Here is a 71,874-nt window from a genome sequence, read left to right on the forward strand (position 1 = left end):
CCATTTATCACTGACGAAGAGCACTGGAACGAAGAGCTTCTGCTCCAGTTCTATGCCACTTTGCATATCAAAGGCTATAACAGAGATCCGAAGACATGGATCCTGGAGTGGATGACAGGCAATATCCATCATGAAGCCAATGCTTTCGACCTAATTGAGCTTACCGGCCTTCCCACTCCTGGCGAATTCTTTGAAGAAGGGTGCCAACTCCATGCTGAAGCCATTGAGAGCATATTTCAGCGTCCTGAGCCAGATATGAGTCAAATGCTCTCAATGATGAAGCCATTTCCTCCAAATGCACCCTATCCAACTAGGTTCTTCGTTGAAGACTTAGAGTACCTGCCCAGAACAATATATCACATCATAAGGCGGACTCTCTGGCCAGTCAAGGGACACTCTCGATATGCAACGATTGATGGTGCAATGAAGACTCTCATCTTCTGCATTCTTCATGGCAAATGCTTCAATGCATAGGATCTCTTCATCCGTCAATTTGCTGCGTCTGCTTCAGAACTGTTTGGCTTAAAACTTTATGCTCCTTGGGTTATGAGGCTAATCAAGCTTCACTCTGCAATCTCCTATCAACCCTCAGCTCGCAATCATAGGATATTTTTGCTCGATATGGACACATCTGCTGAAGCAATATATCCAGAGCCGGCCAAGCAACCACTAAGTCTTCAGAATGCAGAACACCAGAGCTTCACTCAAAATATTGAAGGTGTTGAAGCTCTCTCTCACGTGTATCCAATGGCTGGCACCACACGTGCCCCTGCCTCAACTGAAGCCACCAACTGCACAGCTGCAAAGAGACCCAAGAAGCGCACTCGTGCACTCAATGACAGAGAGCTTCTTGTGGCTCTTCACCAAAAGCAAGATAGGCATCACGACTGGCTCAAGAGGCAGATGAGAAGCATCATGCAAGACGTCAATCGCCTCAGAAATATGGCAACCAAGAATGCATTTGTCACACACGAGACCTGTCGCCGCACTTGGAAGGGCCTCACCATGATGTGCCCTGAAGCTGAACTACATGAGGATGGCTTCATAGAGCACTTCAAATTTGACTCCACGCCTCCAAGAAGAGCGGTGATGCGCAGCACACCATCACTTGAAGAGTCAGAGTTCTCTTCTTCTGCTGCCACCGTGTCTGCCCGTATTATTGAAGAAGAAGATGACGCGACATCATCTCCACCTGCTTCAACGCGCGTCGAATCTGCACCAAGCTCGTCTGCACCACCGCCAAACAACTCCACCGACCCTGCTGCGCCTGGGAACGCGTAGAAACCTCTATGTCTTCAAACCTTTTTGGTCATCACTGACAAAAGGGGGAGAAGCATATGATGGTTATAGTCTTCAAGCGGGTCACTTTGGGCGGGTGCCACTATATTTTGCTACAATTTTGCTTCGTGCTTACAACTCCCGTTCTTGCTACATTTGCTTCTTGAGTTGTAACACTTAGCCTTGATGGCCGTCTGCTACCTGCTTGTCACTCCATTATGCGAAGATAAATTCCGCATGTGCGATGATAAATTCCGCACTTATCTCTTACTGCAGACGTCCATTTTCCATTATGCATGACATTATCTTCATATACTTTCACATGCATAGTGGATTGTCATCATAAGTTAAAGTGGATCTCCACAAGTACAACCTGCCATGTGCATTTGCATTCAAAAGGCAAATTACTTATATGCACATCTTCAGGGGGAGCCCTTGCAGCTTATGAAGACAAATTCCTTTACTATTTCACAAATTATGTTCCCCGTTGAAAACTTCAACTAGTTTGTCATCAATCACCAAAAAGGGGGAGATTGTAAGTGCATCTAGTGCCACCCCTAGTTGGTTTTGGAGTATTGACGACAAACCTAGTTGAGGGACTAATGTGTTTGTGAGAATTGCAGGAAAACACAGGTAGAAGTCCCTCATTGATTCGGTTTTACTACCAGAGATGACCCCTAAAAATGTACGAAGACATTGAAGACAATGGTGGTTTATGAAGATATTCATATTGAAGACAATGACATGAGAAGACTCCCTATGAAGCTTTTGAAACTCGAAGACCTAGATCCTTCGTAGTTTTATTTCATTCATGTTGCGTCATAGGAACCACCATACTGTTAAGTGGGGTCAAAGAGAACCAGTCAGAATGACTGAAGTGATGCCTAATTCAAATCCTATGTCTTCGAGCGAAGCCTATGAGAGAAAATCTTGTCCAGAGTCAGACAAGTCAGCTTTACTTGTAGCCCAAGTAAAGTTGCCGTGTGAGTTCGAAATCCGACCGTTGGTACACGTGTCAATTCCTTAGTGACCCAGGGTCATTTCAGACAGATCAGGTCGGGTTGCCAAGTGGCTATAAATAGTCCACCCCCCCCCCACAACCTTAAAGGGTTGGCTGCTAAAATTTCAGTGCACGGCTTTTGTCGTTTGAGAGCAACCCACCTCGAAGCCTTTGAAAGAAAAATTCCCAGTGAGGAGAAAAGCCCTAACCACCCAGAGCCAGAGTAAATTGGGCATCACTTAAGTCTTCGTGTCTGTGTGATTTGAAGACTTATTACACTTGAGGACTGTGCATCCTCCAGACGGTTAGGCGTCGCGTTCTGAGCATCCAAGAGAAATTGTGGATTGCCAGTGAACGAAGTCTGTGAAGGTTTGGGAGTCTACCTTGAAGACTTACCAGAGTAATTGGGCGAGGTCTGTGTGACCTTAGCTCAAGGAGAAAACGGTGAGGACTGGGTGTCTTGGACTAAGTGTCCTTGACTGGGTTTCCGGGACTGTGTGTCCTTCGGTTTAAATACCTAGCCGCTCCAACCAGACGTACAGTTGTCACAGCAACTGGAACTGGTCCAACAAATCATTGTCTTCAACGTGTCACTGGTTTCATCTTCACTTCCCTTCATTTACAGTTAATCATTGTGAAGCCATTGCATGCTTGCTTTATCTTTTGTCTTCACAACATGAATGTATGATCTGTTCGGCTTCATAACTTCTTCCTACCTGATCCTTATTACACTGAAGCTGTTTGTCATTGCGGTTTCACTCTATTGAATACATGACCATGACTGCCCTAGTGTAATCTAACTTCCGCTGCATAGTAATAGGCATAATCTTCACTGTTTGTCTTCATAACTCTCACGTTTTGAAGACTTTCATAAAAATCGCCTATTCACCCCCCCTCTAGTCGATATAACGCACTTTCATCTGGTAATAAAACCGAATCAATGAGGGACTTCTACCTGTGTTTTCCTGCAATTCTCACAAACACGTTAGTCCCTCAACTAGGTTTGTCGTCAATACTCCAAAACCAACTAGGGGTGGCACTAGATGCACTTACATGGCCGTGTGCATGTCCCTCGAGCATGCAGCCAGCCGCAGGGCGCTCAACATATCCATACACGAACAACAGAGGTCGAGGATGTCACTGGGGAGATTGCTCCAATCCCGGCTCATATGGATGATGCACGGTTCGCGTTCGGCCATGGTGGAGTTTGGAAGGGGGCTTGATTTACGGGGGAGAAGGATGTCGGTGCTGGAGCGACTAGCGAGGGAATAGTGGTACTGGGGGAGGCGAGTGAGGCGACAATACACGGGGGCACAGTGAGATGGAGACGGAGAAGGAGATGGAGATGGAGTGGTGCTATGGGAGCGGAGAGGGAGGCGAGGCACCAATGTGCTGTACAGCAGCGGTGACAGACTGCACTGTGCACAGGGTGAGGCTGACTTTGGTAACCCGAACACGCCGCCTGGACTAGTGTCAGGCGCAGGGTGTTGTCACTTCACTGTGAGGACCAGATGAATAGTATTTTGACCATCAAGTGTACCACAGTTGTACTACTACTACCAGTAGGTACATGAGTACTCCAGTATTGTATAGCGTAAATAGGTCTCCCGTGCTAGCATGCCTATTCACTTCATCGTTCAGGTATCATCCATATTGCGAGCAGAACCAAATTCTCGTCCATGCCCAATCAACGCTCTGCCGCGATGCATGCAGTGGTCGTTCTGGTGCATCAAGGATGGCATGCAGATCATTCCACACTTGAGAAGAGGAAAATGGAAAGGTAGAACGCGGCAGCAGAGGAAGAGAACGCTCGCTAACGAGGCTGGGAGGGGATCAAGCAGGAAGTTAATGCTCCATGCCTAAAGGTTTTGGGAAAACCTGATTTTCATAAGGTGACTTATACTCACCTAAACGGAGGGAGTATTCCTTAACCAGAGAATGTTGTGTCTCCCACTCACGCGCTCAAAAAAAACTACGACACATTTTTTTATCTGTTTGCATAGGTCCCACCTATCAAGAAGGATGGGCACGTACACGAACAGGTACGACTCATCAGTCTACCCACATAGCCTTTTCGTTTAGTCTACCTAGCCGTCTAATCAACTGCCTGCATCCATTTACTTCTCCATCGGGAACCGATTCTCCTCGGCTTCTTCACCTCCCCTTTGTCTTCATTTGCATCCAAACCCCACTGCGTTCACATTGTTTTAACCTCTTTAAATAATCATCTACTACTTCAGTTAGACTAGCCATCTAATCCTAATTCTCCAAACCATAGCCCTCCGTTCCAACGGTTCCAAATGGCGATAGAGATCGAGATGCAGGTTTTTAGCGTCCAACATGTCCTCGTCGAAGGCTCGATGCGCATAGTTGCCACCGTCACCGTCCACCCAAGGGTTGTTCGGTAGTGGATCAACAATGTATCCAACTCTCTCGAAAAGGTAGAGACGAGGGTCATCGGTCTCGACGCAAAGTACACAGAGCATGGCCCTGGGAAGATCCAGCGTGCCGCCATCCTTCAGCTGTGCTTCGAAGATGATGTTTTGGTGTACCACATCATACACTCGCCCTCCATACCAGGTGAGCTTCACGATTTCTTGTCTCGAGAGGACGTATACTTCTGTGGGGCAGCCATCGAAAGGGACAAACAGAAGCTGGAGCCGTACAACCTTGATTTGAATAGCATCGCTGACCTACAAACCAGAATCAAAATTCCTGTAGAAGTTTGTGATAAACAGACACCATCCCTATTCGACGTAGCAAATTTTGTGCTCGGTACAAATCTTCAGAAGGGTGATGAGACGGTGGCATTAAGGTCGTCTGGATGGGAGAATTATCCCTTGATGTACGAGCGGATAAAATATGCTGCCCTCGATGCCCGTGTGAGTTTCGAGATAGCTGCAAGGTCCAAAGAGCTTGTTGCAAAGCCGTCTCCCATAGAGAATGAGAACAAGAAGAAGAAGAAGAAGAAGAACAAGAACAAGAAGAAGAAGAAGAAAAGGCTGCACCAGTAGGAGGGCATTATGGATGGATGAACTATTTCCTCTCTTGTAAAAATAATTATTCCCTCTCGGTGTATATTGATATAGATGGACTATTTCGATGGTGTGCATGTCTTTGGAACAGAGTAGTAGCGTGGGTCCGCTTGACTATAAGGAACTATTTATCCGCATATATAGCTTTCTCTGCTACTCCTTCCAGTGATCCGTATGCAGTGCATGTGTCCATAGACATGACAGCTTGTCCATGGAAGTTCAACTACGGCGACCATCACGTTTCATCTTGCGATTCCCACGACGCCTCTCCAACCCACGGCACTACGCCCCCCGACGTGCACCTCACCCCTCTTGGCCGCACCGCCCCTCTGCCTTTGTGTGCATGACATGTGGGCCACCTAAAATGCGACGAGCATCAAGTTTCTACCACAGCCACCCGCGATTCCCACGACGCCGCTCGAACCCATGAAACCACACTCATCTTACCTGCTCATCGGAGGAAATCCGAGTGCCCCTCAACGTCGGCATCTCAAGGGGCGTCAACTTGCAACTACGGCCACGCCGTGCTGGAGAGACCCCCAAGGAAACATCCTCGTGCGTTCCACGGAACATCAAGATGCATTTGTATGAGTAGTTTATCTTGTGAGAGAAAAGGATGAACGAGGGAAGGCCTCTAGAGATAGAGATGGACACTACTACTACCAATGTGCTGGCCCGTGTGTTGCAATGGATCCAAAGTACTAGAATAATACTTGTTCACGTGCTTGAAATATAAACACTCTAGTTTTGATATACATGTGTCAGCAGACATGACAGCTTGTCCATGGAAGTTGAACCACGGCGACCATCACGTTTCTTGTTTCTACCACTAAGCCACTGAAGTTCGGTCCCGTGGGCCCCGAGAGGGAAATGTAACTCCTGCGGCAGGCCTTGTGATGCTCCCACAGTACGAGCTCGTGCCAAAACCGGAATTTGTTTCTTACTACTACCAACTAGTACTAGTAAGGTACACGTGCATTCACGCATGAGATTCTGGTGGTTTGTGCATTATGCTTCTACATGTGGAGCTTTCTGGATTCTAACATGTGGAAAAATCTGGTGGAATGTAAGGTTAGGCAAGTTTGATTAACTTAGGCGAGTGTTTGATTCAAGCCACACCTTAGGCAAGCCACACCTTAGGCAAGCCACACTAAGGCCCCACATGACATACACACACAAAATGTGGCAAGATTCCCTTAGGCTTGCCAACTTGTTTCTCTCGTTTTGAAGAACTAATAACTTTGCCTAAGCTTAGTTGTGGCAAAGTTAGGGTCTGTTTGATTCAAAGGATTTTCATAGGATCTTTGAAGGATTAGAATCCTTAGGAATTTTTCCTACGTTGGTCATTTGATTCGTAGGATTGGATCATGTAGAATATTTTCCTAAGGATTCATTTATACTACGTTTCACAGGAATTCTAACATGCACTCCAACCTCTTGAAAGAAATCCTTTGTTTTTCATGTGACACAATCAAACAAACTCAAATCCTATAGGGATCCAATGAACATGCCATTCCAATCCTACTTTTTTCCTATTCCTGTGTTTCTGCAATCCTATGAATCAAAGAGGCCCTTAGTCATGAATTAAGTTCAACCATGGAGTCTTCTAGATTATACATGTGTCAGAATCTGGTGGATGATATCCAACGGCCAGTAGTGCTCGGATTTGCCATCTTTGTACCGTTGGATTGGCTTCATCCAACGACCAACTTTCAAAGTTTTTCACACACTATATAGGGGGTATAGATATAGATGTGCCGGTCCGTTGCAATGGATCCAAAGTATATATATCTATTTAGTGGAGTGCACTCTAAACACATTATTTATTTATTTTTCTCTAACCTTCTGTAGCCATGCAACCAAGCCACATAAGCTTCATGGGTGCCCCCCACATCATATTATTCATACTACGTTGATTGCAAAAAAAGATAAATCACCCAAAACAAGATCTTCCCTTTTTTGTTCCTACGATGTTGTGCCGTGCACGTACCTACTAGTTGTATAGTGGTAGTACTAGTAATATAGTATTAGGAGTACAAACTTGGTACTAGTAGGAGTAGTACTAGTATGGAATGCTCCTACTCTATCAACGAGCCCCGTCTGACACCAAATTTCTTGGCTTCCGTGCTACAGCTAGATCTTCCCCTCGTTTCTTTTTTCCAACCCGGCGGCGGGCGGGGTGTCGGTTTGCTCAATGGCGGTCCCACATGAAAGTGAAAATGCTAGGCAACACGCCATCCCTAAGCCATGTGTCATGCCGGATGGGCCGTGTTGTACTCCCGATTCCCGGGCGTGTGGGGGTGCGACGCGAATGCGGCAGGCCTTTTCCTTTTACCAACAATGTGCTCGTGCGTTGCGACGGATCCAAAGTAGTAGAATAGTAGTATTTTTTCACAAACTTGAAAGAAATCACTATTGTTTTGATATACTCCTAATATATTACTCCCTCCGTACCTACATATTGTCTTTTTGAGATTTCAAATGGACTATCACATACGGATTATATAGACATATTCTAGTGTTTCTAGCAAGATGCCCGCGTGTTGCATGAAGTTGATGGAAAAGGTAAGCACAACTTATAAATTGACGGATGGAGTACTAGTTACAGTGATGCATATAATTAAGCAAAGGGATCGCACATGTCGGTATTGACTGGAACGAGAATGCAACAGCACAATAAGAATTAAGGCCATGATGATGCGATCGCAGTGGTGGCTACAGAAGGCAAGAAGAAAGATGGATCCACGAACGTACGACCTCCTCCTCCTCAACTTAGGGCGCCGGGCCACCGATCGGTGGCTAAGGAGCGGCGGCTTTTGTGGCGAGGTCGAGGTGCTTCTCAGCAAAGGCATCCAAGGCTTCCAGCCGGTTGAGGAAGGCCAACGTCGTAGCATCCTTACTGGCCTTGTAGATACCTATGTACACGATTTCCTTGTACATGTGGATGTGTAGGTCGATGAATTCTTGCAGGGCGAGGCACCTCGCGGTGAGCGCGACCTCCAGGTGGACATTCTTCGTGGCGTCGGCGGGCAGACGCAGGGCCACCAGTGCTTGAAAGAGGTTCTGTCCATGGAGGCCGATTAGGGTGGCAGGCAATGAGGAGCCCGGGCGCGTGGGCTGGAGGAGTACGGCGATGTCGTCCGCGAGCTTCTTGAGGACGGTGAACTTGTTGCTGGTGGCAACGATCATCTGGTCCAACTGAGAGTCATAGTTGGCATCGAAGGCGGCCATCCACCAGCCGGTCTCCAACACCGTCAGGAGACGATCCTCGGCGCCATGCCACAGGCCGGCGCCGTGGACCATCTGGCGCAGCCGCTGGCCGCTCACGAGCATCGCCGCCATGGGTCTGGAGTGAGCTCTTTTGCGCTTAGTGTAGGTGCTTAGGCAAATGCTTAGGTGCTTAAGATGTGGTAGATGCATTGGAATGGAGGGGCGCCTTTATATGAGGGCAATGAGGGCAAACTGCGTTGCATTCACATCGTGCAGCCTCTTTTCCCGGACCTCCTCCCATTACTTCCCTCATGCATTAATTGAAGAAGGATGCATTGGCCGTTCAACATATCGGGAACCGCTACTCCCTCCCTCGTATGCATTAAAGCCGTATCGGGAACTGCGCCGTCCGTTGTCAAATCGAATACTCTCTCCGTCTAGGTGAGTATTAAGTCATCTTACGAAAACCAAATAGTAAACACATAGGCGTGGTGCATTAACTCTCACGTTGTTTCTTATTTTTTTTGACATAAATAGAGGAATCAACCAAGAAGAGATGTGGGGCTTGTATGCTTTTAGTGACTTGAGACTATCAAACATGACATGCAGTGGTCAGTTCGTTGCACAAGAACAAATACAACCCACGTCAGCACACGCGCATCTTACTCCCTCCTTTCCGGTTTATAGGGCTTATCTCAAAATTTTAGTTTTTCCATTTTATAAGGCTCAATTTGGTTGTTCCCCATCACATGTTCAGACTTCAAGGTGCATTAAATCATTGCATGAAAATACTAAGAGAAAATTGACCAATGCATGCACTTTATGCATGCATGCATTGCAATTAATGCATTCGTAAACATAATTTTTTGAGGAAAACAAGAGCATTAATTGGGTGCTTTTGCAAACTATAAAAATATCCCACCACTCATCATCTACCTTGGTTGGTGAGATTTTTGAATTGAGCCTTATAAACCAGAAAGGAGGGAGTATATAACATCACATCCAATGGCTATAAAAGATGAATGAGACCAAATTATATCTCATCTAGATGAGTTCTAGCAAAATTGTATTAATAATACTTAGTACTCCTGCGCCATATATCATATATTAGTATCATGTAGTACTTTATTTATTTATGAGGTATCCAGATGGCACTGCACCGCCAAGAAAAGAGGGTAACATCAAAATTATGGACTACTTTTTTGAGTATGTTGGTAAGGTCCGGTCATAGTCACTTGTTGAAATCTCTAAAAAGACAAATACTCCCTTCGTCCGGAAATACTTGTCATCAAAATGGATAAAAGGAAATGTATCTAGACGTATTTTAGTTTTAGATACATCTCTTTTTATCCATTTTGATGACAAGTATTTTCGGACGGAGGGAGTAGAAAACAGAGTTGGTGATGATTGTGTGCGTGCCATCCTGCAATATAGGCCGTCGGATTTATATCTAACGGATAGGAAAAAAACTATGGCAATTTTGCAAAAACATACCCACACGTCTCTCCATGTTCGCAAATAAGGCCTTCCCTCGTTCAACCTTTTCTCTCACAAGATAAACTACTCATACAAATGTATCTTGATGTTCCGTGCAACGCACGGGCAGCTAGCTTATTTCTTTTAAAATAGTTGCTGCGATAATTGGGTTGAAGTGATATATTTTATGTCTGCCCCGAATGATTTCAGATTCACTAGTAGTAACAAAGAAAAGGTTGCCTTGTTAATTAACAGAAAATAGGGTGAAAACTATCACATGAGGCTGGTAAAAACAAGGCACACTGGGTTCAGCATCATCGTCACTCCAGCTGTGCGTGCGCGAGAAGTCTACATATCGAGGGGGCTACCGAGCGAGGCACCGAGACACAATGTTTGAGAGAGAAACCAATTGACCGATTATGATCAGATCGAGTTGTCACCCTTCTGCTATCATTGTTGGGGGGAGGGAGAGAAAGACGTATCAAGAGTGTGCGCGGTAGGCACAGAGGCACAACTAGCGAGTGTGTGTGTGTGTTTGAAAGAGGAGTAGATAGATTATTATCAAGATCGATGTGCCACCCTACTAGCTCCTTTGGTGCCGGGTAGTGTGTGTGTGTGTGTATGTTTGAGAGAGAAGCCAGTCGATAGATTAGTATCAAGATCGAGGTGTCACCCTACTCCTTCGGTGTTGGGAAGTGTGGGTGTGTGGGGGGGGGCAGTGACACTCACATATCTCTACTCTTATAAAATACAGAGTTGGTGATGATGGTGTTCCTGCCATCCTGCAATATAGGCCATCCAATTTATATCCGACGGACAGGAAGGAAACTATGGCAATTTTGCAAAAAGATACCCACACCCCTCTCCGCATTTGCAAATAAGGCATTCCCTCGTTCATCCTTTTCTCCCACAAGATAAACTTCTCATACAAATGCATCTTGATGTTCCGTGCAACGCATGGGCATCTTGCTAGTAGGGAGAAGAAGTTTGTGTGACACATATCTAGCTATATTAAGGGATAGGTAGATAGCATATGTGTGAGAGACATTAGTGGCTGTGGGTGGGCGGAATTAAAGGGGTGGGCGTGTTAGACATAGAGAGTGTGTGTGTTTCTGTGTGAGAGACTTGTAGGACGGGGTAGAAAGACGAATTTAACCCTGACGGAGGGAGAGAAATACATGAAGTGCGCGTGTGTGATTCCGATGCCCACAGGGAAATGAGATATGTATGCGTGTGAGAGATATTGCACAATTCATTCACGTATCACTATCTAGCGATCGTGGACGTGCATCGCTTGAACATAAGTCAATATCTACTTCGTATCGTGGCCAAAGGTACAATATCGATTCAACGCTATAAAGATTGGACACTCACATATCACATTTTTTTCTATTTAAATAAGCCTTTTTAGTTGTGCATGCCAAAGTTACAGTGATGTTTCTTCAAACAACCAATGTAGCTATCATGAACATGCACCATTGTTACTCTTGCATTCAAATTCATTAGTCTTGGATGATTTAAGTTTCTATTTTGAAGTAATATATGTAATATTCATATATGAATTCAACGGGTACGCAATTTATGAAATGGAGGCTATGTAATCATATGAGGTAACACTTTTAAGTAGCTGACTACAATATCCATTTCTTTTTGTGCGCCTCTACACTAACACGTCAATGCATTATGTTTAAAGTAAATAACCAATGGCACTAAATTATCTATTTACACGAGAAATACATAGGCTGAGCGTTTGATCCCTTTTTTGTGAACGCGCCACTACACCCGTACGATTGGCCGTGCCCGTGTGAACGTCCAAGTTATCGGCGCACCATCCCGAGTTATTGTTTTTTTTCTGGGGTGGACTTCACACCAGTTATTAACTGCTGACGCGTGCCCCGTGTACATAGTCTAGCATGACCTTCCCGCTAGCACGGTCCAAAATTAGTTGAAACTGGATACGAATGATCCCGCGGGCGGCAAAATCTCCTGCCTCCTTCTAAAATTTCCGCCACCTTAGTCTTTAGCATGCGAAATCCCCCTTTTGTCCTTGGTGCACGGAGACCAACAGTTACAATACCGCCCTCATCTACATGATAGGTCGGGGCTGCTTTGGTAACTTCCGGTTCCCCCACTACACGACACCCCCATTTCCTCTCCCCCTCCCGCAAAAACGACTAACTCCACAGCACCAGAGCATCTTACATCACGCCGTCCGTACTTCATCGCCCTTTCTCCCCTCCCCTCTCGAAACCCTAGACTGCTCATCCACCGGCGTACCATAGCCCATTCACTGCCAGCGGCGTCCACCTTGCCGGATCTGCTTCTGCGGCCGCATCTACCCCTCCCACCTCCCCTAGAAACAAGTAGACTGCTCATCCACCATTGTACCACAGCCCATTCAGTGTCGGCCTTGTCCACGGCGCCGGATCTGCTTCGCCGGTACTCTCATCAACCGCCGCGCATCTGCAGCGGCTCATTCGTACTCCCCACGGGAGACACTTCGTCCACACCCCCCGGAGCCGCCCCACTGACGCCCCCGTCGACGGCCTCTGATCCTCTTCGCTGACACCTTCCTCAACCCTACCGGCGCCGCTTCGCCGACACCTTCCTCAACCCTACCGGAGTAGCTTCGCCTATATCATTCTCAACCCTACCAGGGCCGCTTTGCCAACTCACAAGTCCATGGCCTCAGATCCGCTTCCTCGCACCCTCATCCAACCTACCGGAGCAGCTTCTGACGCCCCATCCACGGCCGCAGATCCGCATCGTCGACACCACCCTTAACCCAACCACCGGAGCAGCTTCTGACGCCCCGTCCATGGCCGCAGATCCGCATCGTCGACACCATCCTTAACCCAACCACCGGAGCAGCTTCACCTATGCCCTCGTCCACGGCCATAGATCTGCTTCGCCCACACCGTAGTCCACCCTACCGGAGCCGCTCCACAAACACCCTACTCGGCGGTTCTAGATCTCCTTACCGGAGCCCGACAGCCAGCGCAGCGTCATCACCCTCAATGTTTCTAACCTGATTCCCACAGTCTGGAGAGATGCCAAGCACCCGCCACGGCCTAGGTACTTGTCACCTTTAAATCCGTCCAGCATCACCTGCCCGATGTACTTCAAATATACTAACCGGTCACTGTTACCTGTTATGCAGCTGGCAAAAACTACAAGGACGATGTTTCTTCTGGATCTAACAGCTTGGCCAACCAAGATCCTGGACTGAGGCATTGCTATGATCTTGTAAGCGCGTCTCTCTCTCTTGTATTGTTCTGTGCCTGCCAGCGTGCTTTGGTAGGATTTTCGACCAGTAATCCCTTTGTGCAGACAATGATTTCTACTACTGGCTGCTAAATTAGATATGTAGATGTCATACATGATACTACCTCGTACCTCCGTTCCTAAATATAAGTCTTTCTAAAGATTCCACTATAGGCTACATACGGAGCAAAATGAGTGAATCTACACTCGAAAATGCATCTATATACATTTGTATGTGGTCCATACTGGAATTTCTACAAAGACATATATTTAGGAACAGGGGCAGTATATTACACAAATCGTAGGTGGCATGTAGGAATTCCAGTGCACTACATTAGGCTCCCTTAGAGTGCCTGGTAGTCCAGCATACAGAGTCATGGCTAGTTTATGGTATGCACACAATCGTTAATTGGTGGTTTAAATATGCACAAGGGATATGCAATGTAGTATCATGTAGAGATGTCTGAAATTAGCCGTGTCAACTTGCAGATAGGGTTACACAATGAAAAAGTACAAGATGTATGTGGCAATTTCATGGAACATCGCAAAAAAAGGAGAGGCGGCGGTGAGCCTATACAGTGTGCCATGGTACATCACTCCTCCATTGCAATCATCGTGACATGTTATTTGTATGCCAGTTCTATTAGCCAAGTTTCTTAGGGACAGTTATTACGAGTTATCCTAAGAAAATAAGCACCTGTGAATATAAGCTCCATGTAATAAGCCAACCAGTTCTTTTCATTGCATTTTCAGCTTATCTTTGGTATGATCAGTGGAAACTCTAGATTGCATTATATTTTTTTCATTTTGCTGCCCATATGGAAATTAATTTGACTTGCAAACATCACAAATTGAACCCAGTGCAGTAATTAATATGATAGGAAAACAGACCATCACTATTTGCTCAAAATGCAAATACAAAGATACCATCTACTTGGCACAATCTACTTTGGTCAATGTTTTCCATAGAGATCCCATTGCCTAATTTAAACGAAGAACGCATGACCCACATTTAAATGAAGAACAATTATTTATTGAAATTCGATGGTCCAAGTGGCTGGTTATTATCGTATAGCAGCACCACCTGAAAGCCTCATATAGCAGCAACAGCAGCTCATAGCAACTCATCATACAGCAGCAGCAGTCTGCAATTCATCATATACCAGTAGCAGCTCATAGCAATTCATCATATAGCAGCAGCAGGAGCAGCTCATAGCAATTCATCATATAGCAGCAACAGGAGCAGCTCATAGCAATTCATCATATAGCAGCAGCAGGAGCAGCTTGTAGCAACTCATCATATAACAGCAGCAGGAGCAGCTTGTAGCAACTCATCATATAGCAGCAACAGTAGTTCATAGCAATTCATCATATAGCAGCAGCAGCTCATAGCAACTCATCATACAGCAGCAGCAGCTTAGCAATTCATCATATAGCAGCAGCAGGAGCAGCTCATAGCAATGCATCATATAGCAGCAGCAGAAGCAGCTCATAGCAATTCATCGTATAGTGGAAAGGGGTGAGGAGATGCAAGCGGGCAGGGCAATGAATGCTTGCATGTTTGTTTTTACTTGAGGGTCAAGTGTGACACGGGCGTCAGCAGTTGCATTTTGAGTGTAATATAGGCAGACAACAGAGTCATTTCACTATTCCCCTTCCCTTCAATTTTTAGTGAGGTTCTACCCGAAACACCCCCCTCCAAAGCAAAATTAGTTAAGCCCAAGCCCATAACTCAAAAATGACTTCTTTACATCTTTTATGGCTTATTTTGACAATATGCCCTAAAAAGGCGAAATCAAACTGGCCCTTAACCTGCAATTCAATTGTGCATGCAATGATGAATCACTCATGCCTGCTATCTGTACATTTAGGCATCATCGTACATGGCATAACCTAATACATGTGCATTCCATTGTAGAATCTGGAATATGCAATGTTTATGTTAGTTCATACGTTGCACATGATGTTTAAATGCCCCTTAAATCTGGTCAGTCAAGTGATGGTCTTTAAGCCTCCTTCTTTGCTTCTTTTCTTGATATGTAAGATTTTCTCACACATCTGTTCAATTGCTTGTTTGCATCAGCCAGCCATACTAGGACTGTTTGCTTTGATTACTTGATGTTCTTGACATAACACTCTAACAGAGCTTGTCAACGATTTAAACACTAAGGGCTACTGTAGTGGGGCCTTGTCTAACTCATAGGTGACATAAAGGTTTGGTTGTACACTACAGTAGGCTCTCCAAGAGTACCTGGAGATCCAGTTTGAAGGTATGCCTAGTTTTTACATAGTGCAGACATAGTAAATGCTCATTTCATTGTGTGCAAGTGCAAGAGATGCGGCATGTTTCATTATGTGGTGTTGTTTTGTTATAATCTCATTCTTTTGTGTTCACAGACTGGAAAGTATGCATATTTATCTTCAAAGGAGACGAGTAACTAGTTTGTGTCACCTTGCAGAGGGGGTGCAATGAAGATAAGATTGAGGATTTCCAAGTACAAGATGTTAGGAAGGAGCCTTGCAAGAGAAGTAGGAGCTGCGTTGAGCCTCTTCAACCTGCTAAGGTAAGTCACTGTATGCAACTCAACAGTTCAATTCCTTGTTTGTTTCAGACATAGTTAATTTTCTCTTTTCAATTGCTTTATTTGTCCTCAGTTAATGAGATGCCCAAATAATCATGCCTGATGTTCGGTACTTGTATCACTATTAGTTGACATAATTAAAGGCCTTACCATTTAATTGCTCTGCCGAAGTGTGCCTGAAGCTTTGAAGTCTATTAACCAACTATTATTGCATGAGGCTCACAATCTAGTTTATACTACACTAATGATTGCATAGTTTTGCCTGCTGTAGTATGTTTGTATGAAACCCTCTGCTGTTCATTATGCTCCCTAAGACTTTAATTGAGGCACAGAATGGCCAACTGCTTGCTTACTTATACGCAACATGCTGTCTAAATTTGTAACTTGTCTGTGTTTTCGATTGGGCCCCAACATCATGCTCCTCTGGTGAGCTAAGAGGGATTTCTGTATGCAGGCTGCACAGACTATCTTTTTATAATTTTTAAAATATCACCTGCTTATGCTTCATGACGTGTAACATTTTTTTGAAAGTGACGTGTAACATTATTGTTAGTCCTGTTTTGCCATGTAGTACAAAATAGTGTCTTGTTCGCTTCACTGGTGTAACTATATTTTTGCCCTAGTCATGTGTACTTACAGAAACATGAGGATGAAGTGACATCAACACAAAGATCTGCGAGCAGTGCGGCATGGCCGTTACCGAATGATTATGGATTGGAACTGGAATGTGCTGATGTTCTCGAGCATCAACTAGAGGTGGCAAGACAACGTGTACATGATTGCCAACGTATAATCAACAAGTTGAGACTGGACATGCAGGTATTAGATGCATGAGTCAAAAAAATGAAACAAGACACTGAGGTAACCATGAAGGAATTGGAGATTTTGCAGACTGAAATTTGTGCTATCTCAATCCGACCAATCCTATTTTCTGAAGAGATTATAGTTCAAATGGAGTTAAGTTGATGCGCGTCCATGATGTATGAGCTGTATTTGCCCAGTGTATGTAATTTGCTGTTTGTGTATGCTTTATTATCACCTGTGCCGAACCATAATGCCCAGTGGGTATAATCGGCTGTAATTTCTTTATTGTATAGTGTAGGATTATTCTACCTTTCTATGCCTTGATCTCTTTGTTGTAATAGTGTAGGCTTTTTAGAGGTGATAGTATTGAGTAGGATAATTCTTTGAATATGCCATATCGTTCAAACGGGGGCCAATTCGCCCGACCATGGCCCTTCACGGGCCGTCGGATCCATGGGCCTTCTACGCCTCGTAGGATCCATGGGCCTTCTACGTCTCGTAGGATCCATGGGCCTTGTACGTCTCGTAGGATCCATGGGCCGCCGGCTCATTTATGGGTCTTGTACGGGCCTTTAATGGGCCGTAGATGGGCCTTTAATGGAAATCGTACATTTTATGGGCTGACCATAACGGGCCGTTAATAGGTCATATTTGGTGATGCTATGAAAATGGCCCAATAGACTAACGGTCCGCAAACGGGCCGACTGTAACGACGGGCTGAATTTGGCCCACAAACAGAAAATGACAGTAACGGGTCGTAAGTAACCGAATGCTGCAAATGAGCCCAAGAATAAATGGGCCCTCAGAAGGCCGAAAGTTAACTTGGGCTGGAAACGGCCCAACAGAATAACGGGCCATTAATGGGTATAAAGTGATACACTGTTCATTACGGGCCAGTTTCACCATGGGTCGTTAATGGGTGTAAAGTAATACGCTGTTCATTACGGGCCAGTTTCAGCACGGCCGCTAATGGGCCAAGAGTTACAAAGGTTTTCATATGGGCCGAAAGACGTCATGGGCTATACATGGGCCAGAAGTGAAAATGGGCTGGAATCATATTGGACGGCCCAGATGACGCTACTGGGCCTAATTCGGATAGGGCGTAACGGGCCTTAGATTAGCGGGCTGTAAATGGGCTATATGCGAACAGGCCATTAACAGGCTTTCCATGGGCCGGCCCGCCAGCTTTTGACCAAGTCAAATGGGCCGGCCTTTTCACGGGAATGGGCCACGGTTGGGCCGTGTCATGTGTCGACGTATCATAGGCGCCTTCTGTCCAGTAAGTGGATGACATCTATCCCAACGATGAGCCGACACATGTTTCCTCTAGCCAATGATGATTTTACACGTGGAAAATCTCCATTGGTCGGGGCTGTTAACGGGTTATCGGATCCAAAACCCGACCTGATAGCTTAACGGCATTCCGTTATGGTGGATGCCACGTGTCGGTCACCCTTGACGAAAGCACTTCTGTGACGCGCGCTTTATTGTCATGGAAGTGGACACTTCCGTGATGATAATTTTGGTAATGTCATGGAACACTTCTACGACAGCACAGGTATGCCTATCTTGATTCTGTCATAAATTTGTCATGGATGTACATGCATGACAAAAAAAGCGACCTACTGTGACAAACACGTATCATCACGGAAGTGTATTTTTTTGTAGTGCTAGTGGCTGCAATAACCTATTTTTTAAAACTAGGCCACAATAACCATGGGCTACATATTTACTGTAGTGACACTGGGCCTTCTACAGGGCGTAGAAACAATGGGCCTTCTACGGGTCGTATCATCAATGGGCCTTCTACGGGCCGTATCATCAATGGGCCTTATATGGGTCGTATGATCGATTGCCCAAACATGGGCCAATAACATACCGCTTTATGGCTGTAAACGGGCTAGAGTTGGAATCGTCCGTTCATGGGCCGACCATAATGGGCCGTCGTTAATCGGTCGTATTTGATGACGCTATGAAAACGGCCCAACGTATTAACGGGCCACAAATGGGCCGACTGTAAGCACAAGCTGAATTTGGCCCACAAGCAGAAAATGACAGTAACGGGCTGTAAGTAACCGAATGCTGGAAATGAGCCCAAGAATAAATGGGCCCTAAGAAGGCCGAAAGATAACATGGGCTGGAAACGGCCCAACGGAATAATGGGCCGTTAATGGGTATAAAGTGATACAGTGTTCATTACGGGCCAGTTTTACCACGGGTCGTTAATGGTCCGAGGGTTACTAAGGGCCTCATATGGGCCAAAAGACGTCATGGGCCATACATGGGCCGGAAGTTAAAACGGGCTGGAATTATATTGGATGGCCCAGATAATGCTACTGGGCCTAATTCGGATAGGCCGTAAACGGGCCCTTGGTTAGCGGGCTGTAAATGGGCTATATGCAAACAGGCCGTTAACAGGCTTGCCGTGGGCCGGCCCGCCACCTTTTTACCAAGTCAAACGGGCCGGCCTTTTCACATGAATGGGCCTCTGTTGGGCCGTGCCACGTGTCGACGTATCATAGGCGCTTTGGGTCCAATGAGTGGATGACATCTGTCCCAACGGTGAGCCGACACGTGTTTCCTCCAGCCAATGATGATTTTACACGTGGAAAATCCCCATTGGTCGAGGCTGTTAACGGGTTATCGGATTCAAAACCGGACCCGATAGCTTAACGACGTTCCGTTACGGTGGATGCCATGTGTCAGTCACCCTTGACGAAAGCACTTCTGTGACGCGCGATTTATCATCATGGAAGTGGACACTTCCGTGATGATAATATTGGTAATGTCATGGAACACTTCTATGACAGCACAGGTATGACTATCTTGATTCTGTCATAAATTTGTCATGGATGTACATGCATGACAGAAAACGTGATCTACTGTGACAAACATGTATCATCACGGAAGTGTATTTTTTTGTAGTGCAACAGATCCAATATTTCCGGATGGAGGATACAAATCAGCCAAGTGAATAGCCTGGAAAACCCCTTTGTCGTGAATCTTGTAGCCACGGTCAACAGTAATGTCAGTATACTCATAGCCCAGAAGACCGACCAGCACTAAGAATGGAGCAGAGAACTTCTCATTACCACTCATCCAAGTAAGAATGCGCTGCATATCAGTCCCAAAATGCACAGTGGCATAGAATTGAGCTACAAGAGGCGGAGACACATCATGTTGAAAGTGCATGAGTGGAAGGAGGTTGAGCTTCACACACATGTTCTGGATCCCCTCAAAGTAAGCAGAATTTGTTGGAGTCTTGTCAAAGTGAACAATGTTGATACTCTTCTGAATGACACACTTGTTGACGAACTGAGAAAAAAAATCTCTTCATAGTTGCGTTGCTGGAAAAGTGTCCAAAACTTGGAATCAGCCACATGATCACGGTCTTGACGATAGGGATTGACACGGCGCAGAGCAACCCACTCTGGTGCGGGCATTTCCTTCATGGTGACTGGCTCAAGAGGAGGAGGTTGGACATTTGGTGCTTTGGCCTTCTTGGAAGTAGTCTTCCGCTTCTTAGAGTGGGCGGGAGCAGAAGGAGGAGATGCACTGTCTTCAGCCTGAGCATCTTCCTCGGGATGGCAGTCAAACATGTTCTCACGTCCCAAAACAACAGTCGTTCTCTTCTTGAGCCTAGCTTTGGATTTCCGTTCATACACCTTGGATGAGTGAGCACGCGAACCAGACCCTCCTACTGACAGAGAGAGAGAGAGTAGCATGGGGGCAGAATAAGTACACAAGCCTCAAAAAAAAGAAAACCAAAGAATCTCACTGGTCGAAAATTTGACAGAACTCTGCTTAGACCGGAAGTTCCGGGGGAGGGCGGAAGTTCCGGGGTGCCCGGAAGTTCTGGCCAACGGAAGTACCGGCCCAGACCGAACATGGAAACCCTAGCGAGGCCGGAAGGTCCGGCCTGCCTGGAGGTTCCGGGCACCAGAATGGTCGCAAGGCTCCTTCCGAATCTAAGCAGGGGAGAGACATGGATCGACCAATCGATAAATTAAAGTCATGGAGTACTGCAGATCTAAAGCGGATGCAGGACTCGAGATGTGAAGTTTGTGTTTATCCTAGAACCATAAGTGTAGCCTACAATCCCTAGGAATCTAGAGTGAGCAGAGAGAAGCTTAGGTTACCTTCCTCCATGGAGATGGTGGAGAGGACAGATCCCCTCCAAGCACGATGAAAAGGAAGAAGGGGCCGGAGGTTCCGGGGGCCGACAGCTCGCCCGGAAGTCGTCGATGGGTGAGGGGCGGCGCAGGGAGAGAGAGCAGTGGAACAGAGGAGAAAGGGAAAAGGACCCCTTTGTTATCCCATGCCCATAATATGTGCCCATTACCCGCGACGCCCGGAAGTTCCGGGCAATGCCGGAAGTTCCGGGCCCCTCCCCGGAAGTTCCGGGATATCCAGAGAGATTACAGTCTCTCTGAACTCCTGAGAACTAGAGGGAGGGGTCCGAAAGCTCCCAAGACCACCACACACCACATCAACATTTATGTGGTTATGATTTGAAGCTTGTGCACTAGACAAATATCAGATGGTTTCGAGATGAGAGAGGCTTGGGTAGAACCTGAGCTAGGGGCAAAACACAAGACAAAACATAAGAGCAACAACGAGAACACTCAAATAGAGAGAAAAACACCGGACAAACACACAGACAAAAAAGAAAAAAATGAAGAATAAGTCCAGCCTCTCTAAGAGAGGGCGGTGGACGAGTCCACCATGTTTGAGTATATGTGACTTGGTACTGCGAAGATTTTAACCTTGATCACAACATAAAAACTCCATCATTTAAAGTACTAAGTCACAAAGTGATAACATAGTAACTTTGAGAGTGTTTGGTTTATTTATGCATCATAGAGGGTGAGATAACTCATGAGTTGAATGTCTCCCCCTAAATACATGCCTACATCTAGACAAGACATGAAGTAAATGCATGTATGAGTACTAGATTTCACATAATGTTGTCAAGCTCCAAGATACCAAGTTCACGCCTAAGTTGACAAAACCTTGCTTCATCCAATGGCTTGGTGAAAATGTCTGCAAGTTGCATATCTGTACCAACATGAGCAATATTGATGTCACCCTTTTCCACATGATCCCTCAAGAAATGATACCTAATATCAATGTGCTTGGTGCGGGTATGATCTTTGGGATTCTCAGCAATATTGATGTCACTTTCGTTATCACATAGAAGAGGCACATGTCTATAGGTGATACCGTAATCCTTTAAAGTTTGCCTCATCCATAGTAATTGAGTTGCACAACTGGCGGATGCAATGTATTCTGCTTCGGCAGTGGAGAGGGCAATACAATTTTGTTTCTTCGAGGACCAACTTACCAAGGAGCGTCCAAGAAATTGACATGCACCGGAGGTGGACTTACGATCCACTTTGTCTCCAGCCCAATCTACATCCGTGTATCGAATGAGATCAAACTTAGCATCCTTGGGATACCATAGACCCAACTTTGGGGTGTGAACAAGGTATCTAAGAATATGCTTAACCACCTTATGATGACTTTCCCTAGGGGAAGCTTGAAATCTAGCACACATGCATACACTGAACATGATATCTGGTCTAGATGCACAAAGGTACAACAATGAACCAATCATAGAGCGGTAAATAGAAGGGTCGAAAGGGATACCGTTTGTGTCTTCAGTGAGTACAATTTTTGTAGGCATAGGTGTCTTACATGGACTCGCATCTGACATTCCAAACTTCCCTAGAATATCCTTGAGGTACTTTGCTTGAGACAAGAAAATTCCTTGTTGAAATTGTTGAATTTGGAAACCGAGAAAGAACTTTAAATCCGCATCGAGTGACATTTCAAAGTTCTTAGTCATGCAGGACGCAAACTTCTTGCACAAATGAATGTTAGGAGAACCAAAAATGATATCATATACATAGATTTGGCATAAGATCAAATCACCTTTGTCCCTCTTAGTAAAAAGAGTGGGATCGATCACCCCCCTCACAAAACCATCATCGAGTAAAAACTTCTTAAGATGATCATACCAAGCACGAGGTGCTTGTTTGAGGCCATACAAAGCCTTATGAAGTTTATACACATAGTCTTTGTGATCGGGATCAATGAACCCAAGTGGTTGTGATACATATACTTCTTCTTGTAGAGAGCCGTTAAGGAAAGAACTCTTCACATCCATTTGATGTAATGTAAAACCATTGAAAGCAGCATAAGCAAGTAAGATGTGAATAGATTCAAGACGGGCAACAGGGGCAAAGGTCTCACCAAAGTCCAAACCTTCAACTTGTGAGTACCCTTGTGCCACTAACCTTTCCTTGTTGCGGATGATAACACCATTCTCATCTTGCTTGTTCTTGAAAATCCATTTTGTTCCAATGACAATGTGTTCCGTGGTTGGCCTCTCGACTAACGACCACTTGGTTGCGTTCAAAACTGTTCAACTCTTCTTGCATAGCAACGAGCCAATCGTTGTCCATCAATGCATCTTGTACCTTGAGAGGCTCAACACTAGATACAAACAAGAAGTTAGCACAAAAGTTTGTCAAATGTTTACGAGTAACTCTACCTTCCGATATGCCGGTGAGAATTTTGTCAACATCAACTTGACCGGCCACTCGAGGCATGATGGAGGTTAGTGTTTCGCGAGTTTCAACTTCATGTCCATCATCCACGTCCTCAACATAAGGATCATTGATGTGTGGTGCAAGATCTTCTTCTTCATCTTACATTTGTTGAGGTTCATTGTCAATGATTGCACTTTCTTGTTCTTGTCCTTGGTGATGATCTTGTTCTTGATGATTATCATGAAGAGGAACTTGATCATCATCTTGTACTTGGTCTACGGGTATTGGTTGAGCAATAGGAGCTTGAGGTGGTATGGGTGTTGAAGTAGTTTGATGATGCATGAAGCTTCCATCTTCTTCTTCATCATCATCATGAGATTCTTGTTCCATTGGAAGAAGTGCACCAACACCCATAGTCAAGATATCTTGAGAAGAATCTTCTTCACCTACATCACTTACATCAACTTGCTCCCCATGGGAGCCATTAAATTCATCAAACACCATGTCACAAGTTTCTACAACACATCCATTGGATCTGTTGTAGACTCTATAGGCGTGAGAGTTTGATCCATAGACAACAAATATGCCCTCAAGGGTTTTGGATTGAAATTTTCCTAATTGTTCTCTTTTGTTGAGGATGAAACATTTGCACCCAAATACACGAAAGTACTTGAAATTTGGTCTTTTCCCAGATAGAAGCTCATATGGAGTCTTTTCCAATATAGTGCGGAGAAAGAGCCGGTTTGATGCATGGCATGCTGTGTTGACAGCCTCGGCGCAAAAACTATGTGGCGACTTGTATTCATCCAACATGGACCTTGCCATCTCCACAAGGGTGCGGTTCTTCCTCTCTGCTACACCGTTTTGTTGGGGAGTGTATGGAGCTGAATATTGATGCTCAATCCCTTCATCACTAAGAAATTCTTCCAAGGTGTAGTTCTTAAACTCGGAGCCATTATCACTTCTTATTGCCAAGATTTCTTTGTCAAACTTGCGTTGTGCTTGCTTGGAAAAATCAATAAAGGTGATCTTCCTCTCGTCCTTGGACTTGAGGAAGAAGACCCATGTATATCTTGAGTAATCATCAACAACAACAAGTCCATACTTTTTTCCCACCAAGACTATCCCATGAAGGAGGCCCAAAAATATCCACATGAAGGAGCTCCAAAGGCCTTGAAGTAGACACAATATTCTTGGGTGGGTGCTTTGATTGATGTTGCTTCCCGGCTATGCATGCACTACACACACGATCTTTCTCAAAAGAGACATTGGTTAGTCCAAGGATGTGATTACCCTTTAAGAGATCTTGAAGATTTCTCATGCTGACATGGGCTAGCCGGCGATGCCATAGCCACCCCTTGTCGGCCTTGGCCATTAGACAAGTTGCATGGAATGTGCTCTCTTTCGAGAAATCAACCGTGTAAAGGTTGCCATCCAACTCACCAACAAAGGCCACTTCGAGAGTATCTCTCTTAAAGACTTTCACATCCATTAGTCCAAAAAGTGTATCATAACCAACAGAAGCCAATTGGCGAACAGAAAGCAAATGATATTTAAGGGTTTGGACAAGCATGACATTTGCTAGAGACATGTCATTTGTGATAGCCACCTTGCCCAACCATAGTACCTGTCCTTTTGATCCTCCACCAAACATAATGCTCATAAATGGTTGAATAGCTTCCATGAAATCGTAGAGCAATTTGCTATCTCCGTTCATATGATTGGTACATCCACTGTCAATCACCCATTTTACTCCACCGGAGAAAGCAACCTACACACAATTATGACTTGGTTAGAGGCACCCATTTTGCAATGGGACCTCTCAGGTTAGTCAGAAGGGTCTTAGGGACCCAAATAGCATAAAAACGGAATGCATTTCGAGGACCAACAAATTCTGCATAAACCTCTCCATCCATAGTCTTACAAAGTACATAGGATTGAGGCATGAACTCTTTTGGCTTGTTGAGAGTGGGCATGCCCCTTGTGGCCTTCCCACTAACAACCTTACCTTTCTCCTTGTGCCCTTCTCTTACAAAAGTTTCTTTTAGAGGGGCGGTGCACTTTTGGGAGGACGTCTTCTTCTTGCTTGTGCTTGGGTCAAACCCGAGTCCCTCTTTGGCAAACACTTCATTGTGTTGGCTCAATACCTCATTAAGGTTCTTTTGTCCTTGAGCACATGTCATGAGCCCTTTCTCAATTTGAGCCTTGAGAAAGCGATTCTCCTCAAGAATAGATGCTAGATCACTACTAGAGTTAATAGTACAAGCATCAACATTTATAATAGGAGAAGAGTAAGCCTTGGCTAGAGTTTCAAGATAAGTAAGCTTGAGTGTCTCAAAACTCTTTGTAAGAAGGTTGAGCTCTTCTTCCTTAGTCTTGAGGGACACGGATAGGAGCTCACAGTCCTTAGATAGAGAAGCATTAGACTTCACAAGCTTACTTTTACCATTCATCAACTCTTCGCAAGAGTCAATAGCCTTTTTCAAGGAGGCAAGATATTTAGTATGAACATCAATGTTTGCACCAATTTTCAAGCATAGTTCATCATTTCGTGCTTCCTCATATTGGACTTTCCGCTCAAGGATTTCATATTTTTCCTTTTCCTCGGTGACGAGGGTTTCGAGTTCCTTAATGGTGATGGTGTGCTTACTCACCATCTCCATAAGCATACGAAACATAGTGAGCTTCTTTCCTTTAAGGGAGCACATGAACTTATTTAGTTTAACAAGCATAGGATCATCTATATCATCATCCTCATAACTATTCTCCACATCAAGATACTCACCACTAGGAGTAGGACGAGTGAAAAGAGGAGGGTTTGATCGTGCGGTTACCTTGACCTTGTCAGGTGAGCTTTGGTCCTCTTCATCTTCTATCACAGCCTTTGCCATTAGGCACTTGTGAGCGTTGCCCTTATAATCCTTCATGTAGTTGTAGGTGACAACATCACCACTCTTGTTGACTAGCCTCAACGTGTTTTGAGAATCTTGAGCAACTCCGGCAACACCACTAACATCCTCCGGATTAGATTCTTCTTGAGCAACCATTGCTTTCCCATCTCTCTTCTTGAGCTTGGAGTTCAAAGGATTTGGCAACTTCTTCTTGGGAAAGGTCTTGGGAAACCTTGGTTTATCTTCTCTCTTCTCATAAGGGCACTCATTGGAGAAGTGGTTGGTTTCTTCACAGTTGTAGCATTTTCTCACTTTCTTCTTCTGGAATCTTCCTTTGAATTTTCCTGCGCTAAACTTCTTGACAAAGAGAGCCATGTCTTCATATGAAGGGCCCTCATCGGATTCAACCACATCACCATCTTCATCATCATCTTCATCATCTTCTTCTTCTTCTTCTTCACTTTGCTCATCTTCACATACATGCTTGGCCTTCAATGCAAGATTGATCTTTGATGTTGGAGTACCATGCATGGCAAGATGTTTTGTAGCATTTGCCTTCGACTCTTCAAATAGTTGGAAGGTGGATATGATGTCATCTGTAGTCATTTCCTTGAAGGCATGGTGTTGTCTTATGTCCCACACCATTTGGTGGTGATATGGGGCAGGAGCATGAAGCAACTTGTCCACAAGAAATCGCTTAGTCATGTTGAATCCATCTTGTGTCTTGTCACACTCACACGACTCAATGTCAGTGGTGCGAGTCATGAGACGCTCAAGGAGTTGATTAGGAGTTTCACCTTTCTCCATACATTTTTTTTGCAATTGCCCCTTGGCAATTTCATATTGAGCACTCCGGAGGGTGGAGGTACCGGTCTTGGATCTTATAATACTTTCCCACAGTTCCTTGGCACTTGTGATGTGTATGAAAGGTCTCCTTTGCTTTTCAACCATACCTCTCCTTATACACATGGTTGCGGTGTCATTGAGATTCTTGTCATAAATTTCTCTTGGTGTAGGATTCTTTGGATCAACCACATGGTAACCATACTCCAAGATCTCCAGCACTCATCGTTTCCATATCGAAGATGATCCTGCATAACAACCCTCCACAAGGCAAAATCGGAAGTGGCATCAAGTAAAGGAGGTTTGCCTTGAGGGTTATATTTTGGTTTCTCAACTTGGGGTCTTGCATAAAGCCAAGGAACACTGGAGTGATCATTGTTAGGAGATTGTTGACCAAGTGACGGAGTAGGCACAGTTGGCCTCGAAGCCGCACCACCAGAAAGTGGTGCAAGCACCGTGGACAACATGGCTAGTCTCATTTGGACCAAGGCCTCAAGAGAAGCATCATGCTCCTCTTTTTGCTTAGCAAGGGCCCGTTCCAGATCCTCAAAAGTAAAGGACTTGACTTCTGAAGAAGCCTCGCCTTTATCCATCGGATCTGTAATAAGGGGAGTCCCATCGGGGTTCACCTCGCTCTAGGGCGGTTAAGCCACAAGAATAGAGCACGAGGCTCTGATACCAATTGAAATGATCGAGATGGACCTAGAGGGGGTGAATAGGTACAATTACAAATTTTAATTATTACTAAGCAATTTTAGGCAATAATGCGGAATATGAAAGTGAGCCTAACAATTGCAAGTATGATACTAATGAGCTAAGCAAGATAAACAAGTGACACAAATATGTGAGTAAGCAAGCACAATATGATATAAGTAAGTGCTAAGAGACAAGTAACCACAAGTAGAGAGTTAGGGTTAGGAATAACCGCAACTCCGAGAGACGAGGATATATGTTGATGTTCACTTCCTTGGAGGGAAGCTACGTCACCGTTCAGAGAGGTGGATGTTACCACGAAGGCACACCAACGCCACAAAGGCTCACCCTATTCTCTCTTTGAGACAACACCACGAAGGCGTTTCTCAACCACTAGTGGTAGACCTTGGGGTGGTCTCCAAACCCTCGCAAGCTTTCCGGGGGAAATCACAATGGTCGATTCCTTGCCGGAGCACTCCTACCGCCTAGGAGTCTCCAACCTCCAAGAGTAACAAGATGCACCACAAAAACAAAGGGGGGAATCAACTTTCGCTTTGGTGAATGTGTAGATCGAGCACTTCTCCTTCGCTTCTCAAAAGATCAAGAGTTTGGGTTGGCTAAGGAGGGAGATCTCCAAGAAATCGAGGTCCGAAAATGGAGGTGAGAGAAATGGAGTCGTCAAACCCTTCGTGAGGAAGAAGAAGACTATTTATAGGTCGGGAAGAAATCTGGCCGTTGGAGGCAGATTTCTGCGTAGCCCGGAAGTTCCGGACCCCCAAAGGTTCCGGCCAAGTTCTGGACAGGTTCCGGGCTACACAGAGAGTTTGCACCACTCAGTAGTACCCCGGAAGCTGCTGAAACAGGGGACAGAAATTCCGATGCCCGGAAGTTCCGGGGGACGGAAGTTCCGACCAGGGTCCGACGAGGTTCCGGGCTACACAGAGAGATTGCACGAAAAGTGCGGTTTCTCTGGGTGCCCCCCAAGCTTCCTGGACCCGTCCCGGACATTCCGGCCGTCCCGGAAGTTCCGGCCTAAACAGAAACTTGGTACTAAGATTTTCATATCAATGTGAGAAGGTAAGTTGATTCCCCGGATGTTTTTATAGTGCACCCCCTCTTAATAGTGTGGCTGCCCTAAGGACTCAAGAAATAAGAAAACTTTATGGTACTCTTCTTTTCTTGAGCACACCGCTTTTTCTTTTTCCAATATAAGAGGAAATAACCATCCATACTTCACTTTTAGCTTAATCAGGGCTGTTAACACTTAGAGCATGTGGTTAGAAACACAAATGAAGTTGTCATAGATGTCAAAAACACTTTAGTGCAATATTGCACTTTCAGTCATTGCCCTCGACGTGAATGTCTTCACGAACCACTATTGTCTTTAATGTCTTCATATATATTTAGGGGTCATCTCTGGTAAACAACTGAATCAATGAGGAACTTCTAGCTGTGTTATCCTGCAATTCTCACAAACACATTAGTCACTCAACCACGTTTATCGTCAATACTTCAAAACCAACTAGGGGTGACACTAGATGCACTTACAACAGTAACTTAGTTCTGTCAATCCATGTCAGGATTTGACAGGGAGGTTGTTAACCTCTAACCGGTTGTGGCACCAGGTCCAAATTGAAAAGGCTAGCTATCCATAGAAGATTTCTTTTATGAAGAGGTATTAATTTTAGTTATTTCATTAATCAACATATAATAAGGTCAGCTAACGGTCCACACATTTATATACTAAGCGTGTTTGCATTGAGTGACTAAAATTGTGTGCAAGGAGATCTCAGCCTAGCATGTGTCCCTCGCAAAAGGAAATCCATATAAAACAGTCGAATAACCGCTCCATTCGAACTCGACTATGTAAATTTCGAGGAAATAAATATAAATTTCATTTTTGTGCAAAGAAACAATTCTGCTCAACGACCACACAATTTTCCTTTCCTCGTCAACCTCACCAGTCACCACGGCAACGAGCCCGACCAGCCCTCCGCCCCCGCGACCGCGCCCCTCTCCAAGCGCTGCCGTGAGCCCGCCTTCGCAGTCACGGGGAACGCGACGAGCTCCCGCGGCGGCGGCGGCCTCCGCGAGAAGGCGAGGGCCGTCACCCGCCTCGCCGGATCCGGCTCCCGCCATACGCATGCCGATGCTCAGTACTCCGGGGGTCCGGTCCCCGGGGTCGCATTCGACCCCTTCGACATCGAGGCCGACCCTCCGCCGTTGGCGCTGACACACGAGCAGATCAAGCTATGCAAGGACGCGCTCGCGCATTTCGAGCGGAGGAGCAAGCAGCTGGATGCCTTGTCCGACGAGTTCCAACGGCTTCAGGTTTGATTGTGTTTTTTCCCCAGCTACCAATCCGGCTGCGTAATGATTCTGAAATGTCTGCCAAATATTGCGCGCTCTTGGTCGGTAAAATACGGCAATTTAGCATCTACAGCGTGTTGCCGTGGTTTACTGGCTGAGTTACTGCTTTGGCCTTTGGGTAGGTAGTGAGCGCCCTTGTTATGCCGGGATTTTGGTCTTTTTCATAAATTGACATGGCCTTTTCGTGCCAGTAAACGCAATCATGTAGTTAAATAACCCAAGAATTATTCCTTTTCCAGTAACAGAGGTATATGTCTTACGAAATTCTAGAATTGTAACCAAAGCAATGGATGCACAACTGAAAATATCTTGGGCCCTGGATGCGCCTTTCCTTACATGGTTTATGTATTAGTTTCCCTATGAAGTGCTGATCCCAGATTGCTTTTACGTGAACCATTGTGGATCTTATGCCATATATGTTGAAATGTAGTTTCCCACTTTGTGGCATTTGTGGCCATGCAAGAAAAATGTTTATGTTGATGCATCAGTACCAGTTGCTCCTGTCAGAATTTACTTAGTTAACACCACCGTGATACAAGATTTTGAGTGGGATAAGGATGGATTAACTTGAGAAGCTGTAGATCCTTACTCCCATCAGGATTGAGTTTGATTTGTAGAAGTTAAATTCCCTAGGGTTCTATTCCCATCTCTAAATTTTATACTTAATCTTACTCTCTTCATATCACTGGCTCACTACATGGAAGTAGATCTGTTTAGACAATTTTTATTATTCTACCAATGCCCTATTTCTCCAATATAGTTGTAGCATGTTACTTGGCTTTATATACACATTTTTCTTGCATGGCAGTTCATTTCTATCTAATTGATGTTTGGCTTGTTTTCAAGCAGATATTTAGTCAAATGTTTATATCTTGTATTCTTGCATTCATGGTTTGATTTTTTTTGCGGGCAGTACATGATATTAAATTACTGTAGCTACCATGAAAATTCATAGTATATATTTTTCATATCTGCTGGCGACGTTTCAGGGCATGAGAACAATGCATCCGGAGATGATGAAAATGTCCACTGTAGCTCGTGATGCTGCCAATAGGGAGAAGAACCGCTATATTGATGTCTTACCATGTGAGATTTTCCTCCTGTATTTGTACATGGATTTATGGTGATCATGGGTGCAAACCAAGTAAGACCTCCTAGTAGCATTATGGATTTGACAGCATTTGAGATTTGATTCCTTGTCTCTAGTTGATGATACCAGGGTACGGCTAAAATCATCAGCAACCAGTCAAATTTCAGGCAATGATTACATCAATGCAAGCTTTGTAAAGGTCAAGTTTGTATCGTATGCATGTTCCTTTTGGCTTTCTAATTGTTGTTTGAGATAATTGGTAGGAGCTTACGATGGGGTGTAAAACTTGCAGGCTACCGAGGACAACAGTGTTGCAAGATTTATTTCCACCCAAGGACCACTAGTAAGGACATTTGAGGATTTTTGGGAAATGGTTTGTGAAAATCAGTGTCCTGTGATTGTTATGCTCACACAGTTCGACAGTGTTAAGGTGATTGCTTACCTTAAACAATCTGTTTAACATCTTTGAATTGATCTGATGTGCAAATGAAACCCAGTCATGCTGGTATAATTGCATGTGCAATCTGGCTTACTTATATGACCCAGGGAGGCATGACAATATAATAAGTCAAACCGAAGCATTACAAGTAACAACATTACATCATTAGCAAACTATGCCATTGTGCCATATGAGAACTTAAGCATGAAGCATCCCCACAAGATGCGGAAGCTGGAAAATTATGTGATGAAACACATAATGCAAATTTACAGTTCTTACAGGAGAAACCAATAGATGCTATGCTAAAACACTATTTTTTTTAAGAATGTAGGGTTCAAATATGGGAGGATTCAAATATTCATGAATGCACTAAAAAATGTGAGCATAATGCTTGCAAGTTGCAACTAAAAATGGAAAACCAGTTGGCTTGTAAATAGCCAATAGACCCTTTTGACTGAAACATCTTTAGGGGATTTTTGAAGCTCCTGCAGTCCTCTTCATTTATATTTTTATTATGCCTGATGGATGCCATATTTTGCGGCATCGATCATAGTAGCTTTTGCTTAGTGACTGCATTGTGAAAACAGTAGGAGATGATGACGTTCTTCCAACTATATCAATTGGCTTTCTCTGTGCTATAGATTAACTTTGAAGCAGCAGTATTTCCTCTGAAATTATATTTGAAATAATTGCAGTGTGATGAGTATCTTCCATTGCAAAATGGTCAAGGGACGTATGGAAAGTATAATGTTAAGATTACGAAGGACACAAGAGATAAGCATCAATTATGTCTGCGTGCTGTGGAGGTGCAGTGCAATGAGGTAAAAATTTAAAACATTTAAGGGCATCCATGTATGCTTTGTTTCATTATTTCTCTGAAGGATTGTTTCTCTTTCGCATCGCAATAAAACTTAGATGATGTATAATTTTCTTATTCATAGGTTTCAGTTCCTCTTTTTAGGTTTCTCCTGTAGGTTTAGTTCTTATGACAGGGCACAAAATTTACTTAGAAACTTGATATGCCTTTTATTATTCTTTCAGACAATGATCACTTTATTGTGTTTTATCAGACATCATAGATGACATGTGCCATGATATCTTATTACTGATGAATTCGCCTTCCTGTTGTGCTGTGAGGATCTAAATGATTAAACTTAGCTGGTACTAGTATATATCTCTATCGATACAAACCTCAGTTAGGTCAGTTGTCACAAAAAGTAATGCTATCATCATGAGAATGAAACAAGGCAACCATTTAACGTTTATGTGTTATGATTTTTTATATAAACTTGTGATTGATTTCTTTTCACAATATTGCTTGTGTATTCCATATATACTACTGCCTTTCAATGTATACCAGACCATGGTAAATACAAGGCATATGATGTGGCAAAATTATATATATTTTATTGTAGGGAAGTGATGTACATATGTCTACAATGTGATGTACATCTTTAATGTCTCTGGTGGATATGTCTGTAAAAGTACTATATATACTAATATACTAAATGTTCCTAAGCAGCATCAGGTGTAAACCATGGTGTGGTAACTGTTACATCATCTATTTATCATCTATGACATATAGGTGTATGGATAATATATCCCCCCCCCCCCCCCCCCTTCCCCTGGGGGGCACTGCCTGTGGGCTATACCACCATCTCATCCACTGTCGGTTCAAACTTAGAGATTCACACATGCTGCATTCTTCCTCGTGGTCATAGTTTAATCAACCAGATGTTAAGGCATCATTTAGTGCCCAGTTGTCTCTGACATTAGTCATTAATGAAAACACTGTATATACTGTTGTCAGAATGGTTACACATTTTCAAACAGCAATATAAAAAAATCACCAGCACTTGACCAATAAAAATTATACAAGCAAAGCTGACACAAGGACATACCACTATACCAGCAACCCAGGAAGAACTGATAAAAGCATCACGAGCAAATCTGACACGAGGACGTACCAGCAATACAGGAAGAATTGATAAAAGCATCAACTCTATTATTTTTTATAAACCCAAGCCAAGCACTTATTTTCTCTAAAACTAACAGAACACCCATTCTGGGAAAGCTGCATGTTTACAGGTGATCAGTGATCAAGCGGCGTCATTAAACGCTTACCTGGCAGTATGGTGGCACAGCCGACGTTTCCTGCCTACTAACCAGCCACCAATAAACTAACCTGACCATTTGACTGTCTGTGTTCTGTGTTTTTGTGTTGATTAGCAACAATAATGGTAAGCACTTCCGAGTCTGACAACCTGATGTGGTCTGGTAGTATAGCTGTAGAACAGATCTCGAGGCAGAAATTGTATGGTTATCCATGGGGTGGTATAGGCAGCCACCAGGGGCAAATAATCCAGACTCATTTAGCATGTTTTGAAACTTTATCATTCCTCCATATGTTTGTTCTTATTGGGGTTTCTTACCCTTTAGGCCTTGTTTGGTTAATCCTCTCCCCAAGGCGATTGGAGGGGATTTTGTATTGTAGGGGATTTAATCCCCCTCAATCCCTGCCAACCCCCGCAAAATCCACCTCAACCGAACAAAGCCTTAAAGGCTTTGTTTGGTTACTAGGGATCTAATCCCCTAGTGGAATCATCACTTGTCACCCAATCCCCTCAATCCCTCTCTAACACAATCCCCATCCCTACTACCCCATTTGGTTGACCCAGATTCAATCCACTACAGACTACAAATTGTCCCTCCCAGTTTTTTTTGCGCCTCTGTGGATTCGTTTCACGAGGTGAACGCGATTCTTCTGGCCCTTGTGGAATTAACCAAACAATGTAAGTATAATCGCGTGTAACAGTTCCCCTCCAGGATGGCCCATGTGGATTAGTGTGATCGCTGGCATTCGACGTTGTTATGACCGTCATATTAGGGGCTTAGCCCAGTGGGTTGTGGCCCAAGTTATCTTATCGTTATTAGGGGCTTAGCCCAATTATCTTATCGTTTGCGTAGGAGTCAAGTAAACCTCTCTATATAAGGAGAGGAGATGTATCAATCTAATCAAGCAAGAAGCAATCATTATTTGTAGCTTGGGTCCTAACACCTTGGTATCAGGTAGCTTGGGTCCGATCATGTCTGCGCCACCACCCACCCCGCCGCTGCCCACCTTGCCGCTGTCCACCACCGCCGCCCTCTCCACCGCGCCGCTGGCGTTTCCCGCCGCCGCGGTCGACAACTCCACCGTGCCGCTGGCACTTCCCGCCACCGCGGTCAACAACTCCACCGCGTCGCTCGGCTCCTCCGCGGGGGCCTCCACCGGCCAGTCGCTGCCCGTCACCGCGCCACCTGCCGTCGTCTACTCCCCGGTAGAGATCACCGGGGTCCTTAATGACCTCGTCACCGCCGTCCAGGGCATCCGCCTCTACCTGGCTGGGCCTTACGGGCTGCCGCCGGCCGCCGCGACCGGGCCAGCCGCCCTGCCCTGGTACACGGCCACCACGGCGCTGATCGGGCCTCTACACCACCACTGGCCCGGTCAGCCGCCGCCCGCCGTCGCCCCCTACTGGCCGCAGTGGCCGGCCCCGGTGATCGCCGCGCCTTCGACGCCTCCCGGGTCCGGGCAGCCGCTGCCCCAGCTGCCGGCCCCACCGCCGCCCGCTGCCATGCCTCCATGGCCACAGTGGCCGGCCCCGACCCTCGCTGCGTCCCCCACGCCACCCGGGTCCGTGCGGCCGTAGCCGCAGCTGCCGGCCCCGCCACCGCCCAGCACGGGGCCCGGGCCACCCACGTAGGGAGGCGTACCGATCCAGCAAGTGCGCTTCCCGCCGTCGCCGTCCCTAATACCGGCCTGGCTGACCGGATCATCGCCGCCACCCGTCTACACGTCGGCTGGAGACCCGGCGGCACCCACTCTGCAGTTCGGTGATCCCTCCGGCTCGGCGGGGCACTCCATGGGCCGCGGCCATGCTGACCGGGCACCCCAATCCTCGCTGCTTCGCACCTCCGAGCCAGTCGGCCACGGCGCTCCGACTCAGACACCGCCGCAGTTTGCCAAACTGAACTTCGCCACTTATGACGGCACAGAGGACCCCCTCAACTGGCTCAACCAGTGCGAGCAGTTCTTTCGCGGGCAGCGCACCCTTGCCTCGGAGCGTACCTGGCTCGCCTCTTACCACCTCCATGGCGCGGCACAGACCTAGTACTACGCCCTCGAGCAGGACGAGGGCAGCATGCCCCCTTGGGAGCGCTTTCGCGAGCTCTGCCTTCTTCGTTTTGGGCCACCGATCCGCAGGAGTCGCCTGGCAGAGCTAGGCCGCCTTCCCTTCACCTCCACGGTTCAGGACTTTGCCGACCGTTTCTAGGCCCTGGCATGCCACGCGTCGGGTGTGACGGCGCAGCAGCGGGCCGACCTCTTCGTCGGTGGACTTCCGGATCACATCCGCGTGGATGTGGAGCTTCGGGGACCCCAGGATCTCCAAACGGCCATGTACTACGCCCGCGCGTTCGAGCGCCGCGCGGTGGCCATCCAGCAGGCATCACCGTCCCGGGCCGCTGGGCCGCTACCCGGGCCGGATGTTCCCGCGCAGGGTCGGCCTGCTCAGGCTTCTGCGGCACCCCTCGCCGCGACCGCGGCGCGCCCGTTCCGCCGGCTCACCTCAACCGAGCTACTCGAGCGTCGCCGCCAAGGGTTGTGCTTCAACTGCGACGAGCCCTACACGCCTGGCCACGTCTGCCCGTGACTCTTCTACCTGGAGGCTGCAGACTACATTGAGGAGGACGCCGTCACCGCCGACCTAACCGCCCCAGCTGTCGCGAAGGTGTTTGACGCTGGTTGATCACCTCGAGGAGTTCAGCAAGCGCTTCCCCACCTTACAGCTCGAGGACGAGCTGTTTGTGCAGGCGGAGAGAAGTGTTATGACCGTCATATTAGGGGCTTAGCCCAGTGGGTTGTGGCCCAAGTTATCTTATTGTTATTAGGGGCTTAGCCCAATTCTCTTATCGTTTGCTTAGGAGTCAAGTAAACCTCTCTATATAAGGAGAGGAGATGTATCAATCTAATCAAGCAAGAAGCAATCATTATTTGCTCGGCTTCCCTTAGGGAGCTGGGAGACCTAACCCTAGCCGCCTCTTGCGCCGCCGCCGCCTCTTCTCCACCACGCAAGGACGGCGCCCAGCCGCCGGCCGCCGCGCCCTCGTCCTCCTCCTCCTCCTCCATCGTTCCCCTACAATCTCCGTCCTAGAACCGGCAGAACCCTAGCTCCTAACAGACGTGGTTTAGACTGTAACCAAACAAGGCCTAAGGTTGTTTTGATGAGTTGTTCTTTAACAATATATAGCACATAAGCATGTTCTGTTCATATTTATTATTCTATTTTGGCATAGTGAATCAGTGATCATGTCATCATTACGTGCCACTTCATAATTTCCTGTATAGTCTGTACATCAACTTTTACTGTTTTTTTAACTTTGTTTTATTGTTTGAATGTAGTTATAGAAAAAGCATGTGGTGACATTCTAGATCATTATGCCATGCTGCACCCTTTAACTGATTTCGTTATTTGACTTGGAGATATACGCTCAAGCTTCTGTTAAGTTTTTTATAGGATGGCGCTGTAGTGGTCTTCATTTCTGCTGTGTTCAGATTTAAGATCTGAAAAGTTGCTTATTTGTTAGCACTTACCAGTATTTCTAGAAACATTTTATGGTTAAAGATCTTCTGATCGTTGTTTTTCATGATGTAGTCAGGCAAGGTTCATTCTGTACTCCATATAGAGTATCCTGATTGGCCCGACCATGGCGTACCAACAAGCACTGATGCTGTGCGACAAATTCAAAAACGGTTACATCACATTCCGAGAGAACATCCTATAGTTGCACATTGCAGGTTTGCTTCAGCTTAATGCTATGCTACCCTTTGCTCATTTTTTTATTCTCTTAACATTATTTTGGTCTCTTTCTTCAGTGCAGGAATTGGGAGAACTGGTGCTTACATCACCATCCATAGTTCAATTGAGGGAATTCTCCTTGGAGACACAAGCTCTTATGATCTTGTTGAAACTGTAAAAAAATTTAGGTCCCAGCGAACTGGAATGGTTCAAACTGAGGTGCATTCTGTTTCATTCTTACTCCTATCATCTTCATCTAAAAAAGAATATACCCCAGTGCCAGCATAATTTAAGCACATGAGACTTAGGCCTTGCTAACAGATGTTCTCTCATGTTACGAAATAGTTAATGAAATAGAAGAAATCTATTTCATTTGTTGCAATGCAAGTAATTATTACAATTTCAAGGCAAAACATTGCCTGCTGTGTAATCCTAACTTGCCTTCATCGGCATCTTGCGCATAGAGTTGTTAGGTTAAGGTACAGTACAGGGTAAATTAGTTTTTCTTTTGTCGTTCCCTCATCCTTGAATTTGATCATGCGACACCTGCCATAGCAGGGAGTTTAGTGTTAGTTTTGCGGAGCTTATTCAAACTGTACTTTCTTGGCGTAAGTCTTCAACTGAACGAAGCTGGTTTAGTATCTTATTACTGGTCATGCATACCCTGAACAGCCTGGTAACACATGTATAGAATAAGTTGTGGGTAGTAATTCCAATACACAGTTCCAGTCGACCATTGCATCTACTCCCTCCGTTCCAAATTACTCGTCGCAGAAATGGATGTATCTAGAACTAAAATACATCTAGATACATCCATACCTGCGACAAGTAATTCGGAACGGAGGGAGTAATACTGCTGAACGTGCTAATAGTATTTATTATGTTTATTGCATGAACAGTTTAGTGCTTTTTATGTGTATTTAGATGTTGTATTGGCATATATTTGCTTTTCAGCAACAATACATGTTCTGCTACCGTGCAATTGCGGATGAGCTGAAAGATCTGCTGAGGTCGTCAGGCCGTTGAGGTATTTCTAAGGTAGGCTGCAAGATGCGCATGCAGTGTTGCTGCAAATGGTCAACTGTAATTATTATTCTCACTGTATGCTGTTTTTTTTTGCGAAAGCACTGTATGCTGTTTGTATATGCTGTATAGCTAAACTGTAATTATTATTCTCACTGTATGCTGTTTCTTTGTAGGAAGAAGTGGACTGCTACTGTATTGTCGCCCTTCTATTTCCATCGTAAACCATAGCTTCTTGTTGCTTGTTGCGTTTGTTAGGGCAGTGCATTAAGATCACTTTGCCACCTCTATTTCGACCTGGTCTCCAATATTGTTAAGACAACTGCTTGTTGATTGTTTAAGAATCAGTAGAGTTTACAACATCTGGTGGACCCAAGCATGTAAACAGCCCTCCGGGAATCATTCCTCGACCAAACAGTAGCAGAATCATGGGTCCCTTTCCCTTGTGGATGATTTATATTGTTTCCCAAGACACCACGAAGATGAATGCCAGGTGTATATAGTTAGATGCGACCAATGCATCGTTGATTGTATCGAAATTGAAAACTGGGCATCTGGGACGATTATTTGATTATCTACTTAGTCCCTGTGGGAGCCTTTCTCAGAGTTGTTGAAAATGTATCCACTAGTGTTATCCAAGTCTTCTATCTATACTACTCCCTCTGTAAAGAAATATAAGAGTGTTTAGACCACTAAAGAGTGACTACTAGCAAACTCTCGTGCGGCAGCATGCTATGCATCTCAGGGAGCGTAACTGAACCGACCTTCCTAGTAAACGGCAGATGATAGGCCGCATACAATGCAATGTGCTTGTGAAAAGGAACCGGTCTTTTCTTAATCACCAATGCTTATTTGTAGTGAACATCAGATCTTAGGCATGTCACCATGCATGTCACATATATTGAAATTTAAATTTGAAATGTGTTACTCCTATTTGAAAACTTTACGTTTGCATTATACTCCCTCCGTTCTAAATTAGAAATGGATGTATCTAGAACTAAAATACATCTAGATATGTCCATACTTGCGACAAGTAATTAGGAATGGAGGGAGTAGTATCTATAAATATTTGAATTAGTGTTGCATTAATATTTAGCAACGCCACGCTCGAAACGAGTAGTACTACATCTTAGGCCCTGCTTGGAACGTCGTTTTTCAGCCCATTACACCTGTAAAACATCCCCTCCGTAAAAGAAAACAGCTGGGCTTCGACTAGGTGCTTGGAACGCCGTTTTCGGGCTGTAAAAAATACACCCGTTTTTGCTTTTACACCCGGAACAGGCCCGTAACCGATACAGATCTTTGGGCGTCGTATTTCCCCACCTCCTCGCTCGAGACTATATATTGAGCGTTGCGCCGCCGTAACGAGGGACGGGAGGCGTCGCCGGCGTCCACGACGCGGCAGGGGCGAGGCGCTGGCTATTTACAGGGATGAGAGATGCCGTCCGCTCCGAAGCCGGCGAGGTCCCCGGCGACCGTGATATGCGCGGGGTCTAAGGGCAGGCGGCCGTTTGAACGTGATGTTGATGGCGGCGAGCGGCGGCCGCTCGCTCCCTCCTCCTGCTCCAAGCGGCCAGATCCGCACCATGCTCGCGGTCACCTCTGCCCCCTCCCCATCCTTTGGATGTTTGTTGTATTTCTTCAATCATCGTTGGATGATACAGTGCTGAGACACATCGGGGCCGCTTGGGTGTTGCAATCTGACGGCGGATTACAGGCGGAAATGTATTCGGTTGTATTTTACTGGTGTACAGTAATATTCAGGTGTAATAATTTACAGTTGTAAAGTTTCACAGACATTCCAAGCGGGGCCTTACTGGTTTCGTAAATCTGCATTGCACTGTGCCGATAAGGCCCCCGTAACGTCTGCTCGGTGGCGTGTGGCAGCCTAGCCACCCACAAGGCACGCAGCATGTGGTTCTCGGAGCCGGTTCGCTGCGCATCAACCAATCACCGGCCGCCCCTTCACCACTTCCCGCAGGGACATATAACCCGCGCCTCATCTGCAAGCCTGTGGTGGACACAGGCAGTGCTAGCTCGCTCGATCGATCGTCCTCTCAACCACCATGGCCTCCACCGCGCTCTCCACCGCCTCCAACCCCACCCAGGTAACCACTCCTCCCTTCTTCCTGCCGCCGTCTGATCTCTTCATCTTCTCTTCTCGGTGGATTCCTGGTCTTTTCATTCTTCTTGCGTCCCATTTTGTGCTGTACTTTCGGTGCGCGAGAGAGCCAGGTTCGTTATGCTTGCTGAGAACATGTTGGTGCGCAGCTCTGCCGGACCCGCGCGAGCGCGCTGTGCAAGCCCGTCAAGGGCCTGGGCTTCGGCCGGGAGCGCGTCCCGAGGAACATCACCTGCATGGCCGGCAGCATCTCCGCGGACCGCGTGCCGGACATGAGCAAGAGGGAGCTGATGAACCTGCTCCTGCTGGGCGCCATCTCGCTCCCCACCTTCGGCATGCTCGTCCCCTACGGCTCCTTCCTCGTCCCGGCCGGCTCCGGGAGCAACGCCGGAGGCGTCGCCGCCAAGGACAAGCTCGGCAACGACATCCTCGTCGAGGACTGGCTCAAGACGCACGGCCCCAACGACCGCACGCTCGCCCAGGGGCTCAAGGTACGTATCTTCAGATTCACGCGGTCATTCTGAGGCGTTCACAAGCTATATGCAAGCAGAGATGAAGCTGATGGATCAGCCCAGGGCAAGATAAACTTGCTGAAATTGTTTGCATGTTGCAGGGTGATCCTACCTACCTTGTGGTGGAGTCCGACAAGACCCTCGCCACCTACGGGATCAACGCCGTGTGCACGCATCTTGGATGCGTCGTGCCGTGGAACGCCGCCGAGAACAAGTTCCTCTGCCCCTGCCATGGATCCCAGTACAACAACCAGGGCAAGGTCGTCCGTGGGCCTGCACCTCTGGTAAGATGCCCTCCTAGTCCTATCTCAAGTTCTCAACTGAACCTTTCTGAAGAATCCATTGTTTGCTTGCTCAACTGAACCGAACCAAGCTGACCTCATCTGCATTGCTCTTGTGAAACAGTCGCTGGCCCTGGTTCACGCGGACGTTGACGACGGCAAGGTCGTCTTCGTGCCGTGGGTGGAGACCGACTTCAGGACCGGCGACAACCCGTGGTGGAAATAAGCGACGCAAGCTCCGGCAGCAATGCTCACTTGTGTGATATGTTAAGCCTCCTGCCAGTCCTAAGAACGCTGCTATAAGACTACTCCTGCTATAAATGCACCTGTTTCTTGTATCCAGTTATATGTATACAGTCTATGGAAGGAGAAACCTTTTTCATTGCATATATAGTAGTATCACATTTTGAGGGCTCTGAATCTGGTAGTACCTACGATGTAGACGACTCTTTTTCTATAGCAGATCAAACCTGAACCTGAATCTACACCTAGATAGCAATCTGAATAGTTAAAGAGGTAGCATGGCATATCTGCAGCATTGTTCAAAAGGGCAATGCAGAGTCGATATGTTCTGGGAATGATACAAGCCACTGTCTCTAGAGGCTATTCTCTCAAGTATATTTGGCATAGCTTCTCTGTTCAGAAACGGCACTTTCCTCTTGAATCAAGTCAACAATGGAACTCTAATTATTTCTCCCTAGTTCTACTCGAAGATTCGAGCCATTCTAATAAGTAGAGAATCATCCGGATATGTTCAAATTAGTCCGAAAAAATCTGGGCATGTTAATGCCAGAAAAAGAGCGGGTCAGGATAAACAGCAAGTGTAAAAAATGAAGAAATGAAACAATGTGGGTTACCAAAAGCAAGCAATCAAAATTTCTGGCATACAAGAACAAAGCTAGAGCGAATTCAGTACATTAAGCTTTCACAAGAACAAATATGCAAACATTCGCATCAAAGCTAGAGTAGATATATAGGACATTCATGGGCCATGATACATCCAGCATCAAGCATATTATGAATACAAAATGCAGAAACATTCTGTTTCGCAGATAAAAAAAATCTTCTAGTAGAATATATATGAATCCAATCCCACATTACAGTAACCTGCTACTAGTACTAATCACACCAAATGTACTCACATAATAACAATTCAAGAATCTATTTCACTCGACGAAAATTGTGATATCCATGACCCATCCATCCTCCACCTCCCTCACCTATACAGCTACCAAGAGTAACCTCAGCAGAAACAGTGAACATTTACCACGGCAATGCAAAAATCTTAGCTCAGATATAAGCGATCATCAGAATGAACCAGCTGCAGGAACAGCCCATGCGGCCATGGCTCTTCCTCCCCTTGCGCCTACGGAGAGTGGGACTCACCTTCCGGCGGCTTCCCCTCCACCGAGTAGACTTCCGTGGCGGGTGGCGGCGCGTACATCACCTGACGGAATGGCAGCATGGAGCGCGGGACGCCGTAGACGCCACCGACGCCCCCAGACGAGTAGAGATCTCCCGGGGCTTCGTTTCTCCCCCCACCGACAATGTGGTAAACCGGCCCGGGCATGTAGCCGCCGTGCCCAGCCGCGTCGAGGTAGTGGACCGGGCGAACAGGCACGTAGTACACCGGCTGCCCCATGTACGGTGGCGGCGGGGCCGGCCACGGGGCGCTCTCCGGGACGTATGGCACCAGAGGAGCGCCCAGCACGGGAGCCGGCGCGTCGTCGTCGTCGTCGCCTTGCGCCACCTCCGCGTCAGACTTGGGCTGCGCGCCCGCGCCGGGGCTGGGCTCCTCGGAGGTCGTGTCGAAGCCGAAGAGGTAGTCCGGGACCTCCGAGACGATCGAGGAGGCCTCGGATCGGCCGCGCTCGATGGAACCGGGCGGCGGGGCATTGAGCTGGTCGACGAACCACTGGTCGGAGGAGGCGTCGCCGACGCCGGAGAGCACGGAGCCGAACGCGCCCGCAGGGGAGTGGTCCGGCGAGGCGGCGAAGAGGAAGAGGCGCAGGCGGGGCGGCTTGATGGCGGTGGCGGCGAGGCTGTGGACGCGGTCGAGCTCCTCCATGAGGTTGTCGACGTCGTCGTCGGAGGAGACGGAGATGAGCGCGTCGAGGTCGTCGTGCGGGAGCTGGTACCGGAGCGCCGGGGTGGGCTCGCCGGGGACGAAGAGCGCGGGGGCGAGCTTGGCGAGCGCGGCGAAGAGGACGGCGTGGGAGGTGGTGCGCGGGACGGAGACGATGCGGGTCTCGCCGCCGACGTAGCGGAGCTGGTGGTCGCCCGGGCGCGGCAGGATGCGGCCGCCGAAGCTGCACATGAGGCGCACGAACGCGGCCCCGTGCGGCTGCGCACGCGGAGGAGGCGGGTGGTGGTGGCCGCCGCCGCCGCCGTTGCCGTTGCTGCTGGTGGTGCTGCCGGCCCCGGCGCGGGGGGTGGAGGTGGCCGAGGAGGCGTCGTGGTGGTGCGACGACGATGACGTCATGGGCGCCGGCCGGGGGGCGATGGCAGGGCGGGGGTGGAGGCAGGCTGTGTGCCGCCGCAGGAGGTGTTAATTGCGAGGTGGCATTGGGATATGGGAATGGCAACTTGCGAGGAGAGAGAGAGAGAGAGAGAGAGAGGTGGGTGGGCGGAGAGGAGGGCGAGATTTTCTAGTCCTATATGGTTCGGGGGAAGCTGGGCCCGTTTGCTAGCTGTGATCCAAACCGGAGCAGTCATTCCTTTCCTGTCCTACTACTACAACTTTTGAAATTTTGAATTTTTAAGCTATGGTAAATGGTGATTCTCGTTGCCAGTGGGAAATCAGTACTTACAACTTTCCTACTGTGCTTCATTTTTTATTTTTTTAATCGTTTTCTAAAAATATATATTTTCCAGAGCGATTCCATAAGGCAGTGTGACACGAAGGAAAATCGTTTCGCCAATAGAAACGCACAAGACACGAGAATGTATCCTCGTTCACCTTTTCCATGGTTGCTTTTCTCCAACAAGAACATGTTTGGGTTCCGGATGATCCGAGAGTCCAGACCCAGACTCAGACCCAGACCCGGTAAGGGACAAAATTATTGATCCCAGAGACATTCCGTCACCTGATCTTGCACAGAGCCCTAGGGAAACGACATGTCTAGGACTCCTCCGTTGCTCTCTCCCCTCCCCTCCCCACGGATCTCGACATGGACGCCAATGCCGGCCGTAGTCCTCCCAGTCTTTTCTGCTGCTAAAATATTCCCGAATAAAGTCGGGATCCCGTCGTTCGACCAAACCTCGTAAACTAGACTGGGTCCGCGCCCTGGCGCGAGTGTACCGGTCCCAACATTTTCAAAACAAGTAATGCTAAGTCAGTATTAACCCAAATTGAAAGAAATGTTCTACATATATCAACAGATAGGGGAGTAACAAAATTTAATACTATCTGCAATCATAATAGATAACATGCAGTGAAGAATATGATAGAAGCGGGATATAGATGTACGGACACTTCTAAAAGTGAACGAACATTTTTGAAACATATGAACAAATTTCAAAATTATAGTAATATTTTAAAAATATGTTAACACTTGTTAAGTTACATAGAAAAAGCTATAATAGTCAACAATGCAAGTCTCTTCAAACAAGAAACCCAACCCGGCCGACACTTATCCATCACCACCAAGTGCTTTGTAGTAGAAATATCAGCCAAAATATGCAGTACTGATTATCTGAACTGGAGCATCGCATTTTGAAGAAGAAACAAGAATATATTTAATAGACAACGTACTGAACTTGGTTTACAGTACACGACATTCCTTACGATATGAGCCTTGTAAAAAGAAAAGATGTATTTACTATATCATCTATCATTCTAGCATAGCGAGTATAGCCTTAAGATAAAGAGACGATTCATAATGGAGTTGACAGATGCCATGAGGACGATCAAGAGTACATAATTAGTTGGGCTACAAAGCAGCAGAGCAAGTCTGTGAATAGATTGTACAAGCCGCTTTCACATTTACAAAGGGAAGAATCCTGGCACAAAGACTTTGTGATCCTGACTAAATGGAAATCCTAATCAGTATGTAAAAGCGGAGATAAAGCCATAACTAAATGGAAATCAAAAGCTACTACATCTACAAAAAGTACAGTCCTGTGCCATGGAGTTAATAACTACTTAATGTTGGATATAAACAGAAAATATAAAAAACTGCTACCTGTCCATCATTTCCACATTCTTACAACTGAGACATACTTTTAAAACCGCAAGCTCCTCAACTCACAACAGAAAATAAGCAATGTGACTCGATCGTCCATTTTCAGGGAAACAACATGACACACATAATTAAGGATCCATTCATGACGAAGAATCAAGTTTATAATGAATGGATGGCAAGAAATAAATGATCTCTAGCAAAGCAATCTTACATGGCTAATAGAGTGGAGGTTGAGAAACCTCACCGTCTGACATCAGCAGGAGGAGCTCAAGTGGGCCTTGGAATCACCCGTGCTGCCATGGAAGTTCTATGCACCGCGAACAGTCCCAACGGCGCTTTCACTTCATATGGTGTGATAACCTGAACTCTGTACATCAAGTAGTAATCTTATTGTTACCACTCTTTTCACCTTATTATATGCCTAATTATTTAACACTGACAGAGGTTTCCAAATTGGCGATTTTGTTTTGGCATATAAAGAAACTAAAGTTCATAATATATAAAAGCAAATTAATAGAAATTAAATATTGCAACCATGAATCCAATCCTCTAGTGATTACTCTCATTCTAAAGTTAAAACATACCATTATGTAGCTACTAAGTAATCAATTAGGTTAGCTTGCACGAACAAGGAGTTAACTGACAGGTATCCCTAATCACAATAGTTAGTTAGTAGTTTGCATGCTACTAACCTCACGCTTGACCAGCCTGCACTATATGGACTCCTTCAGGCTTCTGCATTCAATGGGTTCTCTCTCCGGCGCTCCTCTGTTGACTGTACAACAGGTAAGAAGTGCGGCTTGCCGCACCCCTGCGGGTGCGGTCATTCTCAACCCGGTAATAAAGCGATCAGAAAATAATGTAAGAACATCAGCAAGCAACAATGCAATGAACAAGAGAGCTAAAGGCAAATACATAAGAAACATAGATCAACTTCTTACATGGAACATAACATGAAAACCCATGCATTTATTAGTTTGGACCAGACCAGTTGCCCTACGAAACATCACAAAGTTCAAGGACACTGCAAATTTGCTATAGAGCAATCCCTGTCATTTCACTATTCAGCTGGCAATATTGGGATCACAAATTCAGTAAATTTAGTAACTGAATATATCACCACACTTTTCAGCATATAGTTTCCTGTTTATTTGTACTTGAGAGAGCTCTCGGGTATAGGTGTGAGACCAAGTTGTATTTAAGACCGCACATGGAAAAGTTGTGTATGGAAAGAACAACATGGACATGTGATAGGTTGTACACGTGTCCGAGGTTACATAAAGTACACATGAAGCGACTTTACATCACTGATATGTTAGCCAGTTTATCCTAACATAGACTAATGCAACCTGACCTTACATACCATACTGGCCAAAAGGGTGCAACAACCATCTTGGATATATAACTATAGACTACCTGTATATGATATGATTGGGGAAGAGCTAATACTAAGTACTACTCCCTCTGTTCCAAATTACTCGTCGCAGAAATGGATGTATTTAGAACTAAAATACATCTAGATACATCCATATCCGCGACAAGTAATTCGGAACGGAGGGAGTATTAGGTAACTACTTGGATAACCATCAAATCTTACCATCAGTCTTAGTCTATCCAGATTCCTGAAAGTAAATACCACGTAGCCATGTGAGTGGCTAGGAAGCATATTTTTAAGACATTACAGTTTAGCATCATTTACCGGAGCTAAATTACATAAATTTCTATAGCTCTTTATCCCTGTAGTTGAAAACTATGTGAAACAATACAAATAAGAGAAAAATGAGGTATCATTTGGAAACACAAACTTTGGGAGCCCTCAACTACACCGAATGGAAATACATGATGATGCTAAGCACCATAGCATGATAGGGAACATGGCTCTGGTGTCGATGCACATTGTAGCAGAAGTTTCCACTGCAGAGGTAGTACACATAAAACCATGGTGGCACAGGGAGTCTCTGGCAAGAAAACCACAAGATCCAGTCAAGCCCACTGCATGAAGTTGGAGACATGGCAGCAGGGGTTCGCACAATAAACTCCATTCAAATCCTTTAAAGCATCTAGTTGATGAAACAGATAGAGGAATGGTCAAATTAGCTCGCCTGCTCACCAAAAACAATAAATGAAGAAATAAAAACCAGCCTTGCATTATAGTATGGTGGAACCGGGCTTGCAATAAACTCCCGAGGGCCTGGTTTATGGAAAAGGATTAAAAGACACCAGGTTTAGATCATCAAGTGACATGAACGACAAGATGGGTACGGCGGCAAAACGGGCCAACCACCAACACGTCACCGCTGGATAGAGTTGCATAAGGAAGTGGTGAAGTGAATCGCAAACGAACTCTGAACATGCTTCTGTGATGAGCTGAGGCTTATGGGGAATCAGAAGAATACTTTTGATTGCAAAAACATAAATTTAGTATCTGGCAAACTGAATGATGGGATGTTACACAACCATTGTAGACTGACTTACTAATGTTTAATACAATACTTATTTTGCTATTTCTCACAATGTAAGATGTAGCAAAGTTCGGTGAGGTTAGGCCTGAATATCAGCAACAGAAAAAGCAAGCAAGAACAAATACGTCTTAGCTCGAGCTCAAGCTATCTAGGTAAGATAATAAGAACCAGTTCATCGACATATTTTGGATAGCTATAAAACACATTAAACTTCACATTAAGATTGTGAGATATACCTCAGTTGAGTAGATCCTCTGATCGGCCCCCTTGGAAAAATCACCAAACTTTTGCAGAAGAAGTGGAGGAGTTTAAGAATAATTGAATCTTCTGACCACCTCCTCCATTGATAAAAGAGAAGAAATTACATGGTAAAACTATACAGTCATCTGCCATAAAATGGAAAAATACAAACCATTAGCAAGTCTGGATTACACGATTGTGGAAATTCAACACATGACACCAGCAAGATAACTAATACAGGAAAGTTACAAATGAGACTGTAAAATACAAAGAATGTAGGATAACATACATTCTTTCTTCTTGCAAGAACCCTTCACTTTGGCAGCATGCTCTCCAACTGCCTTCTTCTCTTCTTTGGTTCCAAAAAGGTCAACATTGTTGTCATCGTCATTATCAGCGGCAGTAGCCTGCAAAATACATGATTCATGATGTTATACTTGTGATACTAAAATATTTAAATAAACCACACAAGTTCCCAATAACAACCAGGACATGAATCAGTTAAGCAGTTGACACACTTATGCAATAGAACACAAATGCCGTTTGATCCTGTGACAGATCCGAGCCGTCGGATCAAAAATGATTCATGCGCTTGTGAGAGGAAAAATTACTTCTTTCTAGGAAAAACTGTACTAAAAAATAGGAAAAATGTACAAAAATAAGTGAGAGCGTTGTGCTGTTTTTCTACTACCGAGGTAAAAGAAGTGATGCGCGTGAGAAATATTATATCTGAGTGGGGTTTACCTATATTGATTTTGTGTTTTTGCCTGCATATTTTAGATGGTATGCGCGGAAGAATTAATATAGTGTAAGCCTAAAGGCATGAGCAGGCTAGAAGAAATAATTGGAACCTAGATGATTAAAATGAGAAAGACAATGATTCATGTATACTTTTAAGTGGCCAAAAAATTGAATAGGCAGAAGCAGAAAGGGGTTATAATACCCTGATTCTCTATTTATTACATGAAAATTTATTAAAGCACTGCAGGTGAGAAAAAAACTTGATCAACATATGAGTTTGCTGCATATTAGTGAATGAAATACAACAAAGTATTTCTAAAAGGTTACCATTCTTTTCCCAGGGGTTGCAAAGGTCTCCGCCATGTGGAAGACATAATAATAGTTGGGTGTTTTCTTGTTTTTGATTATCTTCCGTAGGTTATGGGTATTGTGATTATATAACTTGACTTTATTCCACCACACACAATAGCCACTAAACTCATCGATGTAGCAGACACAAGGTTCGCCTCTGCCAATTTACATGAAAACATACCATTAGTATTTTTTCTAATATAGAACTTGAGGCAGAGGGTTACCATCAACATCGTTGCTGGCATCAACTTGAGTTATATAGTTAGCATCAACTTGAGTTATGTAGTTAACATTAACATCAACACCAGCATCTAATTCCTCTTGTTTAACTGCAAGTCTCTAAAAAAATAGTAGAAGCATCACACTGATTTAATTGTTGGTGGTTTTAGCTAGGAGGGCTAATTGAAAAATATGACTGTGTTCATTAATACAACTATCTAAAACTAATCACATAGATCTGTAATAGAACACAACTTCATAGTCTTTGTGGCTTCGTATAAAGTGGGTGTTCACATGGTCATTTTACAAAATGAGTAAAAATTGTAGGTTGGTATAATCATAACTTGTGACAATACTCACACAGTCACATGGTGATAACTCTAAATTCCACACATATAATTAGCATGCTGATAGTGTTATTATCATGTGAAAAAGATCATAAATTGACATATACATTTGCTGCTAGCCATGGCCTATCTACTTTTGTGTGAGTATTAATATATTCGAGTGTGGATTATCAGTAAGCAAGTTAAATACTTTCAGAGCATTAATCTGAAGCACATACTTACACATGGAGTGTGTAGGTTTCTTTCCTAACACTTAGAATGTTGACAATTTGCCCTTTTAAACTATAATAAAAACACAGAGAAGCAAGTTTCCTTCCCCTTCTATTTATTAATCCACATGCTGATATGCTTCATGACGAGCAGGCATTTGCCATCCCTCATATTCTTTCATGTTTGTGAGTACCTAAAAAATATGTGTATGTCCCTGTGTGTGTGCGTGTGTGTGCAGAACCGTATGTGCTCATGTGTGCCGCTCATCATGCTCATGTGTGCCGCTCATCAATTACTCCGCTATCTGAAACCTAACGCTAAATTGGATACCAAACAATGTAGAGAAATTGAGAGCAAGACCAGACTAAACTTCATCTGATCTCAATAAAAGGGATTATAAAACAGCTAGACTATCAACCTATGCCATCTTCTTTTTCACGCCTCGGATAGTATATCTTTAAATAGAACTGTTCGTGCCAACTTAATGTATTGCAGCAATTCAAAGACAAATCGGATTCAAGTTCAGTATGACAAAGAACACATCACCAAGTGAAATGTGATTAAGGTTCAGTGTGGCAAAGAACACGCCACCATGAGAAATGTGGTTTTTAGTGTCTAGTGAGCAAGTATGGTGTGTATTCATCTGTAACTTGATTACATGAATTCAGGTTCAGCATGTCAAGAAAGAGCAGTAGTGCAACGTATTAATGTGATTGGATGACCATGACCAGTATGTCAAAAGCTTCATCTTACCAGTACACTTCAGATAGTAGTATAAACACTGTCCTTGTAGGACAACAAAGCGAGGAAGCCAGTCATCGACATCGGCGTCGTCTATGATAGGTGGCTCCCCAGGAAGTTGAGTCCATCTTTGCAACGCACAAGAGATCATTTAGAGTCACCAGTCTGTTGAACAGCTGTCACACAAATGAAGCTGTTTTGGGGGCAACCAAACAAAAGTGCACTGGTTTCTTACGTACACTTCTAATATGGAGGTACCCGGAAAGGAGTGCATATCTCAAGGCTTCGTCAATATTTTCTAACCTGCAATGCTAAACTGTATGAATCACATCTGACGGAGAACAAAACACTGAATATAAATAGACACTTAGGTTCAGGTGAAAATCCACACAAACGTTGAGGCTGAATATTGAAGGGGTACTTCATCATACCGGGCTTTTAGCTGGGACACCCTTTCATCGGCATCGGCAATTTCGCTTCGTAATGATTCTACTTCAGCTCTTGTCAATTCGGTCTGATAACAGTGAAAACCGTCGGTGTACTTGTAAGACAGGATTCGTGATACATGACAGAAACAGAGGTTCGATATAGTTAGAAAACATTGTAACCTTGTCATCATCCTTGTTGCTGGAAGACCACCTAATGCAAGGAATAGACAACAGTTGCAGAAGCGATAAACTCCCTTGACTCGTTTCGGGGTCCAAGAACACCTACGTGGACTGTTTATTACAGGACAGGAACAGCAAGCTAAGCGTGTCAGTACACCCAGAATTAAAGGAAGAGGTTGAAAATTAAACAAGCCTTTGACAGCCATTGTTCGTTCTGCCATGAGTATCATCACCTTGGTGACGGATCCATGTTGCTCTTACTTGTGGACAGACCATCAGCACCGTCCATGGGCTCTTTCTCGGGCGTGAAGTGCTGCAGGAAGACCTCTATTCTTCTGTAAACACCATCCATCCAACGGCGCAGGTGCTAGAAGAAATTGCATAGTCTGTTTAACAATGATACAATGTAGCGTAGAATTAAGAAGTGTAAGACAATATCGATAGCGAAGTGGTACGCCACATATTAGACTATCCAGTGCAGGTATTATCTGTTGAATGCATAGTTTCAGCAAAGGTATTCTACGCAAATAGGAAGGCTCGTAATATGGTCCAAGCATCGGCTGAAAGCCTCAGATTGCTTCCACGAGCATGTTTGGGTGTTCTTACAATGCCGAAATTCTATTATTAAGACCAGTGCAATAAGCCATTAACCGACAGTTTTATTTATTATTCTATCATAATGGCTATACTATCCAAGAGCTATCACTCCCCCTAATTTTCTGTCTCGGAGAAGATGCACATTGGTCCATCAAAATAAAACACTAAAGCCTGGAGCACATTAGTTGGCAGTGATATATATAAATGTAGGTTTTTGGAACCTAGCTAAATCTGAGAATTGGCTAGATAAGATAGATGTGCAGGGGTAAGAAGAGGGGGTGGAGCTCACCAGGTTCAGGGGGGTAGGAGGAGGGAGGAGCCATGAGGGCTTGTGCCTCGTCCACCTGCATCAGTTGCTAAGAGGAGCAGGGACGCGTCCGTGCACCTGCGTGACCAAAAGCAGCAGCAACATGAGGGGAGGGGAGGGGATTAGGGTTGGAGCAGGGGGGAGGGTGGCATCCCGAGCAGGCCATTGCGTGGGTGCAGAGCAGGCAGAGCATAAGCACCCGGAGGCCAAGGTCGGACGACATCGCCGGCGAATCTGCGAGCACCTTGGCCGCCGCCTGACCTGCTCACTCTCCCTCTTCTATTCCCTTCCCTTCCCTTCTGATGACGAGAGGGCGAGGCTGCGGGCTGCTACGCCGCCTTGGCCTGCTACTGCTGCTCCCCGCCATCGCCGCCGTCATGCTCCTCGTCCTCCCTCCTCTGCTGCTCGTCGTCGTTGGGGGGGCGCTCTGCTGCGGCGGATCTGGCCGCCGACGGTGCCGTTCGAGGCGATGGGTGGCGGCGGCGATGTGGGTGGGAGGAAAGCAGGCGCGCGGGAGGGGAGGGGAGGGGAGAGGAGGCGCGCGGGAGGGGAGCGAAGGCGGCAGCGAGGCGGGAGGAGCTGGGCGCGGGGCGAAGGCGCGAGCGAGGGAGGAGGGAGGCGGCTGCAGGAGCGAGCGAGGGAGGAGCGGCTAGGTCTCCAGTGCCCCCTTTTATACCCCCACCATGTGAAATGACCGAAATGCCCTGGTGGGGGCATGGTATTTACATTTTGTTGCCATTACTATTCATTCCAGCAATGATTCTTCTGGATCCGACGGCCCAAATCCTCCCACCTCTCGATCCAACGGCCCAAAATCCATCAAGCATCGCGATCCGACGGCCCACGATCGCTGAACTCTGTGGAGCCTTGTAGGAACATCCTTCTCTTATCTCTTGATTCTGAACTGTGCCATGGCGAAAAAGCTGGACGAGCACGAGCACAGCCAGCACAGCAGACCCGTCGTCCAATAGCCGACCGGTACACCACCAAAGCCTCTGTTTATTTTGCGGTTTGCAATGTTTTTCTTTTTCTTCTTCTGCCTTCCGCGTTACGTTCGCTTTGCACACACGCACAAGAGGCGCCAACTGCTGTGCTCGTAGCGCGCTCTGGCGAATAGGCCGCGTGACGCATCGCGCATCCACGTCCGTCGCCGAGAGCACGCCGGTCCAATTCGCGTACGGCTTTGGTTCATTTTTCATGACCACTTCAACTCTCAGAGTCGCAGATCCATCGCAGCTACAAGAGCACACGCACAGACAACAAAAGGCGATCGGTTCATGGGGGGTTGTTGAAATAAATCCAATAAATCCAATAGTGCAACAATTCAAAAGGCGATCGGTTTATTTTGACTTGTCTGAATTATTGGATTTTGATTTTATTTTGCTTTGTTGCATTGTTAAATTGTTGACTATGATGAATTAGATCGATGTGATTGATGTGCATGGATTTGCATGAACTTGAGGGTTTAGATATAAGAAACGTGGTTGTCCGGCAGGACTTTTGTTGGGTCGTCCAACACTGTTCAGGGTCGCGCCCATAGACATTTAGAGGTCGGATTGGCAAGTCGGGTCTTAGATGCTCTAAGGCCAACTCCAAGGCACTCACCCAAACAAGCGCGAATTTGGTCCGCTTTTTATTCATTTGGGTTGGCTGGAGGCGCGTTGTCCGGCTGCGTTTGTGCAAATCTGTCCGGTGCGCCCAACCGGCCAACCCATTTGGTCCGCCGGCCGTTGGGCGGTCAAAGTTTTACAATTAGACATTTTATGCATATATCCAAATAAAAACATCACAACCAACTAAATTACATAGTTTTAACATCACAATAAAAGGCTTACAATCAAATAAAAATCCATAGTTTACAACCAAATGAAATTTGAATTGTCACAAATACATTGAAAGAAAAGAGCTGGTGAAAGTGCTAGTTATCGACTAGAGGAGGGGTGAATAGGCGATTTTTATGAAAGTTTTCAAAACACGAGGTCTTTGAAGACAAACTGTTGAAATGAACCTATATAATGTAATGAGCCATCTATCACATGGTAGTGAGTGGAAAAGTTTCAATCAGAAACATGAAAAGTTTGCTGCTGGCCCGAGAAACATTAGACTTGGCTTAGCTTCAGATGGATTTAACCCATTTGGCCACGAGAGTGCCACATATAGCATGTGGCCAATGCTTGTTATCCCTTACGACATGCCTCCAAATGTCTGCACCAAAGAATCAAACTACATAATGGTCTTGCTCATCCCAGGTCCAAAAAGTCATGGAAAGGATTTTAATTTGTTCATGGAGCCTCTCGTGGAGGAACTTCAACAACTATGGAGGGGTGTTCTCACTCGAGACCTATATAGCAGCCCACCAGCTGATTTCTTTCTGCGTGCTGTTATAATTTGGTGCATCCATGATTATCCGGCTTTGGGCACTATGTCAGGGCGAACGACACATGGTTACAATGCATGTGTTTGCCGTGACAGGAATTCGCTGTCATACGCAATACTTAGCAAGATCTGTTACATTGGACATCGTCGTTTCCTTGCCAAGGACAAGTTGCATCCTAGAAAATACCAAAGACATGTGTTCAATGCAAAGCATGAAAACCGTGATGCGCCAAAGAGCCTATAAAGCCCCAAGACCGGAGCTTCAGATACCTCCATGGGTTCCGAGTTTCGTTGGTGTTTTGTTTGGTTCGTTGCATTCATCATTGCTTCATGTGCATTGCATCATGTCATCATGCAACCCGTTCTAAAGCTCAACTAAATAAGTTGCATGGATCTTCGGTCCATTTAAACCGAGGGAATTCACGTGGTGATTCTCTTTACAACATATACCCCAATATTAGGGAGCTATAAAATTATATTCCAATAATTTGGAATCACCCATAAACACACTTGCAAATATTCCCCATGTATTTTCTACTTCAAGTTTGACTTCAAAACCTTGCCCACATCTCTCTTCCCTTTTGCTGAGGTTCCTCCAAAAAATTCAACATTTTTGGACACTTCAAAAACCAAGTCCCAGTTCAAACCCATTTGAATTAAATTCAAACGAGTTTGAATTTAAACTTTCGGTCATGCCCACTTCCATTTTTTCCTGGTTCAAGCTCATTTTTGAGAGCCCGGGAACACTATCCGCATGCCAAAGTCCCTTCTCTAACCTTTTTCCTTTCTTCCTTTTTTTACTGTTTGGGTAAATAAGAGAGAAGGAGAAGAGAGCCCAGCAGCCCAGCCAGGCCTCTGGACACTTCCTTCACTACCGGGCCGGCCTCTAAGGCCCAGCCACGCCCCGCTGTAAACCCAGCCGCCAACCACTAGTGTTGCAACCCTAGGCCGACCGAAACCATCTCCCTCTCGATCCCTCTCTCCCTCCTAGCGCCGTCACCAGGAGACCCACGCTCGACCCCCCTCCTCTCGCCGTGATCCTTTCTCCCTCTCTCGATCTCCCACGCCCGAACCTCCCATCTCCCTCTCGTGCCCTGTGATGCAACCCCGTCGTCGTGCACCACCTTTCGCACCTCCAGCCGCCTCCCACGGCGCCCTCACCCGCGCGCGAGACCTCCCCGTCGCCAGCACTGCTGCCTTGCCGCGCCTGAGTCCTCGTGCGCCTCCCTGCTTCGTCCGGCCGCAGCGCTGCCAAGCTCCTCCAACCGCCCCTGCTGGCGACCAGCAGGCCGCTGTCGTCCGTCTCCTCCACTTGGAGCATGCGCAGCCACGCGCCCAGAGGCCGCCGCCCACTCCTCCCTCAATCCCGCCGGATTCGAGCGCCGCGAAGCAGCTCCCTCTCCTGCGCGCCTCGCTGCCATCTCCCCTCATCGGACCTGGCCTCCACCACCTCGCCTTCATCTGCCTCCCCGCCAGGGTCCCTCGCAGTCTCCACCTCGTCGCCTTGCCTCATCGCTAGCCCTGCTCCACCTCGTCGCCTCGCATCCACAGAACCAGGCCACGGCCGCGCCATGGCCGCCTCCCTCCTTTGCACCCGGCCTCTACTGGAGTCGCCCCTGTCAGCAACCAACACGACCACGAGGCTGCCCTCTCCTTCCCCTGCACAGGAGCTCGCAGCTACCACCATCGCCTCCTTGTTGTTGGCATCCTGAGGCCCATTTGTTGTTTTGTGTTGGACGCGGCAAGATTGACTACAACGACGCCAAGTTCCACCACCGGCAAGACCCGGACACCGAATGCAAGTACAACTACAAACCCGAAGAACTCAGATGCATCAAGTCCCCGAGGAGACCCGTTTTTTCGTCAAGTTTGACTACATTGTGACGCGTCAAGTACCTATACCATGTCTCCGGAATCGCCAAGACCGTCCCGAATATTGCCAAGTACCACTTCGATTCTAGAACGCGACAAGTACCACGACGCCCGGAGTCCTCGGATCCGTCAAGTTCCATTATGAGATATACAACTACCGTCGACCTCGATGACCTCGGATTCACCAAGTTCTCACGACGACAAGTGTGACCCTTCGGATGCGCCAAGTTCGTCCACACAAAAACGCCAAGTACCACTCATGTCGGCAAGACCCGCAAGTCGGACCCCGAATGATCGACATCTCGTGGACCGTGTACAACTACCGCCGCCGTGATTTTCGACAAGACGTCGGGTGCCTCTATTTCTACTACTGTCCCGGTGATCACAGATGAACGATAGCACGACTACTTCCACTACGACATGAGTACAACTACTACCTCTACGAACGTGGCGAGACCGTCTACTTCCGCTAAGAACTTGATCCGTTCCGAAAAGTCTCACCTCGAAGGTATAACCCCGAGATGACGCCCGTGAACGAATGAATGCATGTTGGATGAGATGCACCCTTTGTCTGCACCGTGTCCGTATTGTCACTCGTTTTCCATGCCACTAACTCGTGGGACACCCGGAATCCGGGAGCGCCCCACCATCTTTTGCACACATCCGCACACTTCTCCTTTGCATCGGTATCCCAATCGAGTTACCGGAACCGGAACGCTGCCGTGGCACCGGTTTTCGTTATCGTTGCCGTGGCACCCCTTTTCCTTCCACCATGGTGACAAATGCCTTATAATGCTCTTGTCAACTTTTAATAAAAATTGCATAAACTTGTTCATGTCATCCGCATCATGATAACAACAATTAAAATGTTTAGATTGTTGTCGCACCAAATTACTAATGCATATGGGGATTTACCGGATTCGTTATTTGTTATGTCCGACCCCATTTAAATTGTTTAGATGGTGTAGTTTTGTTATGCTTCACCTCTTACCATGTTTAACAACATTTAATATTGTTGGGTACATAAACGAGATCGAACTAAATAATTGATGTGGTGTTCCGTCAATATGCAACTCGTTGCATATTGAGCTCCACTTAATTTGTAGGATTGTTTGTGCACTTTGCCATGCCATGCATATTTAAACCGGACATGCATCATACTTGATTGTGCATCATGACATGTTTATGTGATGGTTGTTTACTATGTTGTTTGCTTTCTTTCCGGTGTACTTCGTCTCGGTAATCCGGTAACGTCGTGTTGTGAGGATTCGTTCGACAACGTCCATTTGTCTTCTTCATGGACTCGTTCTTCTTCCTTGCGGGATTTCAGGCAAGATGACCATACTTCGAAATCACTTCTATCTTTGCTTGCTAGTTGCTTGCTCTTTTGCTATGCCTATGCTGCGATACCTACCACTTGCTTATCATGCCTCCCAAATTGCCATGTCAAACCTCTAACCCACCTGGTCCTAGCAAACCGTTGTTTGGCTATGTTACCGCTTTGCTCAGCCCCTCTTATAGCATTGTTAGTTGCAGGTGAAGATTGAAGTTTGTTCCTTGTTGGAACATGGAGATGTTGTTCCTTGTTGGAACATGTTTACTTGTTGGGATATCACAATATATCTTATTTAATTAATGCATCTATATACTTGGTAAAGGGTGGAAGGCTCGGCCTTATGCCTGGTGTTTTGTTCCACTCTTGCCGCCCTAGTTTCCGTCATATCGGTGTTATGTTCCCGGATTTTGCGTTCCTTACGCGGTTGGGTAATAATGTGAACCCTTGACAGTTCGCCTTGAATAAAACTCCTCCAGCAATGCCCAACCTTGGTTTTACCATTTGCCACCTAGCCTTTTCTTTCCCGTGGGTTCTGCAGACTCAAGGGTCATCATTATTTTAACCCCCCCGGGCCAGTGCTCCTCTGAGTGTTGGTCCAAACTGTCAGCCGCCGGTGGCCACCAGGGGCAACTCTGGGCTAGCCTACCGGAAGTTTGGACAATCTGAGTGTGCCCTGAGAAAGAGATATGTACAGCTCCTATCGGGATTTGTCGGCGCATTCGGGCGGTGTTGCTGGATCTGTTTTACCCTGTCGAAATGTCTTGTAACCGGGATTCCGAGTCTGATCGGGTCTTCCCGCTAGAAGGTATATCCTTCGTTGACCATGAGAGCTTGTCATGGGCTAAGTTGGGACTCCCCTGCAGGGATTTGAACTTTCAAAATCCGTGCCCGCGGTTATGGGCAGATGGGAATTTGTTAACATCCGGTTGTAGAAAACCTGAAGTTGATCTTAATTAAAATACATCAACCACGTGTGTAACCGTGATGGTCTCTTTCCGGTGGAGTTCGGGAAGTGAACACGGTTGTTGGAGTTATGCTTGACGTAGGTTGTTCTAGGATCACTTCTTGATCATAGTTGTTCGACCGTGCTTTTGCCTTCTCTTCTCGCTCTCATTTGCGTATGTTAGCCACCATATATGCTAGTCGCTTGCTGCAGCTCCACCTCATACCTTTACCTTACCCATAAGCTTAAATAGTCTTGATCGCGAGGGTGCAAGATTGCTGAGTCCCCCGTGACTCACAGATACTTCCAAAACCAGCTTGCAGGTGCCGTTGAACTGTGCAGATGACGCAACCAAGCTCAAGGAGGAGCTCAATGAAGATCTTGTCCTTTGGTGTTGTTTCATTCTAGTTGATCAGTAGTGGAGCCCAGTTGGGGTCGATCGGGGGATCTGTGTAGTTTTTGGGGTAGTCTTCTTTTATTTTGGTTCCGTAGTCGGACCTTGTTTGTATCTGGTTGATGTACTGCTTTATTCATGTAATTGTGTGAAGTGGCGATTGTAAGCCAACTATGTCTCTTTTCCCCTATTGTATTACATGGGTTGTTTGCGAAGATTACCTCACTTGCGACATTGCTTTCAATGCGGTTATGCCTCTAAGTCGTGCTTCGACACGTGGGAGATATAGCCGCATCGAGGGCGTTACAAGTTGGTATCAGAGCCTTCCCTGACCTTAGGAGCCCCCACTACTTGATCGTTTTTAGCAGCCGAGTTGAGTCTAGAAAAAAATGTTTTGAGTCATTTAGGAATTATATATCGGAGAGTTTAGGAATTCTTTTTACTCCCCAGTCCCTTCATCGCTCTGGTAAGGCATCTGAAGGAAATATGCCCTAGAGGCAATAATAAAGTTATTATTTATTTCCTTATATCATGATAAATGTTTATTATTCATGCTAGAATTGTATTAACCGGAAACATAATACATGTGTGAATACATAGACAAACAGAGTGTCACTAGTATGCCTCTAGTTGACTAGCTCGTTAATCAAAGATGGTTATGTTTCCTAACCATGGACAACGAGTTGTTATTTGATTAACGGGATCACATCATTAGGTGAATGATCTGATTGACATGACCCATTCCATTAGCTTAGCACCCGATCATTTAGTATGTTGCTATTGCTTTCTTCATGACTTATACATGTTCCTATGACTATGAGATTATGCAACTCCCGTTTGCCGGAGGAACACTTTGTGTGCTACCAAACGTCACAACGTAACTGAGTGATTATAAAGGTGATCTACAGGTGTCTCCAAAGGTACATGTTGGGTTGGCGTATTTCGAGATTAGGATTTGTCACTCCGATTGTCGGAGAGGTATCTCTGGGCCCTCTCGGTAATGCACATCACATAAAGCCTTGCAAGCATTGCAACTAATGAGTTAGTTGTGAGATGATGTATTACGGAACGAGTAAAGAGACTTGCTGGTAATGAGATTGAACTAGGTATTGAGATACCAACGATCGAATCTCGGGCAAGTAACATACCGATGACAAAGGGAACAACGTATGTTGTTATGCGGTCTGACCGATAAAGATCTTCGTAGAATATGTGGGAGCCAATATGAGCATCCAGGTTCCACTATTGATTATTGACTGAAGACGTGTCTCGGTCATGTCTACATTGTTCTCGAACCCGTAGGGTCCGCACGCTTAAGGTTTCGATGACAGTTATATTATGAGTTTATGAGTTTTGATGTACCGAAGGAGTTCGGAGTCCCGGATGAGATCGGGGACATGACGAGGAGTCTCGAAATGGTCGAGACGTAAAGATCGATATATTGGACGACTATATTCGGACATCAGAAAGGTTCCGAGTGATTCGGATATTTTTCGGAGTACCGGGTAGTTACGGGAGAAGCAATGGGCCTTGATGGGCTTTAGTGGGAAGAGGAGAAAGGGCCAAGGGGCTGCTGCGCCCCCCTCCCCTCTGGTCCGAATTGGACTAGGGAAAAGGGGGCCGGCCACCTTTCCTTCTCCTCTACTTCCTTCTCCCTTCCTCCCCTCTTGGTGGACTCCTACTAGGACTTGGAGTCCTAGTAGGACTCCACATCCTGGCCGCACCAATTGCCTTGGCCGGCCTCCTCCTCCTCCATCCTTTATATACTGAGGCAAGGGGCACCCCATGAACACAAGTTGATCCACGTGATCATATTCTTAGCCGTGTGCGGTGCCCCCTTCCACCATAGTCCTCGATAATATTGTAGCGGTGCTTAGGCGAAGCCCTGCGACGGTAGTACATCAAGATCGTCACCACGCCGTCGTGCTGACGGAACTCTTCCCCGACACTTTGCTGGGTCGGAGTCCAGGGATCGTCATCGAGCTGAACGTGTGCTAGAACTCGGAGGTGTCGTAGTTTCGGTGCTTGATCGGTCGGGCCGTGGAGACGTATGACTACATCAACCAAACGCTTCCGTTGTCGATCTACAAGGGTACGTAGATCACACTCTCCCCCTCTCGTTGCTATGCATCACCATGATCTTGCGTGTGCATAGGATTTTTTTTGAAATTACTACGTTCCCCAACAGTGGCATCCGAGCCTAGGTTTTATATGTTGATGTTATATGCATGAGTAGAACACAAGTGAGTTGTGGGCGATATAAGTCATACTGCTTACCAGCATGTCATACTTTGGTTCGGCGGTATTGTTGGACGAAGCGGCCCGGACCGACATTACGCGTACGCTTACGCGAGACCGGTTCTCCCGATGTGCTTTGCACATAGGTGGCTTGCGGGTGACAGTTTCTCCAACTTTAGTTGAACCGAGTGTGGCTACGCCCGGTCCTTGCGATGGTTAAAACAGCACCAACTTGACAAACTATCGTTGTGGTTTTGATGTGTAGGTAAGATTGGTTCTTGCTTAAGCCCGTAGCAGCCACGTAAAACTTGCAACAACAAAGTAGAGGACGTCTAACTTGTTTTTGCAGGGCATGTTGTGATGTGATATGGTCAAGACATGATGCTAAATTTTATTGTATGAGATGATCATGTTTTGTAACCGAGTTATCGGCAACTGGCAGGAGCCATATGGTTGTCGCTTTATTGTATGCAATGCAATCACGCTGTAATGCTTTACTTTATCACTAAGCGGTAGCGATAGTCGTGGAAGCATAAGATTGGCGAGACGACAACGATGCTACGATGGAGATCAAGGTGTCGCGCCGGTGACGATGGTGATCACGACGGTGCTTCGGAGATGGAGATCACAAGCACAAGATGATGATGGCCATATCATATCACTTATATTGATTGCATGTGATGTTTATCTTTTATGCATCTTATCTTGCTTTGATTGACGGTGGCATTATAAGATGATCTCTCACTAAATTATCAAGAAGTGTTCTCCCTGAGTATGCACCGTTGCGAAAGTTCTTCGTGCTGAGACACCACGTGATGATCGGGTGTGATAGGCTCTATGTTCAAATACAACGGGTGCAAAACAGTTGCACACGTGGAATACTCAGGTTATACTTGACGAGCCAAGCATATACAGATATGGCCTCGGAACACAGAGACCGAAAGGTCGAGCGTGAATCATATAGTAGATATGATCAACATAGTGATGTTCACCATTGAAACTACTCCATCTCACGTGATGATCGGACATGGTTTAGTTGATTTGGATCACGTGATGACTTAGAGGATTAGAGGGATGTCTATCTAAGTGGGAGTTCTTAAGTAATATGATTAATTGAACTTAAATTTATCATGAACTTAGTCCTAGTAGTATTTTGCAAATTATGTTGTAGATCAATAGCTCGCGTTGTTGCTTCCCTGTGTTTATTTTGATATGTTCCTAGAGAAAATTGTGTTGAAAGATGTTAGTAGCAATGATGCGGATTGGATCCGTGATCTGAGGTTTATCCTCATTGCTGCACAAAAGAATTATGTCCTTGATGCACCGCTAGGTGACGGATCTATTGCAGGAGCAGATGCAGACGTTATGAACGTTTGGCTAGCTCAATATGATGACTACTTGATAGTTTAGTGCACCATGCTTAATGGCTTAGAATCGGGACTTCAAAGACGTTTTGAACGTCATGGAGCATATGAGATGTTCCAGGAGTTGAAGTTAATATTTCAAGCAAATACCCGAGTTGAGAGATATGAAGTCTCCAACAAGTTCTATAGCTAAAAGATGGAGGAGAATCGCTCAACTAGTGAGCATGTGTCCAGATTGTCTGAGTACTACAATCGCTTGAATCAAGTGGGAGTTAATCTTCCAGATAAGATAGTGATTGACAGAATTCTCTAGTCACCATCACCAAGTTAGTAGAACTTCGTGATGAACTATGATATGCAAGGGATAACGGAAACGATTCCCAAGCTCTTCGTAATGCGGAAATTGACGAAGGTAGAAATCGAGAAAAACATCAAGTGTTGATGGTAGACAAGACCACTAGTTTCAAGAAAAGGGCAGAGGGAAGAAGGGGAACTTCAAGAAGAACAGCAAGCAAGTTGCTGCTCAAGTGAAGAAGCCCAAGTCTGGTCCTAAGCCTGAGACTAAGTGCTTCTACTGCAAAGGGACTGGTCACTGGAAGCGGAACTACCCCAAGTGATTGGCGGATAAGAAGGATGGCAAAGTGAACATAAGTATATTTGATATACATGTGATTGATGTGTACTTTACTAGTGTTTATAGCAACCCCTCAGTATTTGATACTAGTTCAGTTGCTAAGATTAGTAACTTGAAACGGGAGTTGCAGAATAAACAGAGACTAGTTAAGGGTGAAGTGACAATGTGTGTTGGAAGTGGTTCCAAGATTGATATGATCATCATCGCACACTCCTATACTTTCGGGATTAGTGTTGAACCTGAATAAGTGTTATTTGGTGTTTGCGTTGAGCATGAATATGATTTGATCATGTTTATTGTAATACGGTTATTCATTTAAGTAAGAGAATAAATTGTTGTTCTGTTTACATGAATAAAACCTTATATGGTTACACACCCAATGAAAATAGTTCGTTGGATCTCGATCGTAGTGATACACATAATCATAAATTTGAAACCAAAAGATGCAAAGTTAATAATGATAGTGCAACTTATTTGTAGCACTGCCGTTTAGGTCATATTGGTGTAAAGCGCATGAAGAAACTCCATGCTGATGGGATTTTGGAACCACTTGATTATGAATCACTTGATGCTTGCGAACCATGCCTCATGGGCAAGATGACTAAGACTCCGTTCTCTGGAGCGAGCAACTGACTTATTGGAAATAATACATACTGATGTATGCAGTCCGATGAGTGTTAAGGCTCACGGCAAGTATCATTATTTTCTGAACTTCACAGATGATTTGAACAGATATGGGTATATCTACTTGATGAAACACAAGTCTGAAACATTTGAAAAGTTCAAAGAATTTCAGAGTGAAGTAGAAAATCATCATAACAAGAAAATAAAATTCCTACGATCTGATCGTGGAGGAGAATATTTGAGTTACGAGTTTGGTGTACATTTGAAAAATTGTGGAATAGTTTCGCAACTCACGCCACCCGGAACACCACAGCGTAATGGTGTGTTCGAACGTCGTAATCGTACTTTACTAGATATGGTGCGATCTATGATGTCTCTTACTGATTTACCGCTATCGTTTTGGGGATACGCTCTAGAGACGGCCGCATTCACGTTAAATAGGGCACCATCAAAATCCGTTGAGACGACGCCTTATGAACTGTGGTTTGGCGAGAAACCAAAGTTGTCGTTTCTGAAAGTTTGGGGCTATGATGCTTATGTGAAAAAGCTTCAACCTGATAAGCTCGAACCCAAATCGGAGAAATGTGTCTTCATAGGATATCCAAAGGAAACTATTGTATACACCTTCTATCACAGATCCGAAGGCAAGACTTTTGTTGCTAAATTCGGAAACTTTCTGGAGAAGGAGTTTCTCTTGAAAGGAGTGGGAGGAAAGTAGAACTTGACGAGGTAACTGTACCTGCTCCCTTATTGGAAAGTAGTGCATCACAGAAAACTGTTTCAGTGACACCTACACCAGTTAGTGAGGAAGCTAATGATAATGATCATGAAACTTCAGAACAAGATACTACTGAACCTCGTAGATCAACCAGAGTGAGATCCGTGCCAGAGTGGTACGGAAATCCTGTTCTGGAAGTCATGCTACTAGATCATGATGAGCCTACGAACTATGAAGAAGCGATGGTGAGCCCAGATTCCGCAAAATGGTTTGAAGCCATGAAATCTGAGATGGGATCCATGTATGAGAACAAAGTATGGACTTTGGTTGACTTGCCCGATGATCGGCAAGCAATTGAGAATAAATGGATCTTCAAGAAGAAGACTGACGCTGACGGTAATATTACTGTCTACAAAGCTTGACTTGTCGCAAAAGGTTTTCGGCAAGTTCAAGGGATTGACTACGATGAGACCTTCTCACCCGTAGCGATGCTTAAGTCTGTCCGAATCATGTTAGCAATTGCCGCATTTTATGATTATGAAATTTGGCAGATGGATGTCAAAACTGCATTCCTGAATGGATTTCTGGAAGAAGAGTTGTATATGATACAACCAGAAGGTTTTGTCAATCCTAAAGGTGCTAACAAAATATGCAAGCTCCAGCGATCCATCTATGGACTGGTGCAAGCATCTCGGAGTTGGAATATACGCTTTGATAAGTTGATCAAAGCATATAGTTTTATACAGACTTGCGGTGAAGCCTGTATTTACAAGAAAGTGAGTGGGAGCACTACAACATTTCTGATAAGTATATGTGAATGACATAATGTTGATCGGAAATAATGTAGAATTATTCTGCAAAGCATAAAGGAGTGTTTGAAAGGAGTTTTTCAAAGAAAGACCTCGGTGAAGCTGCTTACATATTGAGTATCAAGATCTATAGAGATAGATCAAGACGCTTGATAAGTTTTTTCAATGAGTACATACCTTGACAAGATTTTGAAGTAGTTCAAAATGGAACAGTCAAAGAAAGAGTTCTTGCCTGTGTTACAAGGTGTGAAATTGAGTAAGACTCAAAACCCGACCACGACAGAAGATAGAAAGAGAATGAAAGTCATTCCCTATGCCTTGGCCATAGGTTCTATAAAGTATGCCATGCTGTGTACCAGATCTATTGTATACCCTACACTGATTTTAGCAAGGGAGTACAATAGTGATCTAGGAGTAGATCACTGGACAGCGGTCAAAATTATCCTTAGTGGAATAAGGATATGTTTCTCGATTATGGAGGTGAAAAAAAAGGTTCGTCGTAAAGGGTTACGTCGATGCAAGTTTTGACACTAATCTAGATGACGCTAAGTCTCAATATAGATACATATTATAAGTGGGAGCAATTAGCTAGAGTAGCTCTGTGCAGAGCATTGTTGACATAGAAATTTGCAAAATACATACGGATCTGAATGTGGCAGACCCGTTGACTAAACTTCTCTCACAAGCAAAACATGATCACACCTTAGTACTCTTTGGGTGTTAATCGCATAGCGATGTGAACTAGATTACTGAATCTAGTAAACCCTTTGGGTGTTGGTCACATGAAGATGTGAACTAATCACATAAAGATGTGAACTATTAGTGTTAAATCACATGGTGATGTGAACTAGATTATTGACTCTAGTGCAAGTGGGAGACTGAAGGAAATATGCCCTAGAGGCAATAATAAATTTATTATTTATTTCCTTATATCATGATAAATGTTTATTATTCATGCTAGAATTGTATTAACCGGAAACATAATACATGTGTGAATACATAGACAAACAGAGTGTCACTAGTATGCCTCTACTTGACTAGCTCGTTAATCAAAGATGGTTATGTTTCCTAACCATGGAGAAAGAGTTGTTATTTGATTAATGGGATCACATCATTAGGTGAATGATCTGATTGACATGACCCATTCCATTAGCTTAGCACCCGATCGTTTAGTATGTTGCTATTGCTTTCTTCATGACTTATACATGTTCCTATGACTATGAGATTATGCAACTCCCGTTTGCCGGAGGAACACTTTGTGTGCTACCAAACGTCACAACGTAACTGGGTGATTATAAAGGTGCTCTACAGGTGTCTCCAAAGGTACATGTTGGGTTGGCGTATTTCGAGATTAGGATTTGTCACTCCGATTGTCGGAGAGGTATCTCTGGGCCCTCTCGGTAATGCACATCACATAAAGCCTTGCAAGCATTGCAACTAATGAGTTAGTTGTGAGATGATGTATTACGGAACGAGTAAAGAGACTTGCCGGTAACGAGATTGAACTAGGTATTGAGATACCGACGATCGAATCTCGGGCAAGTAACATACCGATGACAAAGGGAACAACGTATGTTGTTATGCGGTCTGACCGATAAAGATCTTCGTAGAATATGTGGGAGCCAATATGAGCATCCAGGTTCCACTATTGGTTATTGACCGGAGACGTGTCTCGGTCATGTCTACATTGTTCTCGAACCCGTAGGGTCCGCACGTTTAAGGTTTCGATGACAGTTATATTATGAGTTTATGAGTTTTGATGTACCGAAGGAGTTCGGAGTCCCGGATGAGATCGGGGACATGACGAGGAGTCTCGAAATGGTCGAGACATAAAGATCGATATATTGGACGACTATATTCGGACATCGGAAAGGTTCCGAGTGATTCGGGTATTTTTCGGAGTATCGGGTAGTTACGGGAGAAGCAATGGGCCTTGATGGGCTTTAGTGGGAAGAGGAGAAAGGGCCAAGGGGCTGCTGCACCCCCCCTCCCCTCTGGTCCGAATTGGACTAGGAAAAGGGGGCCGGCCACCTTTCCTTCTCCTCTACTTCCTTCTCCCTTCCTCCCCTCTTGGTGGACTCCTACTAGGACTTGGAGTCCTAGTAGGACTCCACATCCTGGCCGCACCAATTGCCTTGGCTGGCCTCCTCCTCCTCCATCCTTTATATACTGAGGCAAGGGGCACCCCATGAACACAAGTTGATCCACATGATCATATTCTTAGCCGTGTGCGGTGCCCCCTTCCACCATAGTCCTCGATAATATTGTAGCGGTGCTTAGGCGAAGCCCTTCGACGGTAGTACATCAAGATCGTCACCACGCCGTCGTGCTGACGGAACTCTTCCCCGACACTTTGCTGGATCGAAGTCCGGGGATCGTCATCGAGCTGAACGTGTGCTAGAACTCGGAGGTGTCGTAGTTTCGGTGCTTGATCGGTCGGGCCGTGGAGACGTACGACTACATCAACCAAACGCTTCCGTTGTCGATCTACAAGGGTACGTAGATCACACTCTCCCCCTCTCGTTGCTATGCATCACCATGATCTTGCGTGTGCATAGGAATTTTTTTGAAATTACTACGTTCCCCAACAGCATGCTGACGTAGAGTTTTGACTATTCTCTTCTCAAATTTCACTAATTTTTTTTAGGATCACGCGGGTATCTTGGAATCGTTCCGATGGTTTTGTGACGAGAACTTTGTTCTTGGTGCCTCCTGTCATTTAGGGGTTGTGGAAGTGTCCCGGGGAGTTGAGCTCCGAGGTGTTGTCGTCACAATTTTATCGTTGCAGTTCTGGAATACCTGAGTTTAGTACGCCGACATCGAAAATCTCTTTTATGCAGTTGCTGGTGAGATAACCTCGACGCCACCCAGTACTGGGGCGGGAGTTCAGGAGTATTGCCATAACTTGTATAACGGATGCTTTTCGAAGGTTGAGGTAGACGATTTCTGAAGGTTTCTTGGTTATGTGTTGAAGGATGGATACAGCTGGATGTAGGATTTGTTAGAATTGGGTGAGATATTATGCTTCCCCTGTATCCCCAACACCTGATTCCATAACTGAAAAATTTCGGGAGTTTATAAGTGGGAATTCAAGTAGCTCTTAGGATATCTTTCCGACAGATGTATGATATGAAATTGGGGTTCGACGTCTTACAGTGGTCTCATTGTGTCTTAAAGAGTCCTTGGCTATGCCGACTCGGGGACGCTTTGTATGTCATGTGCACTGCCTTGTACATGATGGTGTTGTATGATCGAGCCTGTGTAGGCCCCACCACGAAAACTTTGGACTAAATCTCTATCATATGTTTGTTCCGGCTTATTCTGCAAGCCAACCCTTTGTTTTTGTTTTGAGCTGTGGTATTCGAGTTGCTTCAAAGTCAAATGTTGATTCCATACCTTTCCCAAATGGTGTTCTCATACTCCGATGTGGATACTAATCCCTCTTGGCAATCAAGATTTTCATGTCAACCCTTTTTAACTGGTGTGCTTCTCTTCAAGTGGATCTGATCATTTCAACATCCGCAAGATCAAGTATCAGTTCTTCTCAACGGTTTTTGTTCCATCTGTCTCCAAGTTGCCTTTGTTTTTCCCGCCCACCCACCCTTTTTCTTCAAGGACTCGGATGTCTTAATCAAGTATCCTTTTATTCATGTGAAGTCTCTCCATTATTTTCCGTCAATATTCTTACCCGGTGGTTCTCAAGAAGATCTTCTACTAGTTCATCATTCTTCTTTTTTTCCATCTCCGGCGGATCCAATACAAGCTTTGTTGATCATATCTTTTCCTCATTTCTATGCTTTCTCATGCCGGTGCACCTAATATTCATTCATTTCTCGCTATTCAATTATTCCGGAATGCTTAAGATATCTCGAATATTCGTGTTTCCACTCTGCTTTCATTCAAGCTATTTCGAGGTCCTATCGTATTCAAGCCTTCTAATTCAATCGGTGCATTCTCTCTTTTAAATCGTTCAATGGTGTTTCTTTTGAGTAGTCCCTAACCCACAGGTCTTTTCCAGGATCTTACCCGACTCTTCTCTTTTTCCCGGCGTATTCTCAAATCTTCTAAAGTTTGACGTAAGAATGAATTGTCATCAGTCAAATGTCTTTCTCCAAGATCTTTCAAATTCTTTTCATCGTTGGCTCAACCTTTCTATTCTTCATTCCGGAGTGCCTCAACAATTTTTGTTGGTGTTTCTCGTCGTCATTCTCGGATTTGAAGCCCGGAGAAGATTTTTCTCTCAATCTTGTCCATTCTCTCGAAGATTCGTGATTCTAGTTTGATGCCATCCTCTCATAATTGTTTTCGATTGTGAGAATTGTTTTCACCTATCCGGAGCAATTCAAGAGTCTTCTCAGTTTGATTATCCGGAGTCCAACAATTCAGGTTTATTCATTCTCAGCCTTCAGTTATCATTCTCCAAATCTTACCGGGGCATCATTCGAATATCCTCTAATCAGTTCATGATCTCTTCATTCCCATGGATCTAAACCCTCTCATGTATCTTCGTTCATTTGCTAATTTTTCCCGGTGTTTCTTTATATTTACTTCGTTCATTTTCAATCCTACCGGTGTTTCATTGAAGACCTTATCAAGTTATCGATATCTCTCCTAATCCTTTCAACGAGAATAAGTGGTATGCCAAATCCGTTGCTTGTCATCAATTTAAATTGGTGAAGGATACGCATAACATAATTCTTATTTTTGTTTCATCGAGTGAACTCAATTCCCTGTTCCGGAGGCTCATCAAATTCTCGTTTTCATTTGTTCATTTTTCTTTTCCGGAGTTCCAAGTTTTCTCTTTATCTCGTCGCAAAGCTTCATCAAATCATTGCAAGGCTTCAACCTTACTCTTCTCATCTTTCTTTCCGTTTGATCATTCTTTTGTTTACCGGAGTTCTTCATGAAGTTTCTGCATGATGGTCCATAAAGGACTTAATCCGTTCTCGAAACATTCATCAAGATTATTTTCAGAGGAGTTCAAGCATTCTTCTTCTTGTAATCCGGAGTGCAATTCTTCCTTCCGTACCATTGGAGGTGATATTACGTCATTCTTGATAATTTGAGTTCATGTTCCATGATTCCAATGTTGTTAAGAATGAGATATTTTAAATCCACCAATCTCTTCATTGGAGTTATCTTGGGCTATATTTCACCTAAAGCTTTCCTTTAAGGATTGTCGCTCTTATGGTGTTTATCAATGATCCAAGTTCTTCATTTATCCTCCCGGTGAGATATCTTCTCGTCTACTTGTTCATATCAATCCAATTCTTTTTCCCGTGAGTGGCAGGTTGTCACCTCATAATTTGAGATGTATTCCATAAGACCATTTCAAGCTTATTCTTTTCATTGTTGGTTTTCCAACAATTCTGTTCGACCCTTCCCCTAAGGATGCCTTTTCAAGCTCTTTTGTGGAAGAAGTTGGCATTTTATTCTCCATTCTCCTATTTCAATTATTTATCGTCTATTCTTTTGTTCCGAAGGCAGTATGTTGTGATTTCGTCAAGTATCTCCTCATCTTACCAAGTTCTTATTCTATTCCTTTACTTTTCAACTGGAGTGCTGCCCAAAGTTGTTCTTCCTTGTTTCCTCTTTGCTAACGGAGTGCTTTCAACTTCATTTATCTCCGTTGTATTCTTTTCTCGATATGGATTAACCTTTTCAAGGTTCTTTGGTCTCAGTCGTTGGTCAAAGAAGCAACTTAGTTTTACCTCTTCGCTTTTCTCTTCCGTTTTCCCTCTGGTGTCATTCTAGATCTCGGGACGAGATCCTCTCGTAGTGGTGGAGTGTTGTAACGCCCCAAGACCGGAGCTTCAGATACCTCCATGAGCTCATTTTTGAGAGCCCGGGAACACTATCCGCATGCCAAAGTCCCTTCTCTAACCTTTTTCCTTTCTCTCTTTCCTTTCTTCCTTTTTTTACTGTTTGGGTAAATAAGAGAGAAGGAGAAGAGAGCCCAGCAGCCCAGCCAGGCCTCTGGCCACTTCCTTCACTACCGGGCCGGCCTCTAAGGCCCAGCCACGCCCCGCTGTAAACCCAGCCGCCTCCCACTAGTGTCGCAACCCTAGGCCGACCGAAACCATCTCCTTCTCGATCCCTTTCTCCCTCCTAGCACCGTCACCAGGAGACCCACGCTCGACCCCCCTCCTCTCGCCGTGATCCTTTCTCCCTCTCTCGATCTCCCACGCCCGAACCTCCCATCTCCCTCTCGTGCCCTGTGATGCAACCCCGTCGGCGTGCACCACCTTTCGC

General features: G+C 45.4%; 4 protein-coding genes and 2 pseudogenes across 4 annotated transcripts; 4 read left to right on the forward strand and 2 right to left on the reverse strand.

Annotated features, from left to right (window-relative positions):
- The first annotated feature begins 29,677 nt into the window (after window positions 1–29,677).
- On the forward strand, window positions 29,678–38,998 carry LOC125536643 (protein-tyrosine-phosphatase PTP1). Its single transcript, XM_087543578.1, has 9 exons — window positions 29,678–29,961; window positions 30,990–31,086; window positions 31,207–31,289; window positions 31,383–31,520; window positions 32,225–32,350; window positions 37,226–37,368; window positions 37,447–37,588; window positions 38,324–38,407; window positions 38,569–38,998. The coding sequence occupies exons 2-8, from the start codon at window positions 30,993–30,995 to the stop codon at window positions 38,393–38,395; spliced, it is 798 nt and encodes a 265-aa protein (XP_087399704.1). The 5' UTR covers window positions 29,678–29,961; window positions 30,990–30,992; the 3' UTR covers window positions 38,396–38,407; window positions 38,569–38,998.
- Window positions 32,358–37,219, forward strand: LOC147984500 (uncharacterized; annotated as a pseudogene).
- A 180-nt stretch (window positions 38,999–39,178) lies between the features above and the next one.
- On the forward strand, window positions 39,179–40,284 carry LOC147984501 (uncharacterized). The gene is made up of 2 exons (XM_087543579.1): window positions 39,179–40,109; window positions 40,189–40,284. The coding sequence occupies exons 1-2, from the start codon at window positions 39,831–39,833 to the stop codon at window positions 40,282–40,284; spliced, it is 375 nt and encodes a 124-aa protein (XP_087399705.1). The 5' UTR covers window positions 39,179–39,830.
- Window positions 40,263–41,694, forward strand: PETC (photosynthetic electron transfer C). The gene is made up of 4 exons (XM_048699897.2): window positions 40,263–40,500; window positions 40,664–41,005; window positions 41,128–41,310; window positions 41,432–41,694. Exons 1-4 carry the CDS (start codon window positions 40,459–40,461, stop codon window positions 41,531–41,533), a joined length of 669 nt encoding a protein of 222 aa, XP_048555854.1. The 5' UTR covers window positions 40,263–40,458; the 3' UTR covers window positions 41,534–41,694.
- LOC125536642 (uncharacterized) lies at window positions 41,461–43,940 on the reverse strand. Its single transcript, XM_048699895.2, has one exon. It carries the CDS (start codon window positions 43,787–43,789, stop codon window positions 42,674–42,676), a length of 1,116 nt encoding a protein of 371 aa, XP_048555852.2. The 5' UTR covers window positions 43,790–43,940; the 3' UTR covers window positions 41,461–42,673.
- Window positions 43,941–48,032: 4,092 nt separating this feature from the next.
- LOC125535623 (uncharacterized) lies at window positions 48,033–51,762 on the reverse strand (annotated as a pseudogene).
- Window positions 51,763–71,874: the final 20,112 nt, after the last annotated feature.

Source organism: Triticum urartu, chromosome 2A, assembly GCF_056163025.1.
Source record: "Triticum urartu cultivar PI428250 chromosome 2A, HENAU_Tu73, whole genome shotgun sequence".
Taxonomy (NCBI): Eukaryota; Viridiplantae; Streptophyta; class Magnoliopsida; order Poales; family Poaceae; genus Triticum; species Triticum urartu.

What these genes read in the sequence shown, in the direction of transcription:
- LOC125536643 (XM_087543578.1), top strand. Translation starts at nt 30,993, where the DNA reads ATGAGAACAATGCATCCGGAGATGATGAAAATGTCCACTGTAGCTCGT. An exon ending in CACAGTTCGACAGTGTTAAG is followed by an intron (nt 31,521 to 32,224) that starts GTGATTGCTTAC and finishes AAATAATTGCAG; the next exon opens with TGTGATGAGTATCTTCCATT. An exon ending in CCTATAGTTGCACATTGCAG is followed by an intron (nt 37,369 to 37,446) that starts GTTTGCTTCAGC and finishes CTCTTTCTTCAG; the next exon opens with TGCAGGAATTGGGAGAACTG.
- LOC147984501 (XM_087543579.1), top strand. Translation starts at nt 39,831, where the DNA reads ATGCCGTCCGCTCCGAAGCCGGCGAGGTCCCCGGCGACCGTGATATGC. An exon ending in AATCTGACGGCGGATTACAG is followed by an intron (nt 40,110 to 40,188) that starts GCGGAAATGTAT and finishes AAAGTTTCACAG; the next exon opens with ACATTCCAAGCGGGGCCTTA.
- PETC (XM_048699897.2), top strand. Translation starts at nt 40,459, where the DNA reads ATGGCCTCCACCGCGCTCTCCACCGCCTCCAACCCCACCCAG. An exon ending in CCGCCTCCAACCCCACCCAG is followed by an intron (nt 40,501 to 40,663) that starts GTAACCACTCCT and finishes GTTGGTGCGCAG; the next exon opens with CTCTGCCGGACCCGCGCGAG. An exon ending in CGCTCGCCCAGGGGCTCAAG is followed by an intron (nt 41,006 to 41,127) that starts GTACGTATCTTC and finishes TGCATGTTGCAG; the next exon opens with GGTGATCCTACCTACCTTGT.
- LOC125536642 (XM_048699895.2), bottom strand. Translation starts at nt 43,789, where the DNA reads ATGACGTCATCGTCGTCGCACCACCACGACGCCTCCTCGGCCACCTCC.